The sequence below is a fragment of the Salmo salar genome, chromosome 04, assembly GCF_965601325.2.
Source record: "Salmo salar chromosome 04, fSalSal1, whole genome shotgun sequence".
Taxonomy (NCBI): domain Eukaryota; kingdom Metazoa; phylum Chordata; class Actinopteri; order Salmoniformes; family Salmonidae; genus Salmo; species Salmo salar.
The window spans coordinates 42,415,365-42,476,312 of record NC_138294.1 but is presented as its reverse complement, the minus strand read 5'-3'; the positions used below and the strand labels follow the sequence as shown (position 1 = coordinate 42,476,312).

The window sequence follows — 60,948 nt, the reverse complement described above, 5'->3', positions numbered from 1 at the left end:
GAGTGTAGCGAAATGCTTGTGCTTCTAGTTCCGACCATGCAGTAATATCTAACTGCATGGTCGGAATTTAACAATTTCACAACAACTAACTTTTACACACACGTATAAAGGAATGAATAAGAATATGTACATATAAATATATGGATGAGCGATGGCCGAACGGCATAGGCAAGATGCAGTAGATGGTATAGAGTACAGTATATACATATGAGATGAGTAATGTAGGGTATGTAAACATTATATAAAGTGGCATTGTTTAAAGTGACTAGTGATACATTTATTACATCCAATTTTTAATGATTGAAGTGGCTAGAGATTTGAGTCAGTATGTTGGCAGCAGCCACTCAATGTTAGTGATGGCTGTTTAACAGTCTGATGGCTTTGAGATAGAAGCTGTTTTTCAGTCTCTCGGTCCCAGCTTTGATGCACCTGTACTGACCTCGCCTTCTGGATGATAGCGGGGTGAACAGGCAGTGGCTCGGGTGGTTGTTGTCCTTGATGATCTTTTTGGCCTTCCTGTGACATCGGGTGGTGTAGGTGTCCTGGAGGGCAGGTAGTTTGCCCCCGGTGATGCGTGCAGACCTCACTACCCTCTGGAGAGCCTTACGGTTGTGGGCGGAGCCGTTGCCGTACCAGGCGGCGATACAGCCCGACAGGATGCTCTCGATTGTGCATCTGTAAAAGTTTGTGAGTGTTTTTGGTGACAAGCCAAATTTCTTCAGCCTCCTGAGGTTGAAGAGGCGCTGCTGGGCCTTCTTCACCATGCTGTCTGTGTGGGTGGACCATTTCAGTTTGTCCGTGATGTGTATGCCGAGGAACTTAAAACTTTCCACCTTCTCCACTACTGTCCCGTCGATGTGGATAGGGGGGGGTGCTCCCTCTGCTGTTTCCTGAAGCCCACGATCATCTCCTTTGTTTTGTTGACGTTGAGTGTGAGGTTATTTTCCTGACACCACACTCCGAGGGCCCTCACCTCCTCCCTGTAGGCCGTCTCGTCGTTGTTGGTAATCAAGCCTACCACTGTCTGCAAACTTGATGATTGAGTTGGAGGCACGCATGGCCACGCAGTCATGGGTGAACAGGGAGTACAGGAGAGGGCTGAGAATGCACTCTTGTGGGGCCCCAGTGTTGAGGATCAGCGGGGTGGAGATGTTGTTTCCTACCCTCACCACCTGGGGGCGACCCGTCAGAAAGCCCAGGACCCAGTTGCCCAGGGTCTTGAGCTTAATGACGAGTTTGGAGGGTACTATGGTGATAAATGCTGAGCTGTAATCGATGAACAGCATTCTTACATAGGTATTCCTCTTGTCCAGATGGGTTAGGGCAGTGTGCAGTGTGATTGCGATTGCTTTGTCTGTGGACCCATTGGGGCAGTAAGCAAATTGGAGTGAGTCTAGGGTGTCAGGTAGGGTGGAGGTGATATGATCCTTGACTAGTCTCTCAAAGCACTTCATGATGACGGAAGTGAGTGCTACGGGGCGATAGTCGTTTAGCTCAGTTACCTTAGCTTTCTTGGGAACAGGAACAATGGTGGCCCTCTTGAAGCATGTAGGAACAGCAGACTGTGATAGGGATTGATTGAATATGTCCATAAACACACCAGCCAGCTGGTCTGCGCACGCTCTCAGGGCGCGGCTAGGGATGCCGTCTGGGCCGGCAGCCTTGCGAGGGTTAAAACGTTTAAATGTTTTACTCACGTTGGCTGCAGTGAAGGAGAGCCCGCAGGTTTTGGTAGCGGGCCGTGTCGGTGGCACTGTATTGTCCTCAAAGCAAGCAAAGAATTTGTTTAGTTTTTCTGGGAGCAAGACATCGGGGTCTTCGACGGGGCTGGTTTTCTTTTTGTAGTCCGTGATTGACTGTAGACCCTGCCACATACCTCTCGTGTCTGAGCCAATGAATTGTGACTCTACTTTGTCTCTATACTGACGCTTAGCTTGTTTGATTGCCTTGCGAAGGGAATAGCTACACTGTTTGTATTCGGTCATGTTTCCGGTCGCCTTACCCTGATTAAAAGCAGTGGTTAGCGCTTTCAGTTTTGCGCGAATGCTGCCATCAATCCACAGTTTCTGGTTGGGGAAGGTTTTAATAGTCGCCGTGGGTACAACATCAACGATGCACTTGCTAATAAACTCGCTCACCGAATCAGCATATACATCAATGTTGTTGTTCGATGCTATCCGGAACATATCCCAGTCCATGTGATCGAAGCAATCTTGAAGCGTGGAATCAGATTGGCCGGTACAGCGTTGAACAGACCTGAGCACGGGCGTTTCCTGTTTTAGTTTCTGTCTATAGGCTGGGAGCAACAAAATGGAGTCGTGGTCAGATTTGCCAAAAGGAGGGCGAGGGAGGGCTTTGTATGCGTCGCGGAAGTTAGAGTAACAATGATCCAGAATTTTGTCAGCCCGGGTCGCGCATTCGATATGCTGATAAAATTTAGGGAGCCTTGTTTTCAGATTAGCCTTGTTAAAATCCCCAGATACAATAAATGCAGCCTCAGGATATATGGTTTCCAGTTTACAAAGAGTCTTATGATGTTCTTTCAGGGCCGTCGAGGTGTCTGCTTGGGGGGGTTATATACACGACTGTGATTATAATTGAAGAGAATTCTCTTGGTAGATAATGTGGTCGGCATTTGATTGTAAGGAATTCTAGGTCAGGTGAACAAAAGGACTTGAGTTCCTGTATGTTGTTATGATCACACCATGACTCGTTAATCATAAGACATACACCCCCGCCCTTCTTCTTACCAGAGAGATGTTCGTTTCTGTCGTCGCGATGCGTGAAGAAACCAGGTGGCTGTACCGACTCTGTTAACGTATCCCGACTGAGCCATGTTTCCGTGAAACAGAGAATGTTACACTCTCTGATGTCTCTCTGGAAAGCAACCCTTGCTCGGATTTTGTCTACCTTGTTGTCAAGAGACTGGACATTGGCGAGTAGTATACTCGGGAGCAGTGGGTGATGTCCGTCAGGTACTCAGGCAGCAAAATAAATGGGGTATTAAACTCTGATAAGTGTGACCTATTCAAGATTGAGGTCAGTTATTTCTGAAAAATAATTTCTTCTGAGGGTTACAGAATGGACGTTAAAGAAATTGTAGTCATGCAAGATCTGGTAAACAGGCCACCAACAAACGTGAGAGAGCTGAGGAAACTACTGAGGTTTCTAGGGTACTACAGGGATTATGTACTGAACTTCAGCATCCGGGAAGAGAAGGACCAAGATAGCTATGCAGTTGGGACAGGCTCCACCCCACCAGAAGGTTATATGGGATGATACTCACCAGAGAGCATTAGAGTGTGTTGACTAATCCACCTGTGCTTACTTACCCAGATTTATAGGACCATTTTATCCTGCATGTTGATGCCTCTGAAGAGGGATTGGGAGGTGTGTAATACCAACGACAAAGTGGCAAACTGAGAGTCATTGGATATGTCTCCTCACCCTGACACAAGCAGAGAGAAACTATCACCTTCACTCGGGGAAACTGGAATTCTTGTCCCTCAAATGGGCAGTGACTGAGCGGTTCCGAGATTACCTATTTTATGCTCCCTCTGTGACACTGTGCAGTGATAATAACCCCTTGACATATGTACTAACTACAGCAAGACTGAATGCCACCGGTAATCGCTGGGTGGCGGAGCTGTCTGACTTCAATCTCACACTGAAGTATCGTCCTGGAAAGGTAAACACTGACGCAGACTTTCTGTCACGTTCTCCTTTGCATGCTGAACATTACACGGAAGAATGCACAGAGAAACAATCACCTGATACGGTGAAAGCAACACTCAATAATGTTCAGGCACAACAGCATGATTGTGTAACTGGGATATCTGCAGTCATGCTAAGGCCATCAGTGCAAGAGGAGCTGTCAAGGTGGGGGGGGGGGGCAGTTACAGACCGACTGTCTCATGCATGCTCAGTCAAAGGTAAAGTTAAAAGATGCAGCTGTATCCAGAATCTTGGAACTAAAAAGGCTAAGCCAAAACCAACAGAATGTCATCAAGAGTCATGTGAAGTCTCACCAGAGGGATTATTACAAGGGAAAACAGCAAAATGGACACAAATTGTGGTCCCAAGACCATACAGAACACTAATTTACAAGTACTTACACACTGAAATGGCCCATCTAGGAGCAGAAAGAGTACTGAACTAGAATGCTTTTATTGGCCGCGCATGCAACATGACATTGAATACTTTATCACCAAAGTGTGTAAGTGTATCAAACAAAATAAACCCAGTGTAATAACTAGGGCCCCAATTGACTATGTGCAACATTCTCACTGCACCTAACATTACTAAACCTTAGACATACGAGTTACCACACCCAGTCTCAGGGAGGGTTAACAATGGAAATTCCCCTGGTATCTACTGAGTTAGGTAAATCAGATTTAAGTTGGCTTGCACCTTATTTGTGGAACAATCTTCCAAAAAATTCTTACATTTCATGTTCTGGTGCCTCTACGGCAATTCAGAAAGCTGACTGAGGACCTTATTACTGATGAATGTGTTTGTTTTTTATGATCGTGTTTTTCTTTCTGCTTGCATTTTGTATTTATATTTTTGATGCGTGTATTTTCTGTAATTTATGTAATACAGGGCTCATTGGTAAAAGAGACCTTGGTCTCAGTATGACTCCCTGATAAAATAAAGGTTAAATAAAATAAATAAATCCATCTTGTTTACTCTCTGTGGAGTGAATGGCTGCTGAGGGGTTTTCTGGTTTCATTGTGAGACAGAGTGGGTTACTGGGACGGAACAAATGAGAATAATGTCACAGAGCATTGCTGTATACACACTGGGCATTCTTCCACAGGGGCTAAACAGATCCCACATTCTTTGCCTCCTTCCACTGTGTCAAAATGACTATTTATCAGGAGTATCAGTGAGAAAGTGGTGCTTCTGCATTCCTAGTTGGACACACATTAGGGAAGTGATGTAGTCATGCTGGGTTTGCACTTCTCCTTATTCTTCTCCTTTCAACACATTTTACCATGTCCAAAGAAAGTCAGTCTGTACTGAAACAGATTTTTATCTGAGACTGATTTTATCTCTAATCCACTCCCTAATGTTTTTCACTCTCTTTTTCTCTGTCCCCCTCTTTTGTTATTTCTGTCCCTCCCCCTCTCTTGACTCTTCTCTCTCACACACACACTTTCTTCTCCTCCCTCTGTAATGGGTATTTGTGTAGCACAATGTTGCTTTAAGATAATAGGCCAGTATAAACAGGTAGATGTTGTACTTGATGTCTGTAATCTGTGTCTGATTGTGTTATGAAATCAAAGGGCCACTTCCCTCAAGCCTTGACATGTTGACATATCCGTATCCAGGCTACACCTTCACTGTGGCAATAGAAACAGAAGTTGAAGGAAAGTAAGGTGAGGGTGCAGCCTTTTCTGACATCACCCAATTACATCATCACACATAAGATGTTTTTGTCCTATTCATGTCCCTCAATGTTCAGGAAAAACAAGTTGTTAGACATTCTGTGTGTCCCCCCCCTCTTTTTCTCTCTTCCTCTTTTTTCTCACTCTGTCATATGCTCTTCTCACTGGCAGTCTGTTTTTGATGTCCGAGTGAGATTGTGAGCTCCTCTTCCATTCTTTCTCTATAAATCTCCTCTCTTGTTGGTTTGCTGTTTGGTGGTGGTGACCCCTGTGTTAGACCATGGGAGACCCTATAGCTTTTTCCGTCCTAAACGAGAGACTGAGACCAAGGTTCACTGCCATGGAACGCCTCTGCTACTCCCTGGACACACTGGAAGATGGACCACAGCGGCCTGGCACGGTCAGTGGTGGTTCAACCACACGGTCTACAATACTGAGGGATGTATCACAAACACAGGAAGATTCAAGCTCGACCACTACCAAACCAGAGCAGGAGGATGTGGTAACAGAAGGGTTGACTTCCCTGACTGAAGAGGGGGACATCGGTCCTGAACCGTTGACCATGTCTAAGATCAATGATTGTTCAAAGCTGTTTCTGACAATAGAAGATGCTCGTCCTGATGGGTCTGGTGAGCTGACCGTGGTCAGGGACAGTTTGACCGTAGCGAATGACGGTCCAGATGGTTTGACCGTGGTCATTGAGGGAGACGGAGACGGTTCTGATGCGGTCAGTGAAGATAGGAGCACTTCCAGGCGGAGCTACATCGATGGAATGTTACCGGACCTCATCAGGAGTGGACGACCGCTCAACAGACGCAGAACACTAGGACCAGTCTCAGACACGGTGAGAGTGAGAGAGAGAGAGAGAGAGAGAAAGAGAGAGTGAGCAAGAGAACAAAAAGGAGAGATTATGTTTGTGTGTGCTGTGAGGCCAGAAATGTGCATTCAGTTTCATTTGATGCAGTAAATGTTATGGTATTAAAATGTCTTGCACCAGAACATATCTTGCGCTAGAATACAATTCACCTCGTTCAGTACTAGTGTGCAATACTGTGTGATACGGTGCTATATAATGCTATCAGCTCATGGAGACTTGATTTGTGGCTGTGTATGGTTGCTAAAGGAGATTTGTGGGAATATTGTTGTCTCTCTTTGAGCCTTTATCAAATCCAAATCAAATCAAAATATATTACTCACATGCGCCAAATACAACAGGTGTAGTGAAATGCTTACTTACAAGCCCTTAACCAGCAATGCAGTTTTAAGAAAAATACCCCACAAAAATAAGAGCAGCAGTAAAATAACAATAGCGAGGCTATATACAGCGTGTACCGGTACATAGTCAATGTGCAGGGGCACCGGTTAGTCAAGGTAATTGCAGTAATATGTACATGTAGGTAGAGTTATTAAAGTGACTATGCATAGATAATAACAGAGAGTAGCAGCAGCGTAAATGAGGGAGGGGGGGGGGGCAATGCAAACAGTCTGGGTAGCCATTTCATTAGATGTTCAGGAGTCTTATGGCTTGGGGGTAGAAGCTGTTTAGAAGCCTCTTGGACCTAGACTTGGCGCTCCGGTTCCGCTTGCTGTGTGGTAGCAGAGGGAACGGTCTATGACTAGGGTGGCTGGAGTCTTTGACAATATTCAGGGCCCTCCTCCGACACTGCCTGGTATAGAGGTCCTGAATGGCAGGTAGCTTGGCCCCAGTAAATGTACTGGGCCGTACGCACCACCCTCTGTCGTGCCTTGCAGTCGGAGGCCGAGCAGTTACCATACCAGGCAGTGATGCAACCCGTCAGGAGTGAGGGGCCTGGTGTGTGTGCATGCATATATACAGTACCAATCAAAAGTTTGGACTTTTCAACGGGTTTTTTTAAACTATTTTTTACATTGTAGAATAATAGTGAAGACATCAAAACTATGGAAAAAGACATGGAATCATGGAATAACCAAAAAAGTGTTAAACAAATCACACTCTTGGCATTCTCTCAACCAGCTTCATGAGGAATGCTTTTGCAACAGTCTTGAAGGAGTTCCCACATATACTGAGCACCTGTTGGCTGCTTTTCCTTCACTCTGCGGTTCAAATCATCCCAAACCATCTTAATTTGGTTGAGGTCGTGTGATGGTGGAGGCCAGGTCATCTGATGCAGCACTCCATCACCCTCCTTCTTGGTCAAATAGCCCTTACACAGCCTGGAGGTGTGGTGGGTCATTGTCCTGCTGAAAAACAAATGATAGTCCCACTTAGCACAAACCAAATGGGATGGTGTATCCATGCAGAATCCTTTGGTAACCATGCTGGTTAACTGTGCCTTGAATTCTAAACAAACCACAGACAGTGTCACCAGCAAAGCACCCCGACACCATCACACCTCCTCCTCCATGCTTCACGGTGGGAACCACACATGCTGAGATCATCCGTTCATCTACTCTGAGTCTCACAAAGACATGACGGTTGGAACCAAAAATCTCAAATTTGGACGCATCAGACCAAAGGACAGATTTCCACCAGTCTAATGTCCATTGCTTGTGTTTCATGGCCCATTCAAGTTTATTCTTCTTATTGGTGTCCTTCAGTAGTGGTTTCTTTGCAGCAATCCGCCATGTTGTCCTGACTCACGCAGCCTCCTTGGAACAGTTGATGTTGAGATGTGTCTGTTACTTAAACTCTGTGAAGCATTTATTTGGGCTGCAATTTCTGAGGCTGGAAACTCTAATGAACTGCAGCAGAGGTAACTCTGGGTCTTCCTTTCCTGTGGCGGTTGTTATGAGAGCCAGTTTCATCATAGCGCTTGATGGGTCTTGTGACTGCACTCGAAGAAACGTTTTCCGCATTGACTGACCTTCATGTCTTGAAGTAATGATATACTGTCATTTCTCTTTGCTTATTTGAGCTGTTCTTGCCGTAATATGGCCTTAATCTTATACCAAATAAGGCTATCTTCTGTATACCACCCCTACCTCGTCACAACACAACTGATTGGCTCAAACGCATTAAGAAGGAGAGTGTCACCAGCAAAGCACCCCGACACCATCACACCTCCTCCTCCATGCTTCACGGTGGGAACCACACATGCTGAGATCATCCGTTCATCTACTCTGAGTCTCACAAAGACATGACGGTTGGAACCAAAAATCTCAAATTTGGACGCATCAGACCAAAGGACAGATTTCCACCAGTCTAATGTCCATTGCTTGTGTTTCTTGGCCCATTCAAGTTTATTCTTCTTATTGGTGTCCTTCAGTAGTGGTTTCTTTGCAGCAATCTGCCATGTTGTCCTGACTCACGCAGCCTCCTTGGAACAGTTGATGTTGAGATGTGTCTGTTACTTAAACTCTGTGAAGCATTTATTTGGGCTGCAATTTCTGAGGCTGGAAACTCTAATGAACTGCAGCAGAGGTAACTCTGGGTTTTCCTTTCCTGTGGCGGTTGTTATGAGAGCCAGTTTCATCATAGCGCTTGATGGGTCTTGTGACTGCACTCGAAGAAACGTTTTCCGCATTGACTGACCTTCATGTCTTGAAGTAATGATATACTGTCATTTCTCTTTGCTTATTTGAGCTGTTCTTGCCGTAATATGGCCTTAATCTTATACCAAATAAGGCTATCTTCTGTATACCACCCCTACCTCGTCACAACACAACTGATTGGCTCAAACGCATTAAGAAGGAGAGGAATTCCACAAATTAACTTTTAACAAGGCAGACCTGTTAATTGAAATACATTCCAAGTGGCAACCTCATAAAGCTGGTTGATAGAATGCCGAGAGTGTGCAAAGCTGTCATCAAGGCAAAGGGTGGCTACTTTGAAGAATCTCAAATATAAAATATATTTTGCTTTGTTTAACACTTTTTTTGGTTACTACATGATTCCATATGTGTTATTTCATAGTTTTGATGTCTTTACTATTATTATACAATGTAGAAAATTGTAAAAATGAAGAAAAACCCTGGAAGGAGTGTGTCCAACCTTTGACTGGTACTGTATGTGTCTTTGCAAATGTGTGTGTGTGTGTGTGTGTGTGTGTGTGTGTGTGTGTGTGTGTGTGTGTGTGTGTGTGTGTGTGGATGAGCTGTTATACAACAGGATTTCTCAATCTCTGATATTTCAGAAATCTGGATTAGCAGGAATCTGGATTAGCAGGGTTTCTTTTTACCACTGTGTCCGAGATTTTTTAAGAGAAAGGTTGTGTACATGTGCATGTGTGTGTCTGTGTGCATATGTGCATTGTTGAAGGTAGTGCCTCGGGAGGTGGTTTGTGTATATGTCTGTGTGTTTGCATGTAACGCTGTGTCTGTGAATGTCTAGTTGAAGTGAAAAGGGAAATTCTTTAGGAAGTTGATTAACGTGCTACTTTACAAATGTGTTTCTGTGTGTTTAGTTGAAGGAGGTACGTCGGGAGGTGGAGCTATCTCGGAGGCGCAGTCTGAAGCTGAAGGCTCAGGTGGACAAACTACAGGAGAACAGAGAGGGACCGGGATGGAGTCAACACAGAGCGAAGGTAACGAGCACACACACACGCACACACATTTCAAATACAGTCAAGCATTCAGAGCATTCAAGCAGAACCAGATATTTCAAAGGTAATATTTAAGGCATAAGGCCTGGTCATACAATCATTGAAACAAAAACAGTGTTATATATAGAGGTTGAATAACAACAAGACGCACACAACAATAGGGCTTGAATGGATGATGCTGATAACTGTATGGGAAAGGAGTATGTCTTACTGCACACAAGGAATGAATCATTTTGGTTTCTGTGGAGCACATCACCTTTAGAAGTCTGTGTGTATGTTGAACTTTCTTCCCCTCTTTCAATCAAATTTCAATCAAATGTATTTATAAAGCCCTTCTTACATCAGCTGATGTCACAAAGTGCTGTACAGAAACCCAGCCTAAAACCCCAAACAGCAAGCAATGCAGGTGTAGAAGCACGGTGGCTAGGAAAAACTCCCTAGAAAGGCCAGAACCTGGGAAGAAACCTAGAGAGGAACCAGGCTATGAGGGGTGGCCAGTCCTCTTCTGGCTGTGCCGGTGGAGATTATAACAGAACATGGCCAAGATGTTAAAATGTTCATAGAAGACCAGCAGGGTCAAATAATAATAATCACAGTGGTTGTAGAGGGTGCAACAGGTCAGCACCTCAGGAGTAAATGTCAGCTTTTCATAGTTGATCATTCGGAGTATCTCTATCACTCCTGCTGTCTCTAGAGAGTTGAAAACAGCAGGTGTGGGACAGGTAGCACGTCCGGTGAACAGGTCAGGATTCCATAGCCGCAGGCAGAACAGTTGAAACTGGAGCAGCAGCACGACCAGGTGGACTTGGGACAGCAAGGAGTCATCAGGCCAGGTAGTCCTGAGGCATGGTCCTAGGGCTCAGGTCCTCTGAGAGAGAGAAAGAAAGAAAGAAAGAAAGAAAGAAAGAAAGAAAGAAAGAAAGAAAGAAAGAAAGAAAGAAAGAAAGAAAGAAAAAGAAAGAAAGAGAGAATTAGAGAGAGCATACTTACATTCACACAGGACTCCGGATAAGACAGGAGAAATACTCCAGATATAACAGACTGACCCTAGCCCCCCGACACAAACTATTGCAGCATAAATTCTGGAGGCTGAGACAGGAGGGGTCGGTAGACACTGTGGCCCGTCCGACGATACCGCTGGACAGGGCCAAGCAGGCAGGATATAACCCCACCCACTTTTCCAAAGCACAGCCCCCGCACCGCTAGAGGGATATCTCCAACCACCAACTTACCATCCTGAGACAAGGCCGAGCATAGCCCACAAAGATCTCCCCCACGGCCCAACCCAAGGGGAGGCGCCAACCCGGACAGGAAGTTCACGTCAGTGACTCAACCCACTCAAGTGACACACCCCTTTTTTAACTTTTTTTTATTTTTTATTTAACCTTTATTTAACCAAGTAGGCCAGTTGAGAACAAGTTCTCATTTACAACTGTGACCTGGCCAAGATAAAGCAAAGCAGTGCGACAATAAACAACAACACAGAGTTACAGGTGGGATAAACAAAAATACAGTCAATAACACAACAGAAAAATCTATATACAATGTGTGCAAATGGACCTCCCTTATCTTACCTCATTTGCACACACTGTATATAGACTTTTTCTTCTGTATTATTGACTGTATGTTTATTTATTCCATGTGTAACTCTATGTTATTGTATGTGTCGAACTGCTTTGCTTTATTCTTGGCCAGGTCGCAGTTGTAAATGAGAACTTGTTCTCAACTAGCCTAGCTGGTTAAATAAAGGTGAAATAAAAAAAAATATATAAAAAAAACCATCACCAAGAGGTAAAATATAGAGTGAAAACAACAGTGGACATAAAATCATTTATAGCACGGCTTTTGATGATCCTTGGTTGGGGTCTGAGCAGATTATTTGTTGCGATTGAAAAGTAATAAAATGGTGGTCCGATAGTCCAGGATTATGAGGAAAAACATTAAGATCCACCACATTTATTCCACGGGACAAAACTAGGTCCAGAGTATGACTGTGGCAGTGAGTAGGTCCAGAGACATGTTGGATAAAACTCACTGAGTCGATGATGGCTCTGAAAGCCTTTTGGAGTGGGTCTGTGGACTTTTCCATGTGAATATTAAAGTCACCAAAAATGTGAATATTATCTGCCATGACTACAAGGTCCAATAGGAATTCAGGGAACTCAGTGAGGAACGCTGTATATGGCCCAGGAGGCCTGTAAACAGTAGCTATAAAAAGTGATTGAGAAGGCTGCATAGATTTCATGACTAGAAGCTCAAAAGACGAAAACGTCTGTTTTTTTTGGTAAATTGATATTTGCTATCGTAAATGTTAGCAACACCTCCACCTTTGCGAGATGCGCGGGGGATATGGTCACTAGTGTAACCAGGAGGAGAGGCCTCATTTAACACAGTTAATTCATCAGGCTTAAGCCATGTTTCAGTCAGGCCAAACACATCAAGATTATGATCAGTGATTAGTTAATTGACTATAACTGCCTTGGAAGTGAGGGATCTAACATTAAGTAGCCCTATTTTGAGATGTGAGATATCACAATCTCTTTCAATAATGGCAGGAATGGAGGAGGTCTTTATTCCAGTGAGATTGCTAAAGCGAACACCGCCATGTTTAGTTTTGCCCAACCTAGATCGAGGCAGAGACACGGTCTCAATGGGGATAGCTGAGCTGACTACACTGACTGTGCTAGTGGCAGACTCCACTAAGCTGGCAGGCTGGCAAACAGCCTGCTGCCTGGCCTGCACTCTATCTCATTGTGAAGCTAGTGGAGTTAGAGCGCTTTCTATGTTCGTAGATAAGATGAGAGCACCCCTCCAGCTAGGATGGAGTCCGTCACTCCTCAACAGGCCAGGCTTTGTCCTGTTTGTGGGTGAGTCCCAGAAAGAGGGCCAATTATCTACAAATTCTGTCTTTTGGGAGGGGCAGAAAAAAGTTTGCAACCAGCAATTGAGTTGTGAGACTCTGCTGTAGAGCTCATCACTCCCCCTAACTGGGAGGGGGCCAGAGACAATTACTCAATGCCGACACATCTTTCTAGCTGACCCCTCTCTCTCTCCTCCCTCTCTCTACCCCCCACCCCTTCCTCCCTCACTACCCCTATCTCTCTCTGCAGGTTACAGAGGAGGTTCACTCCATTCTGAGGTTGTTGCTTCCTTTGACAGAGTCCAGCCCAGTAGAACCCTCTGGTCAGGAGAACAGTCTGGATACAGCACTGGTTCTGCTGCAGAACGTAGCACGCAAACTAGCATTGAACCACACAGCACAGGTGAGCCAAAACTAGCACTGAGCCACACAGCACAGGGTGAGTCTAAACTAGCTCACAAGTCTCAGCCACACAGTACAGGTGAGCTCACACTATATTTTGAGGAGTTGCTACCTGATTGTCAAAACAAGAACATTTATTTAAGTTTTTGGGTTCCAAAATATTTCCTCCAATTTGTTCTTAGTGAATGTGACCCAGGCTTATGACACAGTCTTGCACTCATACAGTCATACCTCTCAGGGGAGTTTAAATCGCATCAGAATATATCAGCAAACAATTTAGGCAGAAGAACCATCGATACCAAGAAACCAGTGGTGGCTCCTCAGAGGAAGGGGAGGACCGTCCTCCTCAGTGAATTTCATAAAAATGGTAAAACATTTAAAAAGTTATCCTTTTTAGATAAAGCTATATTAAATATGTTCACGTCACCAAATAATTGATAAAAACACACTGTTTTGCAATGAAGGTCTACAGTAGCCTCAACAGCACTCTGTAGGGTAGCACCATGGTGTATCCAGAGGACAGCTAGCTTCCATCCTCCTCTGGGTACATTGACTTCAATACAAAACCAATGAAGGCTTGTGGTTCTCACCCTCTTCTATAGACTTACACAGTTATTATTACATCTTCCAGAGTATGTCCTCCAACCTATCAAATAACATTTTATTTGGAATACAACAGGTGTAGACCTTACATTGAAATGCTTACTTACAAGCGCTTAACCAACAATACACTTTTAAGAAAATACCTAAAAAACTAAAAGTATGAGAGCTCTTGCAGCATGAACTGACATGTTGTCCACCCAATCGAAGGATCAGAGAATAAATATACTGTAGTACTGAAAGCATAAGCTACAGCTAGCTAGGACAGCATTGCATAAAATGTGGTGAGTAGTTGACTCAAAGAGATAGAAAGACAACAGTTTTGAACAAATTCATTTCTTAAAAAATAAAGGAGAAGTAATAGAGAGTCATTTTGTTTCAGTTTTACAAATGCAGCTTGCTAGTTAAACCTACTCAATGAGGGATGCTACGTTAACTAGCTGGCTATGACTAGCCTACACATCACTGGAACTCTTCCAAGTCAAAGTAAACTTCTGGTTTTATGAATTTATGGCCACCGGGGCTTGTTATGCCAAATAATGTTACCCAGCCAAATAGTATCCCCCTCTGATTTACAATGGGATTCGATAAACTATTATTGTCTGTTGCTATATCAACAGTGTGATGACCTAATGATTAGACGTTTGCAGATCATTACAGCCTAAAAGACGTTCTTTTCATCATCGCTATGCTAACAAGGCTGATTTCCGCGATTTCCGCGATTTCGCTGTTTAAACAAGTTATATTTAGCCAAAAAATGACAAACTTATTTTGGGTACCTTCCTAACATAATAACACAAAGTCCATGTCTTAAACATTGCTAAGTTTCGGAAATGGCAAAGAAAACGTAATCTACTTGACACATTAAAGTGTTTCTTTGGGACAGTTGTGTCATTAATTAATTTTCACAGATTTGTTGTGCACTCATGGCAATCATAGACTAAAATACTGAATTCTGGTGTGTGGAATGTAGAGGAGGTGGTTGCTGTGTGGGTGGGAGGTTCTGCCTGTCACTTGTTCTCAACAGGCAGCCAGTCTCAGAAGGGGGACTTGAAGAGGGAGACTGCAAAGTCCAGGCAATGCTGCTCTCTTTGCGAGTGTTTGCAGTGCTAGTGTTTTTAGTTAGTCTGTGAAATCTCACATATTATGTGCCCAGTATGATAGAGCAAGAAAACCTTCTTAGCAAATAATGACAACAACAGTAGCTGTAGATGATGTAATGAAAAAGGACACTTATCGATCATGTGCCATGGTGAAAAAACTTTGATGGGCTTCAACTCCGGCGCCACAGTCTTTGCTCTCTCAAACTTCTGGCAGGCTAGACAGGGTACTGACCTTTAAGCAAAAAGTGACAAATTGAAACATTGTGTGCTCTCTGATATGACATTCATTGAAATCCTAATAATTTCTGATATAATAGAATGTGATTGATGAACAAAAGGTTATTTCACTTGCCCAGCTGTCCACCTCCTTGACAATTCCCCGTCAGAAGAAGCGTAGGTTGATTTTGGCAATCATGCGTTTCACTCTGAAATGCCACCACGCATCTCGGTCAGCACGGTCAGAGTGGCCTCCTTCTCCTCCTTAGTAAAAATCACCCTCCCGTGTGGCTGGCCATCCTTCCCCCGTAGGTAGGTAGATATGATTACCTAACAAGTTTGAAGAGAAGAGTTGTTGAAATACTCAAGTCTAAGTACATTTGCACTGCTGTCTTTCTCTCTCTGTCTTCCATTCTCTTCCCACCTCTCTCTCCCTCTTTCATTCTTTATTTCTCACCCCCCCACTAGTTAACGTTAGATGGAATATGGTTGTCCATACGAAATCCGTCCAGTTATCTAATAGAAGTTAACTGCTTAATGTTACCCTGAATTGTGAATTTCTCTGCATGTTGCGCCTCTTGTCGAGATCAGTGCTGTCTTCATAGTACTTTGCCTGGTTGGAAAGATAAAAGAAAATCTCCTCGAGGGATGCCATTGAAATGCAACTACATACAAACAAAAAGCTGCAATAACAGTTACAGTAGCTTGCTAGCTAGCTAGACATTTTAGTCATTTAGCAGACGCTCTTATCCAGAGCGACTTACAGTAGTGAATGCATACATTTCATATATTTTTTCTCCATACTAGCTAATGTTAGCTAAATAAAACTGCCTGGCTAGCTAGCTGGCTACTCTGTAGCTGGCTAGCTGACTAGGCAGGCTGAGGTATGTAAGTACAGTAGTTAGCAACGTCAATCTAAAAACAGCTTAAAATATGTATTCCTACATAACAATATTTACTTATATAAAGACAAATACATGGTAAACAAAGTGTTTTCTTTCCAGACGTTTCGGTCCTCTGAAGCAGCAGGTTGTCACCGTCAAAAACACCATCCTTGGAGAACTATTCTGAGCTAATAATTTTGTTCGGACTGAGCGAGCGTTTATGCAGTGAAATAGAACTAGAACTGCCCGGATCCTCCTTCCTTCGCGACCACTACAAGGTAAAATAGAGCCAAGCAACCAGCATAGCAGTGGACACTTGGTTCATTACGTAATCCGGTGAAAATGTTTCAAGTTCTAGTAACAGCCCTAGCAACAGAAGCTTGAACTTATCGAATTCTATTGTGACGCAAAGGGGGACACAATTTGGCCCGCGGACACTATTTGGCATGACAGTGTTACTGCTAAACTGCTTACTGATTATAGACTGTAACGTTACTACATGATTGTAGTGGGTTTATTAACACGTTAGTTATATTAGCTATGTTGACTATGACGTTACTTTAGCTAATATGGTAACAACGATATAGGCTGTGTGTAGCGGTTATTATATGATTTGGCTTGGAAAGTTTTTTTTACCTGGTCACATAGAGCTGATGTGTTGTCCATTGAAGTCCACAAATGAAGGGAAAAGGTGAGAGGAGTAGAGCTCATAGATGTGAGAATGAATACAATGGGGCTCCTATGAAAGTGAGCTGTGTTTACGTGTGATCAGGGGTGTATTCATTTCGCCGATTCTGTTGAAAAACGTTTCTTAAACAAAAGCAAACAGAATGAAACAGGGATAAACATAGCTGCATCTGCACTCGTTTGCAACTGTTGGAATAATTATTATACCCTAGATAGATGCAGGCAAGAGTGTGCAAGGTAGTCCTGAATGTGTCACTGTCTGTCCATGTGTCACTTCAAATGTTTCTCTCGACCTGTGTGAATCTACATTGTAAACTTTTTTTCATAGGCTAGGTTGCAGCAACCTCATGATGGGTATAGGGAAAATTTGAGTATCATGTAGTAGCCTAAACCTATCAATGTTATATTGAACTGGGTGAATGGAATATGAGTGACAGTCATCACATTTGCTGTAATAGAAATAAGTCCATGCTCAAGAAATGAATGAATTGTCCTCCATCGTCTTAAAAGGCACCGACCTCCACTGCAAGAAACACAATTTTATCTCAATGACCGTATGAATGTCAATTAAACAAACTTCCTTTCTTTCCCTACCACTCTTTCCTTTTGGTTTACCAAGGATTCCAAGTCTGGGGGTCGTAGAGAAAATGATGTGGATGACAGTGCTGTTCTACAACAGGCACTACAGGACAGAGACGATGCCATGGAGAAGTGAGTATACACATACACACGAATGTGCATGCATGCAGACACACATGGCTCACACACTTAACACACACGCACGCACACACCACACACCACACACCACTGTCAATACTGCTCGTCTAAAAGAGGGATCTGCATCTTTCCAGTAGAAGAATGAGACGTTGATGTTTTTTTTCTTCCACTTCCTGTTGTACAGGAAGAAGGCCATGGAGGCGGAGCTTCTCCGCAGTAAGACAGAGATGATGTTACTTAACAACCAGCTGCTGGAGGCCGTGCAGAAAAGACTGGAGCTCGCTTTGGAAGTAGAGGACTGGAAGGTACTGAGAGAGAGAGAGAGTGGGAGGGAGGGAAAGGGAGAGGGAGGTACTGAGAGAGAGAGAGTGATGAGGGAATGGGAAGGGAAGGTACTGAGAGATGGAGGGAAGGGAGAAGGAGGGGGGGAAGAAGGTACTGAGAGAAATGGAGGGAGAGAGGGAGGGAGATGGACGAGGGAAGAGGGAAAGAATGAGTGAGGAGGGGAGAGAGGGAGGCGAAGGACGAGAGGAGGAAGGGAAGGGAGAGAGCAGAAGAGCCAGAGAGGGGATGGAGTTCTGGGTATCGTACTGTAGATAGAGTGGATATACTGTAGAGTGAAGAGGAAAGATGAGAGAGATAGTTGAAAGAAAAAGGTGAAAGAGCGCTTGAGTAATGTGAGCAGAGAGAGCATATATAGAGAGAGAGTAGAGAGAGAGTTACAGTCTATGGGAAGGAAAAAAGGGATATGTCTGAGACATACAGTACATACAGTACGAACATGTTACTGTGGAAAACAAGCTCTGACTAATCAGGGGACAATAGCAAATTACCCATGGTTTAACACCAGTGTTGGGGAGTGGTGAACTACATTTAGTTAAAAAAGTAATTTCATACCATTTTGTAATTCTAATATTAGTGTTTTCAGTAGTTAATAACTTTTTTGCCATGTAGTGGTGTAGCTAAATACTGGAACTAGACACAACTTTTTTTTTGCAAAAATAAAATATGGGTGAACTAGGCAAGAATGTCCTTTCTCTTTTGACATCTCACTTGAAACACTTTTTGTGTGCCTATTTCTCACTTTTTGAGTTCAGTAGGCTAAATTTCACATTCTGTTAACATCTGACTTCTTTCAGTGTGAAGTAATTAATGGGTAGCTTGGTAAATACTGTATATTTTCAGAGTAGCTTCCCCAACACCCAACACACACACACACACACACACACACACACACACACACACACACACACACACACACACACACACACACACACACACACACACACACACACACACACACACACACACACACACACACACACACACACACACACACACACAGACACACAATGAGGGGAGCGGCTGCGTCAACAACCCTCCGACTCTACTCCATCCCTTCTTCAGTCGGGAGTTGCACATATGTGTCAGGGCAGCAGCAGCACAGGTTGTTTAGACTCTCGCCAACCAGCCATATATCATGAGTTAGATGATTATGAATATTATATTATGAAGTTATTATTTAAGAATTCAAGAGCATTGAAGATAAAGCATCTGTCCCTGTGCACGGCCCTGCATGGGTATGAAATACACATACATTATTTACACGGTATAGTGCATCCAGTCGGTACATATCACCAGCTGGTGTCCTAGCATGATATTGTAGTAATAGAGCCTGGGGCCTCAGGGGCCATCTGGTGAGAGACCAGCTCACTATAGTGGTGCAATAGAACATTATATTATATTACCCTCTTGGGGACAGTAGACCACTGATCTAGCAACAGCGGTCTTATTCTTTCTAATGATCATAACCACTTATGAATTAGGGAACAGAGCTGATTCTAGGTCAGAATGAACTAAAAAGACAAGTAGTCAGAATATATACCAAGTTGTACCAAGTTTGGTGTTTAAGGGGTAGAAGTTGCAGCGTTGGGCAAAAAAAGATTAACAATATAAATACAATTGCAATACTGGAATACCATGATGAGATGAATAAAAACATCCCTTTATCAGGACGATATCCAGATGATCCTCCAGCAACAGCTCCAGAGTCAGCAACAACAGGCAGCAGAACAAGCCCAGAGGAAGCCGTCCCGTTTGGGGCTGCTGAGGAGGACCAACAGACCCCCCCTCCAGAGGCCAGCCTCTACCCCCTTGACCTACACCACTGGACAGGTTCCCGTTAGTACTCCCTCTCCCACCCCCCAATGTACCCCTGTCACCTGGAGGAACAGGCTGAAAAGGGGGAAGGTGGGTCGTCATAGTGGCCAGGATGCAGAGCAGGCATTGCAGGCATCGCGGCCGTCGAGCGGCAGCAGACTGGAGGAGGGTTTTCATACCATAGACTTATAATAACACATCATACACAAAATCATATGCATTTAAGGGAGGGATACAACTCATATCTATGTACTGTATTTACTGGTAGCTACTTTATCAATCTTTCCAACTGTGGATTCTTACTAGGAGAGATACATTGAGCTGATAGTTAGATACACAGTCACAAGCAGATTAATTCTCCAATCTGCTAGTACTGTGCATCGCTCTGATCTGTTTGGCTTTAGGAAAATATTTTTCAGAGTATTCTGTCTATTGGTGCCTGGATACTACATTTGGGTTGGAGATTTTCCCTCCAACTGTAGGCATACATTTTCTACTGTAATGACAAGCAGTCATGTTGACTGTAACACGTGTCTCTGATTAAAGGGGCAATCCTTAGTTGCTAGGGCAACATACATTTTTGAACTTAGAAATTAATGATATCTACCCATTGATTCTTGAAGAATCTAACATATAAATGCATATAAATGCCTAATGAGCTTAGTTCAACTGTCATACTCCATCAGAACCCAAAATATAAGCTTGTTTTACTCCAATGTTTGTAGACAACATAAATGTAAACAAACAGGGCCAATTGCAACCACTGATGGCCACTAGATTATCGCCAGCCGATCTCTCGTTAAACCATCAATACATGCTAAAAATGTATGTTGCTGTAGGAAATAAGGATTGCCCCTTTAATCAGACTAAGAGATTGGAGAATGAATCTGCTTGTGACTGTGTATCTAACCAGAGGGCGAAATTGAGAAGTGGCACCACAGGTTCAAAAGTGGTGTGGCACTGGTCAGGTATAACTCTGGGTCCTATTTGTAGGCGATGATAAAATATTATTATTATAGATAGCTTCCCTTTTCATCTGTTCTATGAATAGGGCTGGGGTTTTTCTTGTCAGGACATGTGAATTGGAAACACTCCTGGCCTAAGGTGAATCAAACCCTTTCAAACTCCTACAAACCTTGTTATTGTTCATTCTGAAGCCTTTATGTACGGCAGAGTTACATTTAGCACTATACACAGTATAATTTGTAACAAGGCAGGGTTACATTTAATATTATACACAGTAGAATTTGTAACAATGTTTTTTTTTATGTGTAAGTCATAAAACCACTAACCTTGTGTCATTGTCCTGGTCTCCATCTGGGCCACCAGAAGTTGGATCCCTGCTTCTCACTGTAGGAACTGATTGCCTGTAAAATCCATATTGTCAATCATTAAATCAACTATTTTAAACATTTTTATTGAAAATAATATTCCCCTTTTCATGAAGTAGATGTTATTGACAGTCACTCATTCTATTGCACTCAATTCTAACCAAACCTGCGTTATCAGTTCATATCAGTAGGTGTCACTATGCACGAAAAGACTGACACCATGATGGCTGACTGTCTCTGTATTTGTGAAAGCTATGGTGGTGCTAGAATCCATCAATTCTATTTTTCTCCATAAGCCATCCAACTGTTCTGTTGGACAAATGTGTTATATTGTCTCTGTAGACTACTCTGTGGCGTAATTTCTAGGGTTTTTACTTTTAAGAAAATATATAAATATATTTCATTAATCACCAGCTGTGGAAATAGGATAATATACTAACATTACTGGACTAACAAACTGGCTGGCTGACTAACAGTTTCAGTAACTTCAGTATCCCTTGGCCTTGGGTAGCAACAGCAGATCGTTTCATCTTCTTTATCCTGTGCCAAACACATTTATTCAGTTAGTTTAAATTATTAGCCATTGGCTGCATGATTGCATCAACCAAGCTAGCTAATGATGTTAGCTAGCTAGCTAGATAGGCTACTGAAGCTAATGTTAGTAAGGAGTTGCGGGGACGGCAAATAAAACTAAAATATATATTTTATTTTTAAAGGAACCAAGTCCGGCTTTCAACTTACTCTTGAATGTTGCAATAGTAGAATGCATAAGGTGCAATTTCAAAATTGGGTAGTGCATCCTCAGTTGTCCTGTTGTCATGTCAGTCCTTGCACACGTAAAGGCTCTGCTTGGTCAATCTGATGTCTGCAGTGGCTGTACAGCATTTAATACAATGTGGCCTCTGCAGAAGTCAGAGCATTCATACTTCTTGCGCTTCGGGAAGCAGAGCAGAGCGGAGAGTAGCGTACGCATCCAATACAATAGGTGGCAGCATAGACGATCAATGTACAATTCAGCAGAACATTTATGAATATCTGTACAAGAAGAGGATAGGGATGATACAATACAAACAACACAACATTGCAAAATGGCAACATATGATAAAGAGACACGTATGAAGAGGAGGAATATTTGCTGTGTCTTACAGTGAGGGAAAAAAGTATTTGATCCCCTGCTGATTTTGTACGTTTGCCCACTGACAAAGAAATGATCAGTCTATAATTTTAATGGTAGGTTTATTTGAACAGTGAGAGACAGAATAACAACAAAGAAATCCAGAAAAACGCATGTCAAAAATGTTAGAAATTGATTTGCATTTTAATGAGGGAAATAAGTATTTGACCCCCTCTCAATCAGAAAGATTTCTGGCTCCCAGATGTCTTTTATACAGGTAATGAGCTGAGATTAGGAGCACACTCTTAGCCTATGAATGAAAGTTTACAATGTAGGTACAGGTCCCTCGGGTGTAACTGCTAAACTGCTTGCTAACTGTACATTGTACATACAGTACAGTGTACAGTTAGCAAGCAGTTTAGCAGTTACACCGCCGGGCACCAGTGGCAATAAATGAGTAAAACCAAAAGCTTTCCTTGACTTGGAAGAGTTCCAGTGTTGGGTAGCCATAGCCAACTAGGTAACATAGCATCCCTTTCTGTTTTTATCCGGGTGTTGGAGTAGGCTAAACTAACTAACTGCATTAGCTAGTAAGTGAAGGTGAAAGTGTATATATATACTTTCACCTGATTGATTGCTTCTGTGGACAGGTGTCTTTTTTACGGGTAACAAGCTGCGGTTAGGAGCACTCCCTTTAAGAGTGTGCTCCTAATCTCAGCTCGTTACCTGTATAAAAGACACCTGGGAGCCAGAAATCTTTCTGATTGAGAGGGGGTCAAATACTTATTTCCCTCATTAAAATGCAAATAATTTTATAACATTTTTTACATGCGTTTTTCTGGATTTTTTTGTTGTTATTCTGTCTCTCACTGTTCAAATAAACCTACTATTAAAATTATAGACTGATCATTTCTTTGTAAGTGGGAAAATGTACAAAATCAGCAGGGGATCAAATACTTTTTTCCCCCACTGTAGCTATCTATCTCTCTCTCTCGCTTCTCTTAAAGTTTTAAAGAAATGTATTTGTTAAAAACTCTTCAGCTATTCTGCTTCTCTCTCTTTGAGTCAACTACTCACCATATTATATGCACTGTAGTGCTAGCTAGCTTCAGCCTATGCTTTCAGTACTATATTAATTATTTGATCTGTTGATTGGGTGGACAACATGTCAGTTAGGTTGGAGGATGTTCCCCCGGAAGATTTCATAATTACTATGTACGTCTATGGAAGTGGTTGAAAACCACGAGCATTTTAGGTTTTGTGTTGAAGTCAATGTACCCAGAGGAGCATGGAAACTAGCTGTCCTCCAGCCACACCATGGTGCTACCCTACAGAGTGCTGTTGAGGCTACTGTAAACCTTCATTGCAAAACAGAATGTTTTAATCAATTATTTGGTGACATGTTAATATATTTAGTATAGTTTTATGTTTCACTATTTACATTTTTCTAAAATTCACTGAGGAGGATGGTCCTCCCCTTCCTCCTCTGAGGAGCCTCCACTGACAATTACAGTATGCCCCATAATGACAAAGCAAAAACAGGTTTTTAGAAATGTTTGCAAATGTATAAAAAATACTAAAATGAATTATCACATTTACATACGTATTCAGACCCATTACTCAGTACTTTGTTGAACCATTTCAGGCAGCGATTACAGCCTTGATTCTTCTTGGGTATGCCTCTACGAGCTAGGCAAACCAGTATTTGGGGAGTTTCTCCCTTCTCTGCAGATCCTCTCAAGCTCTGTCAGGTTGGATGGGGAGCGTCGCTGCACAGCTATTTTCAGGTTTCTCCAGAGATGTTCGATCAGGTTCATGTCCGGGCTCTGGCTGAGCCACTCAAGGACATTCAGAGACTTGGGCCGAAGCCACTCCTGCGATGTCTTGGCTGTGTGCTTAAGGTTATTGTCCTGTTGGAAGGTGAACCTTCAACCCAATTTAATTTTATATGTACATTCTTGTCTTGTTCCAGCATCAGTAATATTTAATGCCTTTATTATGTTCAGCACCACCTCTTCCTGTATTTACCTCTTATAGTATTAAGCACCACAATTGTTTAAACTGATCTCATTAATAAATTGTCATGGCAATGAATAGCAATGGCTTGTATTTGTCTTTTTACTGAATTTACAGGTACCAACCTTGATAAAGACCAGAAAATGTACAACTGCCGTCAATTCTGTGCATGACGCATCACTGAGAGCTCTTTTGGCATCTTGACTGTCAGGTGGGGGATCCTTGGCCCGGCCAATTGAGTTCCATCCCGACAAGGCGGTGGACGTTGTGAAGGCGTGCGTCGCCCTTTAAGACATTTAAGTATCACTTGATCAGTTCATGAATCAGTTATCAACAGAGAAGTCTTTCATTCACTAATTAATAGTGAAGTGAAACAAGTTAAATATGCTATGCAAACCCTTTACAACGTACCTCAACAATGTAAAGTGTCACAGAACCTTTTTAAAAGAACAAAACATATATTTTCAGTGTGTGTGGTTGTTTGTGAGATAGTGAACGAATAGCTACTCTTCAGTTCCCTGCTGATCCTCAGACGATGGCTGCTCATACATAGCCAGCTCCATTTCGAAGAGAAGATTAGCATTTCCTTCATTGTTTGGGCAAACGGTGAATGCATATTGTTGACAGATGCAGCTAACCTTTCCTCCCTGCGCCTGTCTAACTTCTCAAGTCGCTGCGTAAGGGCATCATCAACTGGGTCAACTCTTCTTGTCTTCGATGCCCTAACCTTAGATGGATATGGCCTCTTTCCTGGATTTGGAGGATAGGTGATGGCAGCTGAGGCTGGAGATGGGGAGGTGCTGCCTGGAAGTAGAGTGAAGCTGGCAGCATCAGGTTGTTAAGAGGTGATGAGTCTGCTGTCCCGATCCTCCACCATATTGACTTATTATAGTTACCATCACCATCTCTTTACCTCGCTTCAATTTATCCATCACTATGAAATCTCTCTAGCTCGTGTGTGGTATGAGTACCGCAGAGAGAGAGAGATACATATTTTTCACAGGGGGAACTTCAGGTGTGGCAATCGGTAGGACAGTAATGCACAATAAATACATAACAGTTCAATACATACAATACATTACAATTACAGATACAGTTTACATGACAAACTACAATGTTCAGTTAGTGCTAATTTAAAAGTGTTAGAGGTTGGCACACTCAGTTGAGTGTTGCTCTGCGCCTCTTAAAATGGCCCACTCGTAGTGATTCAGGGTAAATCTCTATAGCCAGCCAGCTAATTATGGGCGGCTGGCTAAACTAAAAAACAGATATGTTGGAGTCAGTTCCCTGGTGCTTGACATAGGAGCTCAGACAAGCATGAAGTAAAAAGGAGGCAGCGTTTTCCCAACTGCATCTCCACTTCAACCTTTATTTTTATCTTTACAAACTTATACTGCCTCCACTTCTTGTAGCAAGCGTCCCCTTCCAGACCCATTACCTCCCCGATCTCTTTCCTGGAGTTGAAACGAATTTAAGTGTCTTTGAAATCCCTACACGAGGTATCATAAAGATATTTATATTTGCGAACTTCTTCTGATAGACTTTCGTCAAATTTCTCCATGTTTGATCTGAAGGAATTGAGTTTGGGTTAATACAGGATGTGCCACACAGCGATGCGGTATGGAGCTCGATTTGACCTCTGCATGCCTCTGGCGGCTCCGCAATTGTGTCACATCCTCCTGACCACATTTTCGGATCAAGCATAACATTTACTTTCAGAGAGCTAGTTATAACTTCTCAGAAATATCCAGATCAACTAGCCCATGTCAGCTAACATTTTTTTGTTCGTTTTTTTTTAGCCCATAGATTTTGTTGTAACATTTCAGTGACTGTAATCGCTGCCAAAGGGGATTCTAACATGTATTGATCCGAGGGGTGTGAATACTTATGGAAATGTGATATTTCTGTATTTCATTTTTTGTATTTTTATATAAAAAAATAATGTAATAGAATTCAGGCTGTAACACAACAAAATGTGGAACAAGTCAAGGGGTATGATTACTTTCTGAAGGCACTGTATGTATGAAAATAAAAAAGCTGAAACTCTCACAAACATGAACCTGTCAGTTGTTTTGTTCTATGACCCCCACAAGCTTCACAGGACTTGTCTGAAGTCAGTGTCGCCGATGTGCCAACTTCTGTCTAGATCCAGCAGAAAAAGGACTAAATGCATTTCAGGTAAAATACCAACCCAAATGTTTATCTCCCAGGACAAATCAGCAATCAACAGTAAGCTAGTTAAATGTCTGTGAATGTTTCATGTGTTTCGACCTGTCCCCAAATTAATATAGTTGGTTCACAGTTGGTTTTGGTATTTTAACCTACGTGTCATGAATGTGTCTGGTGGGGATAGACAAAATCAACATTCGCGCGATGGCTGATGCGCGCGTAGAGCCGGTTTGGTCAGCATGTTAGATTCACTTTTATTTTAGACCAGCCTCCGAGGCCCATATTTACACTGATCAGCCTGTGAGGAACCTTAATTATAGATCAGCCTCCGAGGAGCCTTGCACATAGACCAGCCCGGAGGCTGTGGGTGAAACTGATAGCTTTAAGACCCACCAGCCTCTAAGTACACTTACCAGCCTGGGTGGAGCCTGCATTGTGTTAATGCAATGATATATCTACACTGAATAAAAATATAAATACAACATACAACAATTTAAAAGATTTGACAGTTACAGTTCATACAAGGAAATCAGTTACTGTAATTGAAATAAATTAATTAGTCCCTAATCTATGGATTTCACATGACTGGGAATACAGATATGCATTCATTTTGTATTTTATTTAACCTTTATTGAACTAGGCAAGTCAGTTAAGAACAAATTCTTATTTACAATGAAGGCCTACCAAAGGAAAAAGGCCTCCTGCGGGGACGGGGGCTGGGATAAAAATTTAATGAAATAAAAATATAGGACAAAACACACATCACGACAAGAGAGACAACACAACACTACATAAAGAGAGACCTAAGACAACAACATAGCATGGCATATGAGGGTTTTATAAATAATTATCAACCAGTGGGTCTTGTGACGTGTATACAGAGATGACCAGTTTACAGAGGATTATAGAGTGCAATGATGTGTCCTATAAGGAGCATTGGTGGCAAATCTGATGGCCGAATGGTAAAGAACATCTAGCTGCTCGAGAGCACCCTTACCTGCCGATCTATAAATTACATATCCATATTCTAGCATGGGTAGGATGGTCATCTGAATCAAGGTCGGTTTGGCAGTTGGGGTGAAATAGGAGCGATTACAATAGAGGAAATCTAGTCTAGATTTAACTTTAGCCTGCAGCTTTGATATGTGCTGAGAGAAGGACAGTGTACCGTCTAGCCATATTCCCAAGTACTTGTATGAGGTAACTACCCCAAGCTCTAAACCCTCAGAGGTAGTAATCACACCTGTGGGGAGAGGGGCATACTTCTTACCAAAACACATTACCTTTGTTTTGGAGGTGTTCAGAGCAAGGTTAAAGGCAGAGAAAGCTTGTTGGATACTAAGAAAGCTTTGTTGTAGTGCGTTTAACCTGTTAGGGCTAGGGGGCAGTATTGACACGGCTGGATAAAAAACATACCCGATTTAATCTGGTTACCACTCCTACCCAGTAACTAGAATATGCATATACTTATTACATATGGATAGAAAACACCCTAAAGTTTCTAAAACTGTTTGAATGGTGTCTGTGAGTATAACAGAACTCAAATGGCAGGTCAAAACCTGAGAGATTCCTTTACAGGAAGTGGCCTGTCTGACCATTTCTTGAACTTCTTTTCCATCTCTATCTTTTACTAAGGATCTCTGCTCTAACGTGACACTTCCTACGTCGTCCATAGGCGCTCAGAGCCCGGGAAAAACCTGAATGTCGTCATCCCAGCCCCAGGCTGAAACACATTATCGCCTTTCTCAAGTGGCCGATCAAGGGACTCTGGGCTTAGGCGCGTGACCTGACCGCCCCCGTCTTTGTGATTTTTTCCTCTGTTTGCCGAAAAGGAGATTCAGAATATTATCGCTTTTCTACGAGAAAAATGCCATAAAAATTGATTTTAAACAGCGGTTGACATGCTTCGAAGTACGGTAATGGAATATTTAGAATTTTTTTGTCACGAATTGCGCCATGCGCACAACCCTTCTTTACCATTTCGGATAGTGTCTGGAACGCACGAACAAAACGCCGCTATTCGGATATAACGATGGATTATTTTGGACCAAACCAACATTTGTTATTGAAGTAGCAGTCCTGGGAGTGCATTCTGACGAAGACAACAAAAGGTAATCAAACATTTATAATAGTAAATATGATTATGGTGAGTGCTAAACTTGCCGGGTGTCTAAATAGCTAGCCCGTGATGCCTGGGCTATGTACTTAGAATATTGCAAAATGTGCTTTCACCAAAAAGCTATTTTAAAATCGGACATATCGAGTGCATAGAGGAGGTCTGTATCTATAATTCTTAAAATAATTGTTATGCTTTTTGTGAACGTTTATCGTGAGTAATTTAGTAAAATGTTAGCGAATTCCCCGGAAGTTTGCGGGGGGTATGCTAGTTCTGAACGTCACATGCTAATGTAAAAAGCTGGTTTTTGATATAAATATGAACTTGATTGAACAAAACATGCATGTATTGTATAACATAATGTCCTAGGGTTGTCATCTGATGAAGATCATCAAAGGTTAGTGCTGCATTTAGCTGTCTTCTGGGTTTTTGTGACATTATATGCTAGCTTGAAAAATGGGTGTCTGATTATTTCTGGCTTGGTACTCTGCTGACATAATCTAATGTTTTGCTTTCGTTGTAAAGCCTTTTTGAAATCGGACAGTGTGGTTAGATTAACGAGTCTTGTCTTTAAATGGCTGTAAAATAGTCATATGTTTGAGAAATTGAAGTAATAGGATTTTTAAGGTTTTGAAAATCGCGCCACAGGCTTCAAGTGGCTGTTGCGTAGGTGGGACGAATTCGTCCCGCCTAGCCCAGAGAGGTTAACACAAAATCCGGGGAGGGGGCAGCTGAGTGTAATACTGTATCATCTGCATATAAATGGATGAGAGAGCTTCCTGCTGCCTGAGCTATGTTGTTGATGTAAATTGAGAAGAGCATGGGGCCAAGGATTGAGCCTTGGGGTACACCCTTGGTGACAGGCAGTGGCTGAAACAGCAGATGTTCTGACTTGATACACTGCACTCTTTGAGAGAGGTAGTTAGCAAACCAGGCCAAAGACGCCTCAGAGACACCAATACTCTTTAGCCGGCCTACAAGAATGGAATGGTCTACCATATCAAAATCTTTGGCCAAGTCAATAAAAATAGCAGCACAACATTGCTTAGAATGAAGGGCAATGGTGACATCATTGAGGACCTTTAAGGTTGCAGTGACACATCTATAACCTGAGCGAAAACCAGATTGCATACCAGAGAGAATACTATAGACATCAAGAAAGCCAGTCAGTTGATTATTGACAAGTTTTTCCAACACTTTTGATAAACAGGGCAAAATAGAAATAGGCCTATAACAGTTTATATTTAAATAAAGGACCAACTGTGGCTGCCTTCCAAGCAATGGGAACCTCCCCAGAGGGGAGAGATGGGTTAAAAAGGTCCGAGATTGGCTTGGCGATTATAGGGGTAGCAACCTTAAAGAACAAAGGGTCTAAATCATCTGACCCAGATGTTTTTTTGGGGTCAAGTTTAAGGAGCTCCTTTAGCACCTCAGACTCAGTGAACGCCTGCAGGGGAGAAAGAGGGAGGAACATCGGGGCTAGTCACATTAGAAGGGGTGGGAGATGAGGACATTTTGGATGGGCAGGGAGGCATGGCTGAGTCAAATAGGAGTCCTGACTTACTGAAGTGGTGATTAAAGAGCTCAGCCATGAGCTTCTTGTCAGTAACAACCACATCATCAACTTTAAGGGACATGGGCAGATGTGAGGAGGAGGGTTTATTCTCCAGGTCTTTAACCATTTTCCAGAACTTCTTGGGCTTAGACCCACAGAGAGAGAACAGCTCCTTAAAGTAACTAACTTTGGCCTTCCAGATAGCCGGAGTGCACTTATTTCTCATTTGCCTGAACGAGAGCCAGTCAGCCTGAGTATGTGTGTGCCGAGTCTTTCACCAAATGCAATCCTTGAGGTGGAGTAACTCTGCAAGATCACGGTCGAACCAGGGGCTGAACCTATTTTTAATTCTCATTTTCGTAATGGGGGCATTTGTTAACAATACCACTGAAAATATAAAAAAAGAAGGTCCAAGCGTCATTGAACCAGAGGAGATCAAGCTGATTCTATACCATTTTACATAGGCCAGGCCAGGTCATGAAGGAAGGCTTGCTCATTAAAGTTTTCTACAAAGCGTTTCACTGAGCAGCCACTACAAACATAGGTTGTAAAACAGTGATCACTAAGGTCCTTACAGTAAACACCAGACTGATACCTATCAGGATTATTTGTGAAAATAACATCGAGGAGAGTAGCCTTTTCTGGGTGTTTGGAGTCATACCTTGTAATAATCTGAGAAAGATTTAGGGAGTCTCATTGCTTTAGGATGTGGTCAGGTGGTTTAAGCATGTCCCAGTTTAGGTCACCTAGCAGGACACATTCAGACTTAGCGTAAGGGGCCAGGAGAGAGTTAGGGCAGGTAGGGTACAGGCCGGTGCTGATGTAGGACGATAACACCCAGGAACAGTCAATGAAGAGTTATTTGAAAGTGTAATGCTTAAAACTGCAAATCAATTTGTTTGGGAACAGACTTGGTGGAGACAACCAAGCACTAAAGGTGATCCTTGCTAAAGATTGCCACTTCCCCACCTTTGTAAAATCTGTCTTTCTGAAAAAGGTTATCACCAGAAAGGTTAACATCAGTATTCAAAACACTCTTCCTTAACCACGTTTCAGTAATGACCAACACAGCTGGATTGGAGCTGTGAACCCACACTTTCAATTGATCAATTTTAGGTACAGTAATAAGCTTCTAGTGTTAATGTGCAGAAAACACAGGCTTTTACGAGAGCGGAAATCAGTGAAACAGATATCAGAGCACAAGTCAGAATTGGAGCTAGAAACAATAGATGGGCCAGAGTGTACATGCACATTTCCAGATATCATCAACAGTAATACAATCAAGGCATGGCAGAGGACAGGGAGAGCTCTGCAGTGTTGATTTATGACATTTGAATGTGCATTAGATCATATTTCAACAAGATGATATTGTACAGCAATTCCATCAGGTAACATGAATACAAAGCCGGCGAGAGGTGGTTAGGTCTAAACACACACTCTATTAGTGAGATGATGCTGACTAACGGAAAATGTGTAACTTTGAAAAATAACTGATTGGACATGTTATCCAGGGAATTGCATGTCCCCTTCTCACCGCCTATCCCTCATTTTAATCTAACAATCATTAAAGTTGAATTAGGACCAGGTTGTGTGTTCTCTCTGTGGGCCCATCTGCCATTGGCTGATCTATGATCAGCTGAAACCAACAAAGAGAGAAACAGTGAAGAGAAGTCTGAGCTGAATTTTCATCTCTCTCTAACTGGCCCATTTCTATGCGAGACATGTCTACCAGGATAGAGCAGGCAATGCATGGCGTCACCATAGTGATGACATGACACAGAGGCCTGACAGAAGAAGGGGAAACAAGCCAACTGAAACTCTAGGTCAACTCTCTCTCCCTCTTTTTGTCTCTTTGTCTCTCTCTTCGCTCTCTCTCGCTCTCTCTCTCACTCTTCCTCTGTTTCGTTCTCCCTCTCCCCTCCCTCTCTCTCGCACTTCCACTGTGTCATTCTCTCTCTCTCTCTCTCTCTTTCTCTCTCTCCGTGTTTGAAGATTGTGCTGTGTATCTTCGCATGTTGTCAGAAAACGAACTCTCAGCCAAGGCGTGACGTAAAAAAAGTAATTGTTAAGTGTGCAGACAGCCATACTGTACTCCTTTGGAAAACAACAGATTTGTGTTTGCTACTGCCCCTATGTCTCCCCATACACTCCCAGAACATGATTCAGTAGCTTTTTGACCCTGTGTCTCAGTCACTTAACTCTGTCTGTCTCTCCATGTTACACAGAGCATGACCACTCAAGGCCTTGTCTGTTCCTTCCACCAGCACCTGATCATACACACTCACACACACATACTGTAAGCATATTTTTGGACGAGATGACAAATGTTTGAAAGAACGTTTATTGGCGACTGATATATGAAAAATAGATGAGGGATCCTTTGGTTTTACTTAATCTATGTCCGTAAAAGTAAAACTGATCCACAGTTTCAACCTACATTTTTTGGGGGCCTTTTTCTGCTTTTTCTGTTTTCAAGTGAGCCAGGTTATTTCTTGATACAATGCAAACACACAAGGGTGTGTACACTCTTTGGAAAAAAAGTGCTATAAAGGGTTCTTCGGCTGTGCCCATAGGAGAACCCTTTGAAGAATCTTTCTTGGTTCCAGGTAGAACATTTTACACAGAGGGTTCTACATGGAAGCAAAAAAGGGTTTTCCTATGGGGACAGCTGAAGAACCCTTTTCGAATCCTTTTTTTCTAAGTGTAGGGAAGGACAGAGAAGTTCACAGAATTGCACTGAGATTTTTCACTTTAAAATGTATGCCAAACAAAAACCAATGATTTCAAAGTGTAACAAACCATACAAATCTATGCACTATTTATGCAGAAAATGTTACAAAAACACATTTACTGGAAGAACTGTGCAAATGCAAAGTATGGTAACAGAATTACAGTAAAATCTCCCTCACTTTTTTATGTGACCACATTTTCCAAAAACTCTGTTAGGGCTAAGCCCCTTTTTTCTCAATTTCCGATAGAATGACGTGCCTAAAGTAAACTGCCTGTTGCTCAGGCCCTGAAGCCATGATATGCATACAATTGGTACCATTGGAAAGAAAACACTTTGAAGTTTGTAGAAATGTTAAAATAATGTAGGAGAATATAACACAATAGATATGGTAGGAGAAAATCCAAAGAAAAACCAACCAGAAATATTTTTTGAGAGAGACCATGCTCTTACAATGGCAAGTATAAGGGCATACTGAAAATTAGCTCCCAGGATGCAATTCCTATGGCTTCCACAGGGTGTCAGCAGTCTATGTTCAAGGTTTCAGGCGTGTAACTTAAAAAATGAATAAGAAATATCAGTTTTAGTACAGAGACTCAGTCTTGGAAATTCGTGTTTGTGCGCCCTATGAAGACAGGACGCACCTGCTAAAATCGGTTTCCTATATTGAACATACTTATTTCCGTAAGAAATATTATAGTTTTATTACATTTTAGGGTATCTGAGGAGTTAATAGAAGCATATTTTGACTTGTTGAAACAAAGTTCAGGGGTAGATTTTCGGATTCCTTTCTCTGCATGTTGAACGAGTGGATTACTCAAATTGATGGCGCCAACTAAACAGACTTTTTGGGATATAAAGAAGGATTTTATCTAACAAAACAACACTACATGTTATAGATGGGTCCCTTTGGATGACAAATCAGCGGAAGAGTTTCAAAAAGTAATTGAATACTTAATCGCTCTTTGTGAATTTATGAAACCTTGTAACGCTAGGGCGTAGTGGGTGCAGAGTCAGGAGCAGGAGGCAGAGAATGCAGGGTAGTGTTATTTATTTAACACACAATGGCAAAACACAAGCCGCCCCAACAGCGAACTAGAGCGCACACCAAAACCAACGTGCCCAAACACATGGGACAAAAACAGGTCGGCGCAACATACGCACTTCAAAAATACAAATGAGCGTGCATACACAAGCAATACAGTACCAAATAATCCTGCACACAGAGCAGGCGGGCCTCCTGGCTAAAATAGCCCAGCTAATCAGCCCAAACCAAAAACAGGTGCACACAATCAACAAAAAGGGGGAAAAGGAAATCAGCTAGTAGGCCGGCGACGACGACCGCCGAGCGCCACCCGAACAGGAGGGGGAGCTACCTACGGTAGGAGTCGTGACAAACCTGTGCCGGTGGAAAAATATTTTGATGTGGGGCACCGTCCTCAAACAATCGCATGGCATGCTTTCGCTGTAATAGCTACTGTAAATCGGACAGTGCAGTTAGATTAACAAGAATTTAAGTTTTCAACCGATATAAGACACTTTTATATATATATATATACACTGCTCAGAAAAATAAAGGGAACACTTAAACAACACAATGTAACTCCAAGTCAATCACACTTCTGTGAAATCAAACTGTCCACTTAGGAAGCAACACTGATTGACAATACATTTCACATGCTGTTGTGCAAATGGAATAGACAACAGGTGGAAATTATAGGCAATTAGCAAGACACCCCCAATAAAGGAGTGGTTCTGCAGGTGGGGACCACAGACCACTTCTCAGTTCCTATGCTTCCTGGCTGATGTTTTGGTCACTTTTGAATGCTGGCGGTGCTTTCACTCTAGTGGTAGCATGAGACGGAGTCTACAACCCACACAAGTGGCTCAGGTAGTGCAGCTCATCCAGGATGGCACATCAATGCGAGCTGTGGCAAGAAGATTTGCTGTGTCTGTCAGCGTAGTGTCCAGAGCATGGAGGCGCTACCAGGAGACAGGCCAGCACATCAGGAGACGTGGAGGAGGCCGTAGGAGGGCAACAACCCAGCAGCAGGACCGCTACCTCCGCCTTTGTGCAAGGAGGAGCAGGAGAAGCACTGCCAGAGCCCTGCAAAATGACCACCAGCAGGCCACAAATGTGCATGTGTCTGCTCAAGCGGTCAGAAACAGACTCCATGAGGGTGGTATGAGGGCCCGACGTCCACAGGTGGGGGTTGTGCTTACAGCCCAACACCGTGCAGGACGTTTGGCATTTGCCAGAGAACACCAAGATTGGCAAATTCACCACTGGCGCCCTGTGCTCTTCACAGATGAAAGCAGGTTCACACTGAGCACATGTGACAGACGTGACAGAGTCTGGAGACGCTGTGGAGAACGTTCTGCTGCCTGCAACATCCTCCAGCATGACCGGTTTGGCGGTGGGTCAGTCATGGTGTGGGGTGGCATTTCTTTGGGGGGCCGCACAGCCCTCCATGTGCTCGCCAGAGGTAGCCTGACTGCCATTAGGTACCGAGATGAGATCCTCAGACCCCTTGTGAGACCATATGCTGGTGCGGTTGGCCCTGGGTTCCTCCTAATGCAAGACAATGCTAGACCTCATGTGGCTGGAGTGTGTCAGCAGTTCCTGCAAGAGGAAGGCATTGATGCTATGGACTGGCCCGCCCGTTCCCCAGACCTGAATCCAATTGAGCACATCTGGGACATCATGTCTCGCTCCATCCACCAACGCCACGTTGCACCACAGACTGTCCAGGAGTTGGTGGATGCTTTAGTCCAGGTCTGGGAGGAGATCCCTCAGGAGACCATCCGCCACCTCATCAGGAGCATGCCCAGGCGTTGTAGGGAGGTCATACAGGCACGTGGAGGCCACACACACTACTGAGCCTCATTTTGACTTGTTTTAAGGACATTACATCAAAGTTGGATCAGCCTGTAGTGTGGTTTTCCACTTTAATTTTGAGTGTGACTCCAAATCCAGACCTCCATGGGTTGATAAATTGGATTTCCATTGATTATTTTTGTGTGATTTTGTTGTCAGCACATTCAACTATGTAAAGAAAAAAGTATTTAATAAGATGATTTCTTTCATTCAGATCTAGGATGTGTTGTTTAAGTGTTCCCTTTATTTTTTTGAGCAGTATATATACACCTAAATGTTTAATATCCATAATTTGTATAATTATTTATTTGAATTGCGCGGCCTAGACCTAAATAGCTGCTCCGAATTAAGGTTAAAAGATGTCTGCAGAAATAATGGGGTGTTCAGTTGATTATTGAACTACAGTAAGTGAAGTGGATTTACACCCAGTAACGGAGTTACAGTAACGCAATTTCATAATGGGTCCTTGATCTGTACTACACAGAATTGCATAATTATGGATATGAATGTCATTCTCTTCATGGTGATGCAGTATCCTCCTTTCAATGTTTGGGTATTAGTCTACACACTGGCTATAATTTTAATCCTTTGTTTCTGGCAATTTTGAGCCTGTAATCGAACCCACAAATGCTGATGCTCCAGATACTCAACACGTCTAAAGAAGGCCAGTTTTATTGCTTCTTTAATCAGCACAACAGTTTTCAGCTGTGCTAAAAAAAAAATTGCAAAAGGTTTTCTAATGATCAATTAATTTGATTAGCTAACACAATGTGCCATTGGAACACAGGAGTGATTGTTGCTGATAATGGGCCTCTGTACGCCTATGTAGATAGTCAATAAAAAATCTGTAGTTTCCAGCTACAATGGTCATTTACAACATTAACAATGTCCACACTATATTTCTGATCAATTTGATGTTATTTTAATGGACAAAACATTTGCTTTTCTTTCAAAAACAAGGACATTTCTAAGTGACCCCAAACTTTTGAACGGTAATATAAGTGTTAATATTAATAGGCAGGGGTCTTTACTTCAACATTATTGTATTTTGGTGTATTTCTAATACCTTTTAATACTTTTTTCTGGTAGATGTTTTCTAAGACCTCTTTCATGTCTGTTTGACCAGAAATCACAGCATTTGCTTATTCCTAGTCTTTAGGAGAAAAAATGTATATATGGAAAATGTATATATGCCTTAATTAAAATATATATATAGGCATTCATCAAATCAAATTAAAAATGTATTTGTCACATTCGCCAAATACAACAAGCCCTTAAGCATTTCACAGTAAGGTCTACACCTGTTGTATTCTGCGCATGTGACAAATAAAATGTGATTTGATTTGATTGTGACACCAGCTTTGACATGGTCCTACGAACTTCACGTTGGTGCTCATCGGCCCTTTTACATGGAAATTAGTTAGATACAATATCTAGACACAACACAAACTGCTTACACAGTGGTAGCCCGTTAAAAAAGAATGCAAGCACGCACACATACAGTATGACATACACGCTAATGGCTGCAGTCAATTTAAGTGCTGTAACACCATAAAGAAATAAAAGGATCGTTACTAATTGACTGTGAATGGCACACTAACCTAGAGTAAATGACAAACTACCTTCCAGCTGTGTTTCTTTTTTCTAGTCATTTAGGTGACATGATATTTCTTTAAAGTCAGTCACTATTCAGAATGCAAATTATGCAACTACTTTCCCTGTAAATTATCATTTGTAGTCACAATTTGTAATCACAGTAAATAAAAATATCCTGCTCTCTCTCTGTCTCTCTCACCCTCTCTTTTTCTCTCTCTCTCTGTCCCCTCTCTCTCTCTGTCTTTGAACTTTTAACATGAAACGTTCCCTCAGATAAGAACCATAATAATATCTCATTATGTAAGAGGAGAAGAAGGTGTCATAAGGAAACTATTGTTGATGTCTAGCTTACCACACAAAACCCAATCCAAATGTTTCGGTCCAATGTTTCTAATATTTCACAACACTTAATTGTCCGTAATGGGATAAACGAGTTGTATTGAATTGAAATGTCAGTAACATGCTGTGCGCACTAGCCTTGAGAAGTAACCAACTGTTGACAGTTTGATACCAGCTAGAGATAGCTATCCCTGGTTTAGCTTTGTCAGTGTTACAGGTGAGGTGGGGTGGGGTAATGCTCATTTTGAGGCAAAAATACGTAGAGGGTCACTCCAGGCCACACTTTCTGAAGGAAAGGGGTAGTAGAGCACATTACAGCACACTTTAATACACAGTTGGGTAAATTCGAACTCAAGTCAGTCGAATCAGGAATTATTGGAATTTGAAATTATTCTTTTTTTAAGCTTTTTAAATAGTTTCTATTTTTAACTTTATTCAGTTTGTCATTGAAAATAGATGCTATTTTTTCAATTCTTGAATTGAAATTTCTGTTTAATTGAATTAGCAAGTCAGAAGAGCTTGGTGCCTCTCCAACAGGTGTCCTTCCAACTCTTTCTCCTGAAGTGTTTCACCACCACGAAATCACCTGAGTTCAAACAGTGTTCAGCTCCACCTAGCTAATTTTGGTAAAAACGCCTTCACCTGGGGGAAAAGAGTCTTAAGAACACTGTTAAGGGTGACACAATATAACCTCCTCCATTCCTTGAAGGGACAAGATGTTCTGGGTATGATCTCTCTCACGAGTGCTTTCGCCGCAGCAGCCGATGTGGCTCTCCTGCAAGGGAAAGCTTCAATCCATTTAGAAAACATGTCAACAATCACCAAACAATACTTATTCCCCTCACAAGGGGTCAACTCAATGATGTCCATCATTAAGTGCTCAAAAGGTCCTTCGGGCCTTGGATTGACTGAAATGTTAGTTAGTCATACAAATCAAACATTTCTTGCAGAAATTCTCTGCAAACACAGTACAACCTACTCTACACCAACATTTATTTACAATATCCACCATCCCTCCTTTGACAATTTTGCAAGGAACTGGAAAGTACAACGGAACATGGCAAGTCTGCTCCGCTCATCAAGCCATACACCCGAGGTGTCCTTATGACAGCACCCCGCCCACTTGAGTTGTCTCAAAAGCATCAGCCTTGGCCTGTAAAGCAACGATAAAATTAACAGAGAAAGGGTTGGTGGGAGCTGGAACTGCTGCCATCTGTAGGAGGGAGGAAACAGAAGAAGTAGTAGCCAGTTTAGCTGCACAGTTAGCCTTGACATTCCCCAGAGCTTACTGTGATTAATTTGTTTTCCAGAGGAGGTCAAAAACCCTCTATTCTTCTACAATGTTCCAAATCATGCACTACCCCAAACGAATACCTACTGTCGGTGTATATGTTAACAGAGCTGTCTTTATCCAAAATACAAGCTCTAGTCAAAATATAATTATGCTCCTTGAGCTGACAAGTGAGATGGGAACCTTGCACTCTCCACAGTCTCCAAATTAGTCACAACAGCATAACCAACTTAATTCTCTCCTTTGTCATTACGCTGAGCAGACCCATCTTCAAATCTGGATTTTCTAACAGGGTATCTCAAGTCCAACCTAGGGCTACAGTCAATTTCAATAGCTAAGTCACAGTCATGGTCTTCACCAGCATCTGCTATTGGGAGAAGAGTTCAGTTAAAGGGTAAAGAATTGTAAACCGTTTCAGAGTAACATGGGACATTGTCAACAGAATGTTCTGATCGTCTAGCAGTCTCGCAGGCTATGAGCCGTTTTTGCCTGTGTAATAATTGCGTGCACAGCATGGGGCGCATGGATGGTTAGAGGAGACACAGCCACAATATCAGAACATGCCAAAACAGCCTCAGTAGCAGCCGCTACCGATCTCAAACAGGAAACCATTCCCCTGATCACACTATCCAATCGTTTAGAATTATAGCAGGTCTATATCCATGATACTCCGTCAAAAGTGCTGACATAACCTGTTGGGTCTAGGGGGCAGCATTTGCACGTCTGGATAAAAAAAATGTACCCGATTTAATCTGGTTACTAATCCTACCCAGTAACTAGAATATGCATATACTTATTATATATGGATAGAAAACACTCTAAAGTTTCCAAAACTGTTTGAATGGTGTCTGTGAGTATAACAGAACTCATTTGGCAGGCAAAACCCTGAGACATTTTCTGACAGGAAGTGGATACCTGATGTGTTGTATTGACTTTAAACCTATCCCATTGAAAAACACAGGGGTTTAGGAATATTTTGGCACTTCCTATTGCTTCCACTAGATGTCACCAGCCTTTACAAAGTGTTTTGAGTCTTCTGGAGGGAGATCTGACCGAACAAGAGCCATGGAACGGTGATGTCCCATTAGACACCTGGCGCGCTACTTCATGTTGGGTACCCTCGTTCCAATACGTTATAAAAGAGTATGCATTCGTCCACCTTGAATATTATTCATGTTCTGGTTAAAAAAGGCCCTAATGATTTATGCTATACAACGTTTGACATGTTTGAACGAACGGAAATATATTTTTTCCCCTCGTTCATGACGAGAAGTCCGGCTGGCTTACATCATGTGCTAACGAGACGGAGATTTTTGGACATAAATGATGAGCTTTTTTGAACAAAACTACATTCGTTATGGACCTGTGATACCTGGAAGTGACATCTGATGAAGAGAATCAAAGGTAATGGATTATTTACATAGTATTTTCGATTTTAGATCTCCCCAACATGACGTCTAGTCTGTATCGCAACGCGTATTTTTCCGGGCGCAGTGCTCAGATTATTGCAAAGTGTGATTTCCCAGTAAGGTTATTTTTAAATCTGGCAAGTTGATTGCGTTCAAAAGATGTAAATCTATAATTCTTTAAATGACAATATAATATTTTACCAATGTTTTCTAATTTTAATTATTTAATTTGTGACGCTGACTTGACTGCCGGTTATTGGAGGGAAACGATTTCCTCAACATCAATGCCATAGTAAAACGCTGTTTTTGGATATAAATATCAACTTGATAGAACTAAAAATGCATGCATTGTCTAACATAATGTCCTAGGAGTGTCATCTGATGGAGATTGTAAAAGGTTAGTGCATCATTTTAGCTGGTTTTATGGTTTTGGTGACCCTGTCTTTGACTTGACAAAACATTACACACAACTCTTGTAAATGTACTGTCCTAACATACTCTAAATTTATGCTTTCGCCGTAAAACCTTTTTGAAATCGTAAAACGTGGTTAGATTAAGGAGATGTTTATCTTTCAAATGGTGTAACATAGTTGTATTTTTGAAAAATTTGAATTTTGACATTTATTTGGATTCAAATTTGCCGCTCTTGAAATGCACCTGCTGTTGATGGAGTGCACCACGGGTGGCACGCTAGCGTCCCACCTAGCCCCAAGAGGATAACTCACCCGTCTCAGAAACAAACAGATGAAAAGGTTTTGTATGGTCGGGCAGGCCCAGGCAAGGGTTGGACATCAGAATTTGTTTCAATTTTACCAATGCCACCTCAACCTCATCGGTCCAGACCACAACTTCACTCGCCTCCATCTTTGTCCCATAAATACAATCCTGCAGTAGTTGAACTATTTCTGCATAGTCTTTCAACCACGGACAACAGTAACCAGCCACTCCCAACAAAGACATCATGTGTTGCTTGGTACCAGGTTTTTAGGCAACCCTTTAATTTCCCATCGCTCCACCATCCCCTTTCTGCGTTACATCATCGCTGCAGGGAGTGTACAGATGGATCCCGGAAAGGTGAGAGCGGTGGTGGATTGGCACAAGCTTACATCCAGAGTGCAGCTGCAATGTTTCCTGGGATTCACCAATTTTTATTGCCGCTTTATCCGGGGTTACAGCACCCTGGTTTTACCCCTGTCTGCTCTCACCTCTCCTACGGTTCCGTTCATGTGATCCCAAGCTGCTGACCGGGCGTTCCGGGATCTCAAACACCGCTTCAGCACAGCTCCCATCTTGGTTCATCCTGACCCGTCCCGCCAGTTCGTGGTGGATGCCAATGCTTCGGATGTCGGAGTGGGTGCTGTCTTGTACCAGCGTTCTGCCCTGGACCTCAAGTTACATCCCTGCGCCTTCTTCTCCCACCGCCTCAACTCCACAGAGAGGAACTACGATGTGGGGAATTGTGAGTTTCTCGCAGTGAAGATGGCATTGGAAGAGTGGAGATGATTGTTCCTGACAGGGTCTGCTCCTCGTCCTGGAGTTGGCCCACTCCTACAGGCTTGCCTGCCACCCGGGCTCCCGGCGGACCCTGGCCTTTGTGTGACAAAGCATTTGGTGGTTCCTGACGTCTCTGCGTTTGTCGCTGCATGCATGATCTGTGCACAGAACAAGACTCCTCGGCAAGCTCCGGCTGGTCTCCTTCAACCTCTGCCTATCCCTTACCGTCCCTGGTCTCATATATCCCTGGACTTTGTCACGTCTCCCCCCGTCTGATGACAACATCCTGACCGTAGTGGATCGGTTTTCCAATGCTGCCCTCTTCATTCCTCTCCCCAAGCTACACTCTGCCAAAGAGGTGGCCCAGCTCATGTTGCAGCTTGTCTTCTGGATATATGGACTGCCTGTGGGCATGGTCTCCAACCGGGGTCGTCAGTTCTCGTTCCGGTTCTGGAAGGCTTTTCTTGCCACTCATTGGGTCGTCAGCCAGCCTGTCCTTTGGGTTCCACCCCCATTCCAATGGCTTGTCGGAGCGAGCCAACCAAGACCTGGAGACAACTCTGCACTGCCTGGTCTCCGCCAACCCCATCACCTGGAGCCGGCAACTAGTGTGGGTCGAATGCGCCCGCAACACCCTTCCTTGCTCTGCCACTGGTCTATCGCCCTTTGAATGTTCCCTGGGGTATCAGCCTCCACTTTTCCCTGAGCAGGAGGAAGAGGTCGGCATACCTTCGGCCAAGATGTTTGTCAGCCACTGTCATCGTACCTAGAAGAGAGCCCGGTCGGCCCTTCTCAAGTCCACTTCCAGGTGGCACATCGCCACCGGACCCCGGGCTCCCCGGTATCGTCTCAGGCAGAAGGTATGGCTGTCCCCCTGCAAGCTCTCCCCCTGGTTTATCATCCCTTTCCCCATCTCCAAGGTCATTAGACCCTCTGCTGTTCGTATTCTGTTGCCACGTACCCTCCGTATACATCCCACTTTTCATGTTTCCAGAATTAAACCTATGTCTCACAGCCCTTTGTCTCCTGTTTCCAGACCCACCCCTCTGCCCTGTCTCATCGACGGCCAACCGGGGGAAAACGGTGAGCCGTCTAATGAAAGTTCGACCTTGGGGCAGGGGCTTCCAGTACCTGGTTGACTGGGAGGATAATGTCCTGGAGGAGAGGTGCTGGGTACCCGCTAGGGACATCCTGGACCCAGGCCTCATTGCGGATTTCCAAAGCCGGCACCTTGGTCAGCCAGGTATGCGCCCAGGTAGGACGCCAGGTGGCACCCCTAGAGCTGGGGGGGGGGGGGGGTACTATCACACCCTGATCTGTTTCACCTGTGTTTGTGCTTGTCTCTACCCCCATCCAGGTGTCGCCAATCTTCCCCATTATCCCCAGTGTATTTATACCTGTGTTGTCTGTTGCCAGTTCATTTTGTTTCGTGAAACCTACCAGAGTTTTTCCCCTTGCTCCTGTCTGTTCAAGTTCCTGTTTTCTAGTTTTTCCCAGTTTTGACCATTCTGCCTACCCTGACCCTGAGCCTGCCTGCCGTTCTGTACCTTGCCACACCACACAGGATTATTGACCCCTACCTACACTGACCCTGAGACTGCTTGCTGTTCTGGACCTTTTGCACCCTATCTGAATTACTGACCTCTGCCTGCCCTTGACCTGTCATTTTGCCAGCCCCTGTACTAGTAATACACTTTTGTTACTTTGACACTGACTGCATCTGGGTCTTACCTGAAACGCAATACACTTTAAGTCAATATTACATGAATCACTCTTTATTGTCAGCAAGCTGGAGAGGTCACAGTCAGTCAGTTAGATGCATAAATTACCAGTCTGAAGTGAGCTCTATACATAGTGACTTATATACGGCCACATAAAAACCAACATAAACATGATTCATAGGATTGATTCCAACATGTGACTGGCGCCATCTCCTATCTTAATTCATAGAACATATTTTGGCCATTCTGCCAGATGGTCCTAAGGAAAGGGTCATGACTCCCTCATATCTTTCCCCAGCACAGGCAGGAACCAAGGATTACTTATGACACGAAAGACAAATTGAACATTTTCAAGGATATCTCATCACTACATACAATGATCCTGGTTTACTGTCCCTCTCCTATTAGAATCATGGTTTTACACACAGCACAACTATACAAATGGAATAGTCTTCTTCCTTTACAAGTGACAGTACAGATACAGTATCATAATATTTACGAGAAAGAAATCTGAACACAAAGCATGCATGATATTAAAAAGCTATGTAATATATGATTGTTTGTACAAAACAAATCTTGTTTCACCAAACATATACACACATTGACCTAAATACAGTGAAACTGTGAAGAGGAAGAGATCTATGATAATGTGACCTGAGGCTGTATCATGGACCTAGCAGAATCTCTCGTAGTCAAATACATTCAAAAGATGCGCACGTGCACACACGCACACGCACACACACACACACACTATTGTGAAATAATTAACAGTTGTCAACCTAGCCATTTGGGATTATACAGTGGGGGAAAAAAGTATTTGATCCCCTGCTGATTTTGTGCGTTTGCCCACTTACAAAGAAATGATCAGTCTATACATTTACTAGTAGGTTTATTTGAACAGTGAGAGACAGAATAACAACAATAATAAAATGATTTGCATTTTAATGAGGGAAATAAGTATTTGACCCCTCTGCAAAACATGACTTAGTACTTGGTGGCAAAACCCTTGTTGGCAATCACAGAGGTCAGACGTTTCTTGTAGTTGGCCACCAGGTTTGCACACATCTCAGGAGAGATTTTGTCCCACTCCTCTTTGCAGATCTTCTCCAAGTCATTAAGGTTTCGAGGCTGACGTTTAGCAACTTGAACCTTCAGCTCCCTCCACAGATTTTCTATGGGATTAAGGTCTGGAGACTGGCTAGGCCACTCCAGGACCTTAATGTGCTTCTTCTTGAGCCACTCCTTTGTTGCCTTGGCCTTGTGTTTTGGGTCATTGTCATGCTGGAATACCCATAGATACCCAAGATTTGATGGTACATGGCCCCGTCCATCGTCCCTTTGATGTGGTGAAGTTGTCCTGTCCCCTTAGCAGAAAAACACCCCCAAAGCATAATGTTTCCACCTCCATGTTTGACGGTGGCGATGGTGTTCTTGGGGTCATAGGCAGCATTCCTCCTTCTCCAAACATGGCGAGTTGAGTTGATGTCAAAGAGCTCAATTTTGGTCTCATCTGACCACAACACTTTCACCAGTTGTCCTCTGAGTCATTCAGATGTTCATTGGTTAACTTCAGACGGGCATGTATATGTATTTTTGAGCAGGGGGACCTTGCGGGCACTGCAGTATTTCAGTCCTTCATGGCGTAGTGTGTTACCAATTGTTTTCTTGGTGACTATGGTCCCAGCTGCCTTGAGATCATAGACAAGATCCGCCCGTGTAGTTCTGGGCTGATTCCTCACCGTTCTCATGATCATTGCAACTCCACGAGGTGAGATCTTGCATGGAGCCCCAGGCCGAGGGATATTGACAGTTCTTTTGTTTTTCTTCCATTTGCGAATAATCGCACCAAATGTTGTCACCTTCTCACCAAGCTGCTTGGCGATGGTCTTGTAGCCCATTCCAGCCTTGTGTAGGTCTACAATCTTGTCCCTGACATCCTTGGAGAGCTCTTTGGTCTTGGCCATGGTGGGGAGTTTGGAATCTGATTGATTGATTGCTTCTGTGGACAGGTGTCTTTTATACAGGTAACAAACTGAGATTAGGAGCACTCCCTTTAAGAGTGTGCTCCTAATCTCAGCTCGTTACCTGTATAAAAGACACCTGGGAGCCAGAAATCTTTCTGATTGAGAGGGGGTCAAATACTTATTTCCCTCATTAAAATGCAAATCAATTTCTAACATTTCTGACATGCGTTTTTCTGGATATTTTTGTTGTTATTCTGTCTCTCACTGTTCAAATAAACCTACCATTAAAATTATAGACTGATCCTTTCTTTTTCAGTGGGCAAACGTACAAAATCAACAGGGGATGAAATACTTTTTCCCCCCACTGTATGTACAGTATCTCGATCTAAGAGCCTCTACCATACGTCACACAAGCCTGCACACTATAAAGCTGAACAACGAAACTAAATAGAAATGCGCAGGGGAGGAAAAGCCAAGAAGTAACAGTAAAGCACACATTCCTTCATGTAGGAGTCTTTCTAGGAGATTCTTCTCCTAGTTTTTGTGTCAGACAGCAAACAAACACGCTAATGTTCAGGATAGCGATACCTCTCCTCTTCTTTTCCTTCATTTTTTCTTCCCTCCATTCAATCAGGCAGGTGAAGAAGTCTCTCTCAGACGTAGTCCTTCCTGCCGTATCCCGCTGTGCCCCCGCTGCGAGGGGCGGAGTAGGCCATGCCGGGGGGCTTGTACCTCTTCTCCTCCCTGGGGGGGCAGGAGCTGCACAGCATGGCCCCTCCGATCAGTAGCAGGGCTGCGGCCCCCCAGCCAATGTAGAGAGAGGCCCCCAGCTCCCTCTTCTGTGCGTTGATCAGAAGGGGGTTGTAGAAGCCTTGGATGATGGTGCTGGCCGACCAGGAGACAGGGATGAGGACTAGGATCCCGGCCAGGATGAAGAAGATTCCAGAGATGATCATGACTTTAGCTTTGGAGGGTTCATCATCGATGCAGTTGGTGCACTTGGCTCCGACGATGGAGACCATCACCCCTAGAATCCCCAGGATGATTGCGATGATTGTCATGGCTTTGGCGGCCTGCAGGTCCTGGGGCAAGGCCAGGAGGGAGTCGTAGACCTTACACTGCATCTGCCCCGTGCTCTGGGTCACACAGTTCATCCACAGGCCCTCCCATATGGTCTGGGATGTGATAATGTTGGCTCCGATATAGGCTGTCACCTTCCACAAGGGCAAAGCACAGACCACGATGCCCAGGATGAATCCTATGACACCCAGGGCAATTCCCACGATCTCCATGCCCATCGACATGCTAGCTCCCTGGGCTGGCTCTCTCCAACACCTGCCCCTCCTGGAGGAACGACTGACTTAACTAAGAAGTTCTTAGAACCTGCTGAGATTCTCAACTTCCAGAATCCAGCGCACAAATTCTAGAATTAACAGAGGATTCAGTCAAGCTGAGATTCTAATCAAAGACAGAAGATTCTGTTCCAAATCTGGAGCTTCTTTGTGGTTCTTTGTGTTCGGTGTTCATCCTTTTAACTCCTCTCTCGCTCTTGCGCTCTCTTTCTCGCTCTGTGTGTGGGGGTGTGATGTAGCTAAGTGATGCTGCCACATAATCAGAGATCCTTTATAGCCCAGGGTTGGCAGGAGAGGAGGGAGGGAGCAGTCACCTGGTGATGATGTCTCAGTATGGTAGAATAGGTGTTTTCAAGCTCTTCACAAAAACAATGACCTGCCCATAGAGGCTACTGGGAGAAGGGGATGGAGGGAGGAGGAGGAGGAGGAGGGAGGAGCAGGTGAGATGAGAGAAGAGAAGGGAGGGAGGAGGCAGCCAGAGGGGAGGGTTTCACCTGTAATCTGACTCCCTCTTGACTGTTCCTTACAGTAACATAAGGACAATGACAATTAACCTGGCCTTGCCTGCTCTCTTTTTTCATGCCTTTCTGAAGAATGAATGCCCTCTAAATGTTGGTGAAAAGTATGCTGAATCATGTCTTCTGACTGGATTTACACTGTATATTTGAGGTACAGGCTGGTATAGGTGGGTCGTTCCACGAAATGAGTGCCTTTTGCGTAATGAGTGCCTTTTTAAAATGAATCAAAGACTTGCTAAAGTGCCAAAATTCTGCATTTGACATGTCCCTCCTTGCACCCTCTGTGACTTCTAGGAATATTTTAACGCACTTAACCGCACACTTTATCCACGTTTTTACCATCATCGTAAAGCTCTAGTTATTTTGTGGCTTTGACAAAGTCATTTCTGAAGATTATAATTTATTTCATGTGATTAGCGATTCATTTTAGTCTGTACCTCATTTTAAGGTCAAACCTGTTATGTGAACTGAACTCTCATTTTAATATGGTGAAACTATTCATTTTAAAATCTTTTTTTTTCAAAAGAAACATCAACATTCAACATTTTCAAAAGAAACATCAACATTCAACATCTGAAAGTAAAATCATAGTGTAATAGCGGGTATGCTTTTTATACTATGTTTGGCCACTTGCGTGTGTTTTGTGGATAAAAACTGAGTGGGTCATGCATACAGTTACACGTCAACCCTGTTACCCATAGATATACAGGCTTGAAATGTTTGATCAAATCAAATTTTTTTGTAAAGCTTGCATTAAATTGCCACTTCCTGGTGCACAGAACAAGCTTCCATTCTCCCTGTCACAGGGGGATTTATTGCTGATTTAGGATGAAATCATCAACCTTGTCACGGTCAATCCTGTTACTTTATTTGGCACTTAATATAGTAAAGTAATTTAAACATTTTTAATTTAGACATATTATTATACTTTTTTTGTTACACTTCTCAAAAGGCACCGAATTGGTGGAACAAGTCAGGAAGTGTCATATAATGGTTTGAATACAGGTGTATTTCACACAAAAAAAACATGGAGGGGAAACCAGTTATGTTGGTTTGGCGACAAACATTACGTAGCCAGTCAATTGGGTTGGGCCTGTGGCTACTTATTTGCATGGGAACACACACACACACACACACACACACACACACACACCACACACACACACACACACACACAGGCAGACATACAAATACACAGGCAGGCAGATACACTCAGTAATAGCCACGCTCTCACTCGCTTATGATAGTGATTTCTGACAGCGGTCTCTTGGTCCCTTGACTCTAATGGTAATTATTCCATAGTTTGTATAATTCTTCCTTAGTTTGTATTCCAATTAGAATGTATTAATAAAAGACAATAAGGAAAAGGTTAACATTCCTGTCAGAATTGGTGTCGCTTTATTATGTCAGCCTACTTCCTGGTGCCATATGGTGACTTGGCTTTCCACAGCCAGCAGGTTTCTGTGTCTGTTCCTGTGACAGAGCGATTGTGTGTGCAAATATTCCCATATCCCTGAAAACCTGCAGAACTGTTTTCTTAGTAAATAGAGAGAGAAAGAGAGAGACAAAGAGCATAGACACCCTTGGCATACAAACCTCCCCACCTCTATGATTCAGAGGGGTTGGGTTAAATGCGGAAGACACATTTCAGTGGAATGCATTTAGTTGTACAACTGACTAGGTATCCCCCTTCCTTTCCCTCATCTCAGTATCGGTTAGATACACACTCACATTACACGGCCAGGGATCATCCATGTATACCCAATGCTAGATTAGAAACACCGTAAAAAATGTCACCCACACTTTCAATTGTTGTCCGTCATAAATATAACGAATATTCAGTAACTTTTAAATCCTTAAGAGTTACTGATGCACCCGTGCATCAATCTAAGTAACATAATAAAACAAATCCCCATCCGAATCTGTCATTTTAAGCTAGAGATATCTGGTGGCCGAGCTAAAGCAGTGTTTGTCAGACCATGAGACATCCTGAAAACTGGTCTTCTCACGAAAATGTCTGAAGTCAGTACTGCTGATGTGCCAACTTCTGTCTGTAGCGTCCGAACCGTTTGGGCTACAAACTAATATGACCGCTCTATGGTCACGATGGTGTTCTCTGTTTTCTCTACGACCCTCACAAATGTCACAGGACTTTTCAAAATAAATGGAAGTATGGAGGTAGTTTTGTGCCAAATAAATAGGGGTTAAATATGTGTCCAAAAAACTTTAACATTTCCTGAGCGTTTATATGGGCTATCGTAGTAAAGGCCAAATTCAATATTTTATCAACCCTTTTTTTCAAAATCAAATAGTTAAATGATCCTGGATATGACCATATGTTAGCTTAGTTTGCTGTTTTGGCCTTAGTTGTCCGTGAAGCACTGTTCAGCTGACAAAAGCAGTTGTACAGAAAAACTTGGGGACACAACAGTTATGCTGTTTGTGGTCCAACACCCCAAGATGGCCGCATTTGTCAGTTAGTTGCCTGTGGTTACAGGTCTTTGAGGTATATTGCACAGATACAAACAACGATAACAACATTGAGATGGCTACATTTACACATGAAACCTTACACATTAATTGAACTCTGCTCTGTATGCATCTGATTCTGGTGTGTTTACAGTTTTTCTGTCCATTGATTGTACCACCTTGATAATCAACACAACAACAGCAACAGCTACACCTACAACAGTGGAGTGTTTTACAATGAAAGATACATTATTTATTGTTTTGTTTTCATTTATTTTTCTTGGTAAATTTTGGGGTGAAGCCTGGCTTCCCTTGGCATCCATGAATACATGCCACAGCTGTAAAGTTAACCTCCAATCCGATATCAAACCTACAGGGTGTAAAGACAACAGACCCTCTGCTTCAGCTTCTCAGAGGTGAGACGAGGGGGTTGATGAGATAATGCAGCATTGCAAATACATCACAAAGGATACAGTGTAAAGAGTCACTTTGGGGGCTGGGTCACACTACACTATTGATTATAAACATTTGTCTTTATTAATGTTTTAATGAACTTTTTCTAGAACACCATATCACACACTCACAAACTGAAAATATAACGTGTGTACAATTAATTGGTTAGAGAGGTCTCAAATATCACTATAATTTGTATCACCTGTAGCTTTACAATCGCCGCAAAGTTGGTTCCTGTTTCCGTTACGTGTTCGGCAACGTTGGCGTGGGTCAAACAAAAACACCCTAATGATCGACTGACAAATTGTGATGACGGCATGGTGCAGTTGGTGAGAAGGAACTGCAGCGACTTGAAGGCGACTTCATAAAAAACTCCATGATTTTTTAAAGGTTCATGTAGTCGATATAGCCCCATAATGCAAGACACTTTGAAAGGCGGTGACCAATGACGTCTTGACAAAAGTGATCCACTCAAACACACCCACTCAGTCAGGGTTGGGGTCAATTCAGAATTTTGGAATTGACTCCCATTCAACTCATGAGTTGAAATGAAATTGGCCACACCCCACAGGATGTAGAATTTGAATATGAGTGACAGGAAGTAGAATTGAACTTAGTCATAGAACACGAGTGTTTCATTGAATCTGACAAGTCACACTTCCAGATACCAAGAATACAGTATATCACTTTTCTCTGGATTTTTTTTTCCTATACTCTTTTAACCTTAGTGCTTAGAATAGCCAATTATATCTTTTCGGCAAACAACGTAGTTAAATTAGACCTTTCCTTTACATATTGTGTTTTTTATTTGAAAGCCACAATCTGTGATTGGTGCAAAGACTTTGTGGACTTTTTGGATATAATGAATATACTGGATGCCTCATGAGCATAGACTGCTGATCATCCCCATTATAACCCCAAAACAGTATGGTTTAATTTCAATGTTTACAAAAAGTACAAATGTAAACAACCCATGTATCTACAGTATGAGCATATATTGCCATCCACAAGGATACACTGTGTAGTAGTGAACGTTTTAAGCAAAAACTGGAAGCGCCAGAGTCAATCCAGGAGCTCAAAAGCTTTAAAGACCGCCACTACTAGGCCCTGTCGGATATGAAACATGTCGAAGGCAGCATCCACGCTAACTCCGTCATACGCCCGCTGCGAAAGAAGTCACGGGCCCGGCCTTCTTCACACCACATCACCAGTGAAGGAGAGTCTTTCAGCTTGGAGGCAGTGGACGGTGCCAGGGACGTACTGAAGTCTATCCACAAAAACCTGGAGAAACTGGAGATGCTTCAGACAATCCAGCAGAGCATATCAGAACTGACAGCCAGTTTAGAGTTCAGCCAAAAGGAAATAGACAATCTGAAGGAGGAGAATAAATCTTTGAAAGGTACTGTACATACCATGCGGAATGCTGTTGAGACAATCGGGAGAACAGAATGCTGAAGGAGTCACTGCTTGATAGATACAATCTCAGGGAATGAGAGACATTCTAATTTGGGGGGGATTTCTGAGGCAGACAATATCGAACCAGAGAATAGTGTGAAGGAATTTATGACTGAAAAGCTGAAACTGCCCTCTGATGTGGTGGAGAAAATCACCTTCTCCAGGGTGCATAGAATGGGGAAATCCTTCAGAGGCAGACCTCATGCAATTATTGCATTCTTTGAACATTTCAAACAGAAGGAAATGGCCAAAAGCAGAGACAGATAATTAAATGGAATAATTATGGGATGAATGACCACTTTCCTCACAACATAAATGAGACGCAAAGTACTCTATCCTGTCATGAAAGAACAAAGGGCCAGAGCGACCGAGTTGCAGAGGTTGTGGACAAACTGTACATAAATGGCCAGGTGTTCAGATACACAAAAATGACTCACTCATGGTTAACAGGTCATTCCCTGTTTACCATGAGTCCTGAATCCAGTGTTCCACTAAAAACACAGTGACTACCTGTACAAAAATGTCTTATTCTGTCAATTTGCAATTATCAAAGAAAGAACCCCATATCACCCATGTACCGTAAATTCCGGACTATAAGCCGCAACTTTTTCCCCAGGCTTTGAACCTCGCGGCTTAAACAATGACGCGGCTAATATATGGATTGTTCCCGCTTTAAAAAAAATAAATAAAAAAAAAACATTCTGTGACGTGCTCAGTTTTTTGGCGGCATGAAGCTTTCATTAGACCAATGAAATTGCCGAACGGGTTAAGGTCAAACAACTTTTTAGTTTACTGTTTAGATTAAATCGAGCGCTCTCAAACTTCCCATCATTCTGATTACGGTAGTCATTTTGTCACCCTCATCATGGCAAAGACACGGAGAAATGCCTATGATGCAGCTTTCAAGTTGAAGCCGATTGATCTGGCTGTTGGAAAAGGAAATAGAGCTGCTGCACGGGAGCTTGGTCTTAATGAGTCGATGATAAGACGTTGGAAACAGCAGCGTGAGGAATTGACTTAGTGCAAAAAGACAACTAAAGCTTACTGCAAATTTTTTTTTTTTACAAGCCGTGTTTCGTTAAAGCCTATATGTTTCTTGTTACAAGCCGTGTTTCGTTAAAGCCTATTTATTTTTGTTACAAGCCGTGTTTTGTTAAAGCCTGTGTAAAGTTCATTTGTTTCATTGTACCGGTAGGCACCTGCGGCTTATAGACATGTGCGGCTTATTTATGTTCAAAATAATATATATTTTTTAATTCAGTGGGTGCGGCTTATATTCAGGTACGCTTAATAGTCCGGAAATTACGGTAAATGTGTGTAGCCTCCCTAATAAGATCCATGAAGTCTATGACTTGGTGCATAAAAACAACGTGCATGTTCTAGCAATCAAAGAAACCCATCTGGACCATTCTATTACTGATGGACAGGTCAGCATCAGTGGTACTATGATTAGAAAGGACAGGAACAGACGTGGTGGTGGTGTAGCAATATACTCTATATATACACACAAAAGTACGTGGACACCCATTCAATTTAGGGTATTCGGCTATTTCAGCCACACCCGTTGCTGATAGGTGTATAAAATCGAGCACACAGCCATGCAATCTCCATAGACAAGCATTGGCAAAAGAATGGCCTGACTGAAGAGCTCAGTGACTTTCAATGTGGCACCGTCATAGCATGCCACCTTTCCAACAAGTCAGTTCGTCAAATTTCTGCCCTGCTAGAGTGGAAATGGTAGACCACACAAGCTCACAGAATGGGACTCGGAGGAGTGATGAAGTTTGTAGTGCGTTAAAATCGTCTGTCCTCAGTTGCAACACTCACTATCGAGTTCTAAACTGCCTCTGGAAGCAACATCAGCACGAAAAATGTTAGTCGGGAGCTTCATGAAATTGGTTTACATGGTCGAGCAGCTGCACACAAGCCTACGATCACCATGCACAATGCCAAGCGTCGGCTGGAGTGGTGTAAAGCTCGCCGCCATTGGACTCTGGAGCAGTGGAAATGTGTTCTCTGGAGTGATGAATCACGCCTCACCATCTGGCAGTCCGACAGATGTATCTGGGTTTGGCGGATGCCAGGAGAACGCTACCTGCCACAACGCCAACTGTAACATTTAATGGAAGAGGTACAATGGTCTGGAGCTGTCTTTCATTGTTCGGGCTAGGCCCCTTAGTTCCAGTGAAGGGACATCTTAATGCTACAGCATACAATTGCATTCTAGACAATTATGTGCTTACAACTTTGTGGCAACAGTTTTGGGAAGGCCCTTTCTTGTTTCAGCATGACAATTCTCCCATGCTCAAAGCAAGGTCCATACAGAATGGTTTGTCGAGATCGGTGTGGAAGAACTTGACTGGCCTGCACAGAGCCCTGACCTCAAAACCTTTGGGATGAATTGGAATGCCGACTGCGAGCCAGGCGTAATCGCCCAACATCAGTGCCCGACCTCACTAATGCTCTTGTGGCTGAATGGAAGCAATTCCCCCAGCAATGTTCCAACGTCTAGTAGAAAGTCTTCCCAGAAGAGTGGAGGTTGTGATAGCAGCAAAGGGGGAACCAACTCTATATTAATGCCCATGATATAGAAATACTACGACTAGAGTTTAATTTACCATTTCAACCACTAAAATCTGTTGGGTGTGTGTACATGTTCAAATGTATTGTCACGCCCTGGCCATAGAGAGGGTTTTATTCTCTATTTTGGTTAGGCCAGGGTGTGACTAGGGTGGGCATTCTATGTCCTTTTTTCTATGTTTTGTATTTCTTTGTTTTGGCCCGGGTATGGTTCTCAATCAGGGACAGCTGTATATCGTTGTCTCTGATTGGGAGCCATACTTAGGCAGCCTGTTTTCCTTTGGGGTTTTGTGGGTGGTTAATTTCTGTTTAGTGTTGCTTACTTGACAGAACTGTTTGGCTGTCGTTTTGTTTCTTTGTTTATGTGTTCTCAGTACAATAAATACATGATGAGCACTCAACACGCTGCGCCTTGATCTACTCCCTTCGACGGCCGTTACATGTATCTTACCTAGATATTATATGTGACAGTATTGACCGTGCTACTGATGAAAACAAAAAGTGATATTTCTCAAATATGTTAATATTAACTGGAAGCACAAGAATGAGGGCAACAAATCCAGACTTGCCACATTCAATGACAGTGTAAATCTAACGGAAATGGTTAATGCCACCACTAAATCCTCCAGAAAAAGGTTTGGCAACCAAACTTCATCATGAGAAGTTGGCGTTGGTCTGAAACCGAAAAATAAATGAAATTCACATAAGCACCACAATGCCTATTCTACCCAGGCTCTACCAAGGTTTTCCAGCACACAGTTTTGACCTACTACAGTAGCTATGTTGGTATTGTACTTCCAACTATGTGTAGGAAGGTTGCTTAGGATTCAAACCTTCTCAAACAGACTAATTCAAACTCTTAGAGGAGGTGCTTCCACAATAATGTGATGTGTACCGCATACAAGGTAAAGCATTGAATTTTTCACACACCACAGTAAGACATTATCTCATTACACTACCTTTTCATGCTGTTTTAATTAAATGAAAGCAAGCATTTTATACTTACAAGACCATTAGGCTTGATTGAGCTGTTTTGTCTTGTAGTAATGTGGTGCATGCCTGTATTTCCTTAAACTTTTGTTTTAGCAATACATGTCATTGAAAATAAATAATAAAAACATAATATTTTGGTCAGTAGGTGCCCAAAATAACAACAGGTGCTGGTGTGTTGGACACAGAAGCTCAGATAGATACAGCCCATCTGCATTCCTGATTTCTGTAACTGTTAGCTTACCTGTGTAATAATGACATAAGCTCAGAACCACTTGTGTTTCAAACGTGGTCCTGTTTTATCAATTGCTGTGCTGATCAATGGATGGTTCACTACCTCTGTCAAAATAATATGTAGCTTAAAGTTATATTTGTACTTGTATGTCTTTTTGCTGACGCAACAATAATACACATTTACAATAGACCTATACGTAAAACTACATAGAGCCAAATTATATATACAGTACCATTCAAAAGTTTGGACACATGTACTCATTCATGGGTTTTTCTTTATTTTTACAATTTTCTACATTGTAGAATAATATTGAAGACATCAAAACTATAAGTAAGATGGTGCCGGAGCAGAAGGCTGACTTTCTACATGCTCCCAACCAATTGTGTTTTTTTGTTCATTCAACTGGGTTGTTAGTAACTTATTCTTTTACTATTGTTGTACATAATGTTGCCGCTACCATCCTATGACCGAAAATAACTTCTAGACATCAGGACTGCGATTACTCACCACAGACTAGCAGAATCCTTTTTCTTCTATCATGAATCTGACAAGCCCGAGGCAGAGGATATACAGCTCAGCTCGGGAACAGGTCCCGAGCCACCGTTGTCTGCGTGAAGAGGAGGCAGAGAAAGAGAGGCAGGAGAGTGGGCTGCCTGCTGAGAAGTCGGAGACAATAGAATAAACCCTCACTTCCCTCAATTCTGCTGGCAAACATGCAATCTTTGGACAGTAAAATGGACGAGTTATTGGGAAGATTAAACTACCAATGAGACATTAAAAACATTAACATCATGCTTCACGGAGTCTTGGCTGAACGACGACAATACCAACATACAGCTGGCTGGTTATACGATGTACCGGCAGGATAGAGCAGCGGCGTCTGGTAAGACAAGGGGCGGCGGTCTATGTATTTTTGTAAACAACAGCTGGTGCACGATATCTAACGAAGTCTCGAGCTATTGCTCGCCTGAGGTAGAGTTTCTCATGATAAGCTGCAGACTAAATTACCTACCGAGAGAGTTTTCATCTACACTGCTCAAAAAAATAAAGGGAACACTAAAATAACACATCCTAGATCTGAATGAATGAAATAATCTTATTAAATACTTTTTTCTTTACATAGTTGAATGTGCTGACAACAAAATCACACAAAAATAATCAATGGAAATCCAATTTATCAACCCATGCAGGTCTGGATTTGGAGTCACACTCAAAATTAAAGTGGAAAACCACACTACAGGCTGATCTAACTTTGATGTAATGTCCTTAAAACAAGTCAAAATGAGGCTCAGAAGTGTGTGTGGCCTCCACGTGCCTGTATGACCTCCCTACAACGCCTGGGCATGCTCCTGATGAGGTGGCGGATGGTCTCCTGAGGGATCTCCTCCCAGACCTGGACTAAAGCATCCGCCAACTCCTGGACAGTCTGTGGTGCAACGTGGCGTTGGTGGATGGAGCGAGACATGATGTCCCAGATGTGCTCAATTGGATTCAGGTCTGGGGAACGGGCGGGCCAGTCCATAGCATCAATGCCTTCCTCTTGCAGGAACTGCTGACACACTCCAGCCACATGAGGTCTAGCATTGTCTTGCATTAGGAGGAACCCAGGGCCAACCACACCAGCATATGGTCTCACAAGGGGTCTGAGGATCTCATCTCGGTACCTAATGGCAGTCAGGCTACCTCTGGCGAGCACATGGAGGGCTGTGCGGCCCCCCAAAGAAATGCCACCCCACACCATGACTGACCCACCGCCAAACCGGTCATGCTGGAGGATGTTGTAGGCAGCAGAACGTTCTCCACGGTGTCTCCAGACTGTCACGTCTGTCACATGTGCTCAGTGTGAACCTGCTTTCATCTGTGAAGAGCACAGGGCGCCAGTGGCGAATTTGCCAATCTTGGTGTTCTCTGGCAAATGCCAAACGTCCTGCACGGTGTTGGGCTGTAAGCACAACCCCCACCTGTGGACGTCGGGCCCTCATACCACCCTCATGGAGTCTGTTTCTCACCGTTTGAGCAGACACATGCACATTTGTGGCCTGCTGGAGGTCATTTTGCAGGGCTCTGGCAGTGCTCCTCCTGCTCCTCCTTGCACAAAGGCGGAGGTAGCGGTCCTGCTGCTGGGTTGTTGCCCTCCTACGGCCTCCTCCACGTCTCCTAATGTACTGGCCTGTCTCCTGGTAGCGCCTCCATGCTCTGGACACTACGCTGACAGACACAGCAAACCTTCTTGCCACAGCTCGCATTGATGTGCCATCCTGGATGAGCTGCGCTACCTGAGCCACTTGTGTGGGTTGTAGACTCCGTCTCATGCTACCACTAGAGTGAAAGCACCGCCAGCATTCAAAAGTGACCAAAACATCAGCCAGGAAGCATAGGAACTGAGAAGTGGTCTGTGGTCCCCACTGCAGAACCACTCCTTTATTGGGGGTGTCTTGCTAATTGCCTATAATTTCCACCTGTTGTCTATTCCATTTGCACAACAGCATGTGAAATTTATTGTCAATCAGTGTTGCTTCCTAAGTGGACAGTTTGATTTCACAGAAGTGTGATTGACTTGGAGTTACATTGTGTTGTTTAAGTGTTCCCTTTATTTTTTTTGAGCAGTGTATATTCTTTGTAGCTGTTTACATACCACCACAGTCAGAAGCTGGCACTAAGATAGCATTGAATGAGCTGTTTTCCGCCATAAGCAAACAAAAAAACGCTCACCCATAGGCGGTGCTCCTAGTAGCCGGGGACTTCAATGCAGGGAAACTTAAATCAGTTTTACCAAATTTCTATCAGCATGTTAAATGTGCAACCAGAGGGATAATAACTCTAGACCACCTATACTCCACACACAGAGATGCATAAAAAGCTCTCCCTCGCCCTCCGTTTGGCAAATCTGACCATAATTCCATCCTCCTGATTCTTGCATACAAGCAAAAATTAAAGCAGGAAGCACCAGTGACTAGATCAATAAAAAAGTGGTCAGATGAAGCAGATGCTAAGCTACAGAACTGTTTTGCTAGCACAGACTGGAATATGTTCCGGGATTCCTCCAATGGCATTGAGGAGTACACCACATCTGTCATTGGCTTCATCAATAAGTGCATCGATGACGTCGTCCCCACAGTGACCGTACGTACATACCCCAACCAGAAGCCATGGATTACAGGCAGCATCCGCACTGAGCTAAAGGCTAGAGCTGCCGTTTTCAAGGAGTGGGACTCTAAGCTTATAAGAAATCCCGCTATGCCCTCCGACGAACCATCAAACAGGCAAAGCGTCAATACAGGACTAAGATTGATTCGTACTACACCGGCTCTGATGCTCTTCAGATATGGAAGGGCCTGCAAACCATTACAAACTACAAAGGGAAGCACATTCGAGAGCTGCCAGGTGACACAAGCCTACCGGACGAGCTAAACTACTTCCATGTCCGCTTCGAGGAAAATTACACTGAAACATGCATGAGACCTCCAGCTGTACCGAAAGACTGTGTGATCCCCCTCTGCGCAGCTGATGTGAGTAAGACCTTTAGACAGGTCAACATTCACAAGGCCACAGGGCCAGACGGATTACCAGGACGTGTTCTGCGAGCATGCGCTGACCAACTAGCAAGTGTCTTCATTGACATTTTCATCCTCTCCCTGTCCAAGCCTGTAATACCAGCATGTTTTAAGCAGACCAACACAGTGCCTGTGCCCAGGAACACTAAGATAACCTGCGTAAATGACTACCGACCCGTAGCACTCACATCTGTAGCCATGAAGTGCTTTGAAAGGCTGATCATGGCTCACATCAACACCATCATCCCAGAAACCCTAGACCCACAATTTACATACCGCCTCAACAGATCCACAGATGATGCACTCCACACTGCCCTTTCCCACCTGGACAAAAGAAAGAAATATGTGAGAAGGCTATTCATTGACTACAGCTCAGCGTTCAACACCATGGTGCCCTCAACGCTCATCAAAAAGCTAAGGTCCCTGGGACTAAACACCTCCCTCTTCAACTGGATCCTGGACTTTCTGACAGGCTGCCCCCAGATGGTAAGGGCAGGTAATAACACATCCACCACGCTGATCCTCAACACAGGGGCCAGGGCAACAACCTCTCCCTCAACGTGATCAAGACAGAGGAGATGATTGTGGACTACAGGAAAAAAAGGACTGAGCACGCACCCATTCTCATCGACGGGGCTGCAGTGGAGCAGGTTGAGAGCTTCAAGTTCCTTGGTGTCCACATCACCAACAAACTAACATGGTCAAAGCACACCATGACAGTCGTGAAGCGGGCATGACAAAACCTATTCCCCCTCAGGAAACTGAAAAGATTTGGCATGGGTCCTCAGATCCTCAAAAGGTTCTACAGCTGCACCATCGAGAGCATCCTGACTAGTTGCATCACCGCCTGGTATGGCAACTGCTCGGCCTCCGACTGCAAGGCACTACAGAGGGTAGTGCAAACGGCCCAGTACATCACTGGGGCCAAACTTCCTGCCATCCAGGACCTCTATACCAGGCGGTGTCAGAGGAAGGCCCAAGAAATTGTCAAAAACTCCAGCCACCCTCGTCATAGACTGTTCTCTTTGCTACCACACGGAAAGCGGTACCGGAGCGCCAAGTCTAGGTCCAAGAGGCTTCTAAACAGCTTCTATCCCGAAGCCATAAGACTCCTGAACATCTTGTCAAATGGCTACCCAGACTGTTTGCATTCCCCCCCCCCCCTCTCCACACCACTGCCACTCTCTGTTGTCATCTATGCATAGTCACTTTAATTAACTCTACCTACATGTACATACTACCTCAACTAAACGGTGCCCCCGCATATTGACTCTGTACCGGCACCCCCCTGTATATATATATATTTTTTTTTTACTGCTGCTCTTTAATTACTTGATACTTTTATCTCTTATTCTGATTGGTATTTTTTTTAAACTGCATTGTTGGTTAGGGGCTCATAAGTAAACATTTCACTGTAAGGTCTACACCTGTTGTATTCGGTGCATGTGACTAATACAATTTGATTTGATTTGATTTGAAATAACACATATGGAATCATGTAGTAACCAAAAAAGTGTTAAACAATTCTATATATATTTTATATTATTCAAAGTAGCCACCCTTTGCCTTGATGACAGCTTTGCACACTCTTGGCATCCTCTCAACCAGCTTCATGTCACCTGGAATGCATTTCAATTAACAGGTGTGCCTTGTTAAAAGTACATTTGTGGAATTTCTTTCCTTCTTCATGCGTTTGAGCCAATCAGTTGTGTTGGGACAAGGTAGGGGTGATATACAGAAGATAGCCCTATTTGGTAAAAGACCAAGTCCATATTACGGCAAGAACAGCTCAAATATATTTTTTAAATATTTTTATAAACCTCAACTTCAAAATACTCTACTGCAACCCGCCTCACCCAATGTGGTGTGGATCTGCTTTTTTCTAAAGTATTTTTCTTTACTTCTGAACCAGAATCCCCCAACAGAGGCTAGCCAGCTAACTAGCTACTAGCTAATAGTCAGCTAACCACTGCTAGTGCTCATCAGCTAACCTATAGCTCGGAAATCTCTCGCCAGTTTGCACAACGCGATTCAAACGAGAGCGTACCGGACCTATTTTCTCTCCATATCCCCCGATTC

General features: G+C 43.1%; 2 protein-coding genes across 2 annotated transcripts; one reads left to right on the top strand and one right to left on the bottom strand.

Moving 5' to 3' along the window:
• Positions 1–5,547: 5,547 nt before the first annotated feature.
• On the top strand, positions 5,548–24,087 carry LOC106602914 (uncharacterized). The gene is made up of 6 exons (XM_014195907.3): positions 5,548–6,234; positions 9,776–9,895; positions 13,024–13,176; positions 17,285–17,376; positions 17,567–17,687; positions 19,396–24,087. The coding sequence occupies exons 1-6, from the start codon at positions 5,671–5,673 to the stop codon at positions 19,732–19,734; spliced, it is 1,389 nt and encodes a 462-aa protein (XP_014051382.1). The 5' UTR covers positions 5,548–5,670; the 3' UTR covers positions 19,735–24,087.
• A 19,250-nt stretch (positions 24,088–43,337) lies between these two features.
• On the bottom strand, positions 43,338–46,929 carry LOC145878641 (claudin-4-like). Its single transcript, XM_082974403.1, has one exon. It carries the CDS (start codon positions 46,565–46,567, stop codon positions 45,917–45,919), a length of 651 nt encoding a protein of 216 aa, XP_082830529.1. The 5' UTR covers positions 46,568–46,929; the 3' UTR covers positions 43,338–45,916.
• Between the last annotated feature and the right edge of the window lie 14,019 nt (positions 46,930–60,948).

Coding starts and splice junctions, on each gene's coding strand:
- LOC106602914 (XM_014195907.3), top strand. CDS start 5,671: ATGGGAGACCCTATAGCTTTTTCCGTCCTAAACGAGAGACTGAGACCA. Junction 13,177..17,284: donor CATTGAACCACACAGCACAG/GTGAGCCAAAAC, acceptor TGGTTTACCAAG/GATTCCAAGTCTGGGGGTCG. Junction 17,377..17,566: donor AGAGACGATGCCATGGAGAA/GTGAGTATACAC, acceptor CCTGTTGTACAG/GAAGAAGGCCATGGAGGCGG.
- LOC145878641 (XM_082974403.1), bottom strand. CDS start 46,567: ATGTCGATGGGCATGGAGATCGTGGGAATTGCCCTGGGTGTCATAGGA.